The sequence below is a fragment of the Typha latifolia genome, chromosome 13, assembly GCF_019914945.1.
Source record: "Typha latifolia isolate L0001 chromosome 13, TyphaL0001v2, whole genome shotgun sequence".
Lineage (NCBI taxonomy): Eukaryota > Viridiplantae > Streptophyta > Magnoliopsida > Poales > Typhaceae > Typha > Typha latifolia.
The window spans coordinates 9,636,827-9,695,410 of record NC_133098.1 but is presented as its reverse complement, the minus strand read 5'-3'; the positions used below and the strand labels follow the sequence as shown (position 1 = coordinate 9,695,410).

The window sequence follows — 58,584 nt, the reverse complement described above, 5'->3', positions numbered from 1 at the left end:
AACCACATGAGATAGAAATACAATTATCCCTTTTATATTTATAATAAAGACAACCTCTATGAACAAGAAGTTTGCAAATGCAATAAATTTAATAGAATTTTTAAAATAAAGAACAAACATATGTACAATATAAATATATCCATGTTTGTACTTGGACATTGAGATAATATCTATAACCATCCAAAAGTGACCTTCTACCAAAATAAAATATTTCTAAAACATTCCCAACAAATTCAAAAGTTGCTACTGTTTTCTACCTTCGTCGTGATTTGATCTGAAAAGTAAAATAAAATTAATAGATTAAAAAAATATATGTACAACGAATTTATACTTAATGTAGAAAATTTTATTAATTAAGCAGGCCAAGCTATTGTCAAGCAACGACTCCAACCAAGCACTGTTCATATTAATATGATTCTGATATAAATTGAAAGCTATTCTGAAATCAGAACTTGTTGGAAAGACTGAGAAAGAGAATTTGTTGAAACTTAAAGTTGGGACTATGCGGAGGAATAAAGGAAATTGCCATAGGAACTATACAAATTGACGTAGTTTCTCTGATAAAAAATGTGGTTATCAAGCAAGCGGAGGAACGAAATTGTCATGGGAATGCATAGGCTTCTAGATCTTCTAATGTTGGCAATCTGACATTTTGACTGTGATATTTGAAGACATTGGTTGGTTCTCTAGGTAATGTTCCATTATATTGACAAATATAACTAATTGGTTTCTCGTTGATAAAGAAAAAAAGTACATATAGATGGAAGCTTATAAAGAATTACAAAACCTACACTCATTGAACTCAAATCTATATTTAAGTCTATCAAAATATCTCACGCCCAAAAATGAGAGAAATTGTTAAAATATAAAATATGAAAATCACCGCTAGTTAATACTTTGATTCAAGCTATTGCATATCAGGCTGCAGAACTTATGTTAGTCTACAACCACTGTCTATCATAACACTGGCTTCTTGTTCTTACAGGAAGTTTGTCACTGAAAGCTTTCACTTAATAACAAAGACGGATAAACAGCAACAGTTATGTCAAAAAAGAGAAGAGGAGAAATTTGCACAATGGGGATGAATAGATGCTTAACTTGGAAGGAAATGATGAGGAACTATTAGCAGTATACTCTGCAATGACACTGTGATATTAACATGGTTGAGCACCACTATCCGAGCTAAGTTTTGAAGGATCACAATTCACAACCCATTTCAGGATTACATGAACATCTTCCAGAGCAGCTCGTTGATTGAACTTTTCTTGCAACTATATGATTTAAAAAATGCCCATTGATCGTGTAGTTTGGATGAAATGCCATTCCCAGTAGTCCAAACTCGTTACCGAAGTGAACTACATCAGTTAAGAAAAGGGTTTGCTTCATCAAGTTCCAGAACTCCACCAGATCCTTGTTCAGGGACAGTTGCCAACCATATGCGGAGCCATGTTGAGGTAAGAACCATTCCCAATCCTCTCAAGGCACAGTCCTTTCAGGACTCGTGAATTTCCTGTAGTGTTGAATGAAAATGAATTACCATCGAAGCAAACTGACTGATCACTTCATACACCTCCAAATGATGCACAGAAGTCATTTGTTGATTGCCAGATATCGGAATGTTTAGATGAAGAAGTTGGTAGTCCAGCACTTCCTTGTAATGGAGACTCAAAAGGAGAGTTCGCTATTGTTAGATCCTTGCAAGTATCCCAAACTTCTGTGCATAAGTTCTTGGTGGAATCCTTGGTAGAAGAGCTTGCTGATAGTGTAGAGTTGCACAAGACAGGAACCGAAGCTTTTGTTCAGTATTGAACAGGTGAGCTGAAAATGGATCACATTTATGCAATTATGAACCACGGATAAGAAATACAGGGATACGGAGATACAAATACAGAGATACGATAAATTTTTAAAAGTAGGATACAGATATGGCATAGATATGCCAATAAATAAATAAATAAATAATATATTTTTTAATTTGTTATCAATCAATATAATAAATGGTAAAAAATGATTATCCCATAAATGATAACATAAAAGAAAAGAAAGCTACAGATTTAGTATCTATATGCATAAAACTTTAGAATAATATGGTAATAGAAACTGATTTGAAATTCAAAATATTAGTAAAATATTGAAACCTAATTTAACTATTAATCTATAATTAATTTGGATATTTTAATGACTTTCAAGTTATATGTTTAATCCATTATCAAATATACAAAGCCTTAAAGTATCATGAAGGATTGGATAATCATATATATATATATATAAACTATATATTTTATATCATCTTTTAGCACAAAAAAATAGAAAGAAAAAGGATTGAAATGTATCAGCGCCGTATGGAAGTTGTATCGCACTGTATCGGAGTTGTATCCCTCTGTATCAGAGCCGTATCGAAAAATTAAAATTATTTTTTTTAATTCGAATACTCCTCCAACCGTATCCAATACGTATTTGGCCGTATTAGTACCGTATCAATATCCAATACATATTGAATACTGGTACGAAGGGGCAAACGAAGTATCCCTACTTCATAGACTGCAAATAATATAAGTTTGGTTTAACACAAGGACTTTCATCTTTCTTCATAGTTTGAGATTGAATAGTCTTAATACAAACAGATTGCTGGATAACCAAGTTAACCAAAGTGAGAGTAACTGGATGCTTAGGGACTTATTGTCCAAAAAGCATCACAAGATATCATTTACCATTACTTTTGGAACTGATGACCTTAATATATGAACATAAAGCTGGGAACTCCAGCTTTTTAGCTTTTAAGGAAGGTAATTTTAAAAAAGTTAGCATGGAGCCAAACTTTCTGGCAAACCAGAGTAATGGAAAAATACAACACAACAAGCACTAAGACTTACCAGTATATCAAAAAACTTTGCATATTGCTCTGGAATTTTTAATTCATTCTGTAATTCATTTCATTTTTCCTGTCAATAGAGCTGAAATGAGTCAACTGCAGAACTAATAATTTCCTTCTCTGATGCTAACAAAAGATCACCTATTAATTAAGGTAATAGCTTCAATACCTAGACATCCTAATTGTTTATTTGATATCACAATACATCAGCCAGAATTCTGCCCTTAAACAAGTAAATCTACAGCAACTAGCAAACACATAAACAGGTGACTACAACAGTTCTTTGATCCATAAAATTACAACACACTTTCAATAACATACTGAATATCAGACAAGCTAAGTACATACATATAAAATGTTACGCCAATCTTACTTGAGGAGATCCTAGAAAGTTCAAAGTGATTGTTCCATAAGATAGATGGCACAGGCACAACTGATAAAACCTAATGTAACTAGAATACCAATCTGCAATCCATATGTAAGAAGGCCAAGTTATTGTCTTTGTAACAACACCTCCAACCAAGCACTGTTCATGTTTTAAAAAAAATTACATATAGATGAAAGCTTATAAAGTAACTTCAAGACAGATGTATCATATATCACTGATAATAATAAAAAGGTTAGCATTGAGACAAACTTTTCTGCCAAACCAGAGCAATGAAAAAATGCAACACAACGAAGACCAAGAATAGCCCGTATATCAAGTATTTTTGCATATTGCTCTGGAATTCTTAATTCATTCTGTAACTCGTTTCATTTTTCCTGTCAATAGAGTTCAAATAAGTCATCGCAGAACATATAATTTCCTTTTCTGATGCTAGCAAAAGATCACCTATTAATTAAGTTAATAGCTTCAATTCCTAGACATCCTAATTGTTTATTGGATATCACAATATATCAGCCAGAATTCCGCCCTTAAACGAGTAAACCTACAAGCAAACACATAAACAAGTGACTACAACAGTTCTTTGATCCACTATCTACTTCTATAAGCACATAGACCTATTAGAACCAAAGGGAAGAATTATAATGCCATTAGACAAAATATGTATTGGAAATTGCAGCTAGGCACATATAGGCTTAAATAAGCTGAGATATACATCATAAGTAATGTCATAATAACAACCATGCTAAGAAAATGATAGTTAATTATGCATATCCCATAGTATCTGAAATATGAGACATAGTATGCTTAATAGAGATACATAATTATGAAAGAAAGGAAGAATACACATAAATAATTGGGATTTTTTTTTCATGGAAATATGTAACTCCACTAATATGTTCCGAAGAAGGGATCCGACAAGCATAATTATGTCACTTCAGAATCTGCCATGCTCGTATAAAGCTGGCACTGAACAAGAAAATGTTGTATAAGAAAAAGACTGAAGCTTCAGCATCATTTTTCCTGCTTGTGAGGTACCTACCATTAACCACAAGGATAAATCTTAGTTAAAGCAACGATGGCCGTGCCATACGCACGGCCCGTGCCGACCGCCGGCCGGTACGGCACGGCACGGCACGTGCCGTGGCACTTGTCGGCCGTGCCGTAAGAAAATGAGAGAAAAATGTACCACCTTGGCCGTCGCTGGCCTTCACCATCGCCGCTCCCGGTCGCCCAAGCTCGCGTCGGGTGCCCTAGCTGAGGAAGGGGAAGAAAGAGATCGAGAGAGAGAGAGAGAGAGAGAGAGAGCTCGGTCTCGATCTCTTTCTTCCCCTCCCTCAGCTAGGGCACCCGACGCGAGCTCGCGCGAGCGGCGACGGCGACCGGGAGTGGCGACGGCGACAGCGAGCTCGACGACGAGGTCGTGGCGAAGCTATTAGAAGGGGTGTCGTGCGGCACCCCTCGTGCCACGTGCCGGTACGCCGCCGGCACGCCCCGTGACGGTCGGCACGACCATCCTTGAGCTGAAGTAACTTGTCAATTGCTACTTTGTGTTTGGATAATCCATCTGGAAGCACTCATTGTTCCATTGACTTAGCCGCTATGGAAGAGTCAATGAATGACAGCTACAAAGCGTACTTCTTAGCTAGTGGCCCCAAAGACCTAACCAGAACTTAGCCGTTAGAATTAATTTGATGTTATTGTACTGATATTTATATCTAGAATTCATAAGCAAGTATAGCATTAGTGGAACATCATGGAAAGCATAGAGAATTTAGATAAATCCAGCATATCTTAAAATAAGAAGTCAAATCATCCATCCTTTTTCAATTCTCTATTTTATCAAATTTTACTCTAATTAAAAAAAATTCATAAGCACAAAATCCAAACAAAAAATCGCTCTTTTAGGTACTCCCAGAGATATATTTCAGCATTGCAAGTCCTTGGGTTACATCTCACAGTCCTAATTTCCTAAGTACCTAAAAAAAATCTAAACAGTATCAAACCCATCTCTGAATTGTATCAAGCAAAAAGGAGAAGAGATTAATCAACCTGATAACAGTTTCACATATGAAACTACTATCGTAGAGCTTGTCCAGCTTCATGGTCGTCACCGCTGCCACCATGTCCACCTACAGCATCTTGCTCCACTACTAATTTGAGTAATTTCAATCAAAGGAATGAGGAGATTGGAGAGAGATTAAGGCTTTGAGTAAACAAGATTATATGTAAACTAATCGAGAAAATGGATGAGAAATCCATGGAGTTGAGGAGCGCAACCTCATTCGGAGCCTTCACGACGGAGCTCCTTTTCTCGGATTTGGTACTGGAGACGACCTAAGAAAAGCAGGCTAGAACCCCCACCTCAAGCCATGGAAGCTACTTGGGGCTAGGGTTTTGATGAGAGGCGAGGGGGCGTGAGCGAAAGAGACCATGGGAGATGAGGACTTGGAGAGTCTAGGTGAGGTGGAGATCCTGCCGACAAGGATGGAAGCTACTGATTTGGATGTGGGTTTGGAGAGAGATCAAAGGTAAAATGTAAAGATTTGGGAAAGATGAGAGCTGCAGTAGAACAAATTTAGAGATTTTGGAGGGATCTTGGTTTCGTATCTGAATCCAGTTCCATTTTCGTGAAATCTACCTGATATGGACACACATCTATTATTTTAAGTTTCTACCAACATTTATTAAATGTCATCAATTATTTGGGGCATATATGACATATTTTGGCATTTATTGGTATATCCAAAATACAATACGTTTCATTTGATATTAGTGGCATTTACCAGAATATCACTTAAACATAACTTACATTCATCATTTTAAGTTTTTACCGATATTTATTAAATGACGATAACTATTTGGGGCACATATGGCATATTCCGGCATTTATAAATGTCTATCCAAGATATTACGACATTTTATCTAAAATTAGTGGCATTTATTAAAATGTCACTTAAATATAACTTACTCCGATGCTAATCAAGAAATGCAGGTGAAACTTATGTTTAATGGCATTTCTTTGATTGTCGAAATAGTAAATATCACTAATTTCTTGTAGTGTGATAAGGAAAGAAAGAATATGAATAAAAGGCAAAGAGTAATGATTGACTGATTAAACGTTGCTGAAAGTTCTTAAGAAGTTCACCTCATGAAGTTGGAAATCATCATGCCACACCTTCAATCTGAAAATGTCCGAGTGAACAAGTTAGTGGTATTAAATAGTGAAAATTATACATGAGAATGACCCAAATTGGTAGAAAAAAGAAATAATAGAGCAATTATGTAGTCATGTATAACTTAGAAAGTGGTGTATCCAATTGATAAATAAAGACTCTTCGTGATTAACATTAAACTAGAAAGAAAACCTTATCAGAATATACCAGCAAAGATATATTTTAAATATTCTTAAACCAAACTAACTCATAAGTGTTCTAAACAATGACCAACCAAGGCTATCAATCTTTAGATATGCTGAACCTCTACATCAGTGAGGCATTAATAAGCCAAACAAGCAAAGTATAGATAATCCACGTCTAGAGGCTAGTTCTATTTAAGATAATTTACTCGACAGCATAATGCACAAGAATTGGATACAAAACATTGTATTTCTGAGACATTTTAGACTATTCAGCTAATGTTTGCTGATGTAGAATTTGTTTGAGTATCTTAAGTCATATTTGAAAGTAACCATAAAATATATTAGATGACCTTCAATAGAAAGTAATTATCAAAGAACACCTTTACCATATTGGTTAATATGACAATACCAGAGACATTAAACTCAATGTAAGAAGATAATGGAATATCTAAGCACATGCCAAAACCCCAAAACCTTCACCTAGGCAAAAGGAAGCTGGCCTCTCTCTTTATCTCTTAGGTTCAGTATCGAGAGTACTAGGATATCAGGCTCTAATACTTTCATCCCCTGATTCTGATACTAATTTATTGCTGAGAACGTATTGAATAAATATAAACCACTTAAAGTACTCAAAGGAATATCAAGATTAGCTTGGTGGCTAGATCCAATGAGAGATACTAAAAGATGTTAACAATAATAATTAATAAGATTAACTATAGCAAATCAATTATATAAAGATTAGATAGATTGAAGTGTATTACCCAACTTAGTCCAGGTTCTTTCCTCAAATCTCTATTAATTTTCCTCCTCGCATTTTGTGCATCACCCCACTTTTCTGATTCAGAATACATATTAGACAGGAGCACAATTGTTGGGCTTTCTTCACCTTGAAGTCCCATAAGATGCTCCCTTGTAGATTGTGCGAAGTCTAAGTTGCCATGAAGCTTGCACGCAGCTAAAAATACAGTCCACACAGATGCATCAGCCTCAAATGGCATGTTGCTGATAAAGGACTTTGCTCTATCCAACAAACCAGCCCTGCCAAACAAATCAACCATGCATGCATAGTGCTCCATGCGTGGTGCAATTCTATGCTTTGAAACCATCTGATCAAATAGTTGTGCTCCAATTTCAACTAGCCCACAATGGCTACATGCCGACAAAAGTGAGACAAAAGTAACATGGTTTGGGTCTATGTGGCAACTTTCCATCTGAGCATATATCTCTAGTGCTTCATGCCCATAACCATGTCGTGCATAGCCAGTAATCATCGTGTTCCAGGAGACTCTATCTTTGTTAGCAAGTTGATCAAATAATCTTCGGGTATCCTCCAAGGCTCCACATTTTGCATACATGTCCAGAAGAGAGCTGTCAGTGAATTCATCCATGGCCCCATATTTCAGTGTAGCACCATGAATGCATCTTCCTAGCCCAAGATAAAGTAGGTTCCCACAAGACTTCAAGACACTCGAGAAAGTGAAACTATTAGGACAGATTTCTGTGGAGCACATGGCCTTAAAGAGCTCCATGGAATCCAAGTGAAGACCGAGATGAGTAAATCCTGAAATAATTGTAGTCCATGAAATAACAGTTCTCTCTTTCATTTTATCAAAAAATTCTAGAGCATCCTTGGTTGCACCAGCTTTTAAAAGAGAATCCAAAAATGCATTGTTAACCATCATATCCAATTCAAAGCCATGTTTGATAATATGGACAAAGGTACCCCATTCATGTCCGTAACATGAAGATACTAGAGCAACATAGGTGGCAAGATCAACATTTAATTTCTGATACTTCATGTCAGCATACAGCCTTATTGCCTCATTAGAATTGCCATTATGACCAAGTCCAGAAATCATTGCATTGTATGAAATGGTATTTCTCTTGTGCATATGCTTGAACACTTCACAACTCTCCATTACCATACCGAATTTCATGTACATATCGATCAATGCAGTATTAACCACCAAATCTTGTTGAAATCTAGACTTCTCGACGACCCCATGGATCATACTTCCCAGATTAACAGACCCCAACCCTCCGCAAGATTTAAGTACAGCAGATAAGGTGCAGTCATTCGGGCGGAAGCCTGCTGAGATCAATTCAATAAAATGTTCTATTGCAATCATGTTGAACCCATTTTTTGTGTACCCACCAATGACAGCATTGTGTAAAACAATATCTTCATTCAAAATGCTGCTAAAAACCATTTCCATGCTTTCCATATCTCCGAAGCTACCGTACATGTCAAGAAGAGAAGTCCCAACAAAGCAACTGGAATCTAAACCAGTCTTCATAATGAATCCATGAAGCTGCTCCCCTACCTTTATCTCCATCTCTGAGCAGGCCTTGATCAAGCTACTAAAACTAAAATCTGTCGGCTTGAAATCAAAGACCCTAATTGCTTCCACAAAGAGTTCAACAGCTTCCTCACAGGCACCGAAGCTCACATAGCTTGAAACCATAGAATTAATCATGACAGCATCCTTAACTGAGCAACATTGGAAAACTGCAAAAGCTGACTCTAGATAACCATTCTTGGAGTACATGTCAACAAGAGCAGCATTTACAAAAGGGTCTGATCCAAATCCGGAAACTAAAACTTGAGCATGCACTTGCTCACCCAAAGTTAGCGACTGCAACTTTGAACATGCCACAATCGAGCTCGAGAACACAAACTGATTGGGTCTGATTGCCATTCTGTGCAAGTGAGAAAAGTACCGCAATGCAAGCTTGGAATTCCCAGATAGCGAAGTGTTAGAAATCAGGATAGAGTAAGAGATTAAGTTTCTGTAACACATTTCATCGAACAACTTCTGGGTATAGTCAACTCTTCGGCACTGTGCATAAAGGTTGAGAAGATGGTTGCATAGAAGAGTATCATATGACAATCCAGTCTTGACCAGATGGCCATGGAAAGATTCACCAAGGAGAAGTGATTTTTGCACTATGGCAGATTTAATGGCAGAAGAGATAGAGAAAAAGGAGGGAGTCACAACTGCCAATCTCATAGATCAGACTCAAAAAGTTCTGGGCCAGGAGTTTTTGGCCAAACTAGCCTCCTTAGAAGCTTACATACCAGAAAAACCCAAAGAAAGCTCTCACTTGCAATTAGATAAACTAGAAAAAATATCGAATTAGAATTTAAATCAAATAAAAAGAAATGCAAAAGGTAAACTAGCAATAACATAAAATATTGATTAAGACAGCTGACATATCCATAAGAGATTTATTAGAATATTAAATTTTGCGAATGGGTTATTCAAATATTTAAGTTTCTAATAAGGCCATAGTTTGATAAAAAAAATACCTACAATACTTCTCTTTTGACTTTAAAATCTAGTTTGCCAATTATTTTTACCTTAAATTAAAAAAAAGTAATTCAAAGGAAAATGAAAACAAGAAACAAGCGCCAAGTTTCTAGTATGAATCGTCTAGACAATATAATCAACATACAGAACTATGATCCATTTTCTTTTCAGAAGGAAAAATTCTACCTACAGAGATGCAAAACTATAATGCACGTATTATAGGCTCCAACATAGAAAAGGGAAAGAGCTCAAGTCCAGAAAAATAAGATGGATCATAGACAACTAGCTGTAGAGGAAATATATCTTCTACCGGTGAGATATGATAGAAAGGGCAATGAGGGAAAGCTGTATGAATGAACACACTAGAAGAAAAGCATGTATAATAATGGGAGTACAATGTAAACTTTTGCAGGATAGATCTTCCAAAATAGCTAAAGTCTTATATTGAAAGACTTAGTTTATGGGATAAAAGTTAATAAGGTTTACATTAATAGTATCCAACCTTAAAAAGGAGCATTTGCTAATTCAACAATTTGGGAACCTGTGTTAAAGCAGAAATTCTGACTGGTAACACTAACTGGACAAGCTATAGATCAAACTTTCACAATCGAAAAAGAAAAAAAGGAAAAAATTCATATGCTTGGGTCAAGGAGCCGGTGTAAGCTCAACATATTAGCTCGTCAAGTAGCAGAAAGCATAGGCATGGTGCATTACATGTCTGTGTTTTTGCACCTTATGATGATTGTACATATCGAGCAAGATGAAGTAAGAAATTAAACAATATCCTATGTAATAAGCATTCGTACAAATGAACTTCCATAACAGGTTAAAAATTAAAAGCTTAAAACAGTAACTTATTTGAACATATTGTCTTTGCAAGAATAATGTGTCACCAGTTGTAAATCATACTATAATAATTTCAAGAAGAATTGCTAATCTGATTTCATACTTGATTTGGTGGAGCCCAACAAAATCCCAGAAAATTGAGTCACAAAAAAAACATAAAAGGAGAACAAGTAATCACACGAGCGACCAAACGGAATCGAACTGTTACAGCAAATAATCGGTAAAGTCATACATTACAAAAGGTAGATTTTCTTACAATTTCATGGTTTTCAACCTACGAATTGTTCCAACATATATAATTTTATGACCTGACTGCATCAACATATATAAGTGTGGCATGTCAGCTCAATCTTCATTATAGGCATGCAGTACAATTAACCAATTGCACATTCAAACACCAAAAGCAGAACACAATAAAGATGCAATTGAATCCAGGTAGTAACGAGAAGAAGGACAATACCCTAGATAAGAAACCAAAAACAAAAGAACAACATCTCAACTTTCCGAGCAAGGATCTACCTCACCTGCTTCGAGCGTAACGAGAAGAAGGAATCAAGGGACGGATCGAGAGAGAAGAAGCCGAGGGCGGAGCTGAACCCGGGATCGAGCCTCGGATTCAACGGCGATGAGGAAGGCAGAGGGAGAGAGGGCTTTTTAAAGAGTTCGGAGACGAGAGTGATAGAAGAGAGTTAGCGGTGACTAGGTAAAGCTTGAATTCAAAATAATTTAGAGCCAAGATTTGCGATCAAATTAAAATTATTTTTATTTGAGTCAAAAATAGAGCTTGAGCCCTAAATTAAGCACTAATAAAGATCTTCATATATTTGGAAAACATATGATAGTATTAGAATTCAGAACTAGGCTCTATGGTACAGTAAAGGATAAGAGATGATATGATAAAATCAACTTAAACAAATTTTAGAATATAAGAGAAATATAGTATAGTATAAAAAGTATATATATATATATATCATTATTAAGTTTTGCTCGAAAATATTTTCGAGCCTATTTTGAAGAACAAGCTAGTCTCAAGCCGAGCTTGAAAGGGTTTGATTATTTTGACGGCCATAGTTCGCAATGCGACTCAGATGAGTGACTAGGCCAAGGGCTTCATCAAGCCTTAGAATCGGATTGTGGATCGAATCTTAACCATTATATTCAACAAGGATGATTATTATTTTTTCCTTTCTCAAGGTTAATTGCACTTTACTCCATGTGATTTAGCTTAATTCTACAAAATCCCTATATACTTTTAACTTAAATACTTAATCTTTGTGTTCTCAATTAAAATGTAACTATTAATTTTTTTATTATATTTGATTAAACATATGTTGAACTTGAAGATTCGTATTAGAGACAAAGTTATAAGTGATTGGATAAGTTTTTCGTCATTTAAAATAGTACCAATTGAATTTTAGATTACAAATATATATATATATATATATATATATATATATATAGCTTTTAGATTACAAAGGTATACAACTTGTTAATATTGTTCTAACTTTTTATTATTTTTAAAGATGATGCTCGGTCTTTACATAATGTTATACAAAAAATAAAAACGGAATATGCTAAATATTTTGAACATGTTCCTTTTCTTTGTTTATTATTTTGATATTTTTAATAATTTATATGAAGATAAATTAGATGATTATGTTCTTGTGCTATAGTTAGTAAAAGTTACTTTGAAAAGATTATTAATAATTATTTTGTTATATATGGTTATTCTTCCTCTATGCATTTACCTTTTTTCCTCCTAAAAGTGCTAGTGTTATGGAGTTAATGCTTATTTGACTTAAAATGAAAACTTCTTCATCAATATCGGGGAGAATCACTTGCTCTATGCATATTACAATCATTTTATAAGTGAGGATGAAATAGATACTTTAGCGTGGTGGAAGACAAATAAGATGAGATTTTCGACTATTCTGTGATATATTAACCATTTCTATGTCTATGGTACCTTCGAAATCTATTTTCAGTACAAGCAGATGGTTGATTGATGAGCGTAGATCAAGTTTAGGAAAAGGTACAATTGAAGTGCTAGCTAATGTGTTTACAAGATTCGTATGCTGTCGAATCTAGATCGCAAGCGAACGACCACTTTGCGATAGAAAACATAAGATCATAAGTGGACGACCACTAATGTAATTTTATTTTTATTTTTCATAATTAATGGATAGATTATACAAATAATAGATATGTGGGTAGGTGTCAGCCTAGTTGAGATGTGCCCATTTTATAGTTATGTAAAAAAAATCCTACTAATTTTTGAATAACTATTTGTTGAATTTATAAAAATATCTTTCCTTTCACTGATGTACTTAGAAAAAATGTTTTTTAGGGCTTAGTCACTAATCAGATTTTGCTCAGATCGCAGCCTTCAATCTGCATCTATCTATCGATCTAATTTCTAATCTTCTAGTATATATATCACATCATATTAGGGATTTAGGGTTTGTTCTCTCACTCTTTCTATTTCTCACTATGCCTGTCTGCCAGTCTACCTTGTACTCTTATAGTTAGATTACTCAGTTGCAATCTTACAAAGCCGCAAAGAAGAGCTTCTTGGTCGTCGAGCAGTTGACCTAGAGGAGGGGTCAGCCAGATCTTGCTCCTTATAGCGGCTTCCTTTCTATCTTCAGCAAGATACGCGGTGTGGCGGGGCCACCATCGAGTGAATTATGCTGTGTGGCAAATCCACCACCTCCTCTTCTCCCTGAGAAGCCGTCGATCATCCCAGAGATCGTGTTGCAGCCTGCAGCCGATCAAGGAGATCTTTATGACCGTTGTGCTCCCTAGATCCAATTCGCTCTCAAAGGTGAGCTGGTTGATAATCTACTTCTCTTCCGTATGCCCTCCCTGGATTCAAGTCGCTCTCCAATTTTTTTGGATTTTCTTAAGTTGGGTCTCTTGATCTCAAGGTCATGTTGTGCAAAATTTGCTCTAAGATCCTTTCGAGGGGGAGGGTTTGATCGGGTCAATCTGTCGCAGCGGGAGGCGAACATATTGAAGGACCATGATAGCACAGTCATAGCTGTTCGATTCAACAAGGATGACAACAACTGCCTTAGCTGCAGCAAGGATCGCCACTAGTTTTCGGCAAAGATAACTAACGTAAACAATGTATATTATGCATGTTTGCAGTCAGAGGAATTCAAGGTTTGCATATGCATTTTGGATATTAATTATTTGGTATCATCTACTTCTCTTTTTGAAATTGGGTGTTGACCATGGAGATCATCGGAGAGAGCTAGAGAGGTAGGAGCTAACCTTTATAGAAGAGCTTATCGACTAGGTAGAGCTGGGAGGATAGTCATCGTGCCAATCCTCAACCGCCGCCACTGCATTGACCTTACGATATGTTTTGATTATCGAACTTATCTTCCTCCTCCTTTCATTCGTCTTTAACATTTTCCTTCTTTACTCTAGCATCCCTATCCTGATATGGCTCTTGTCTTTACTAATAACATCACCAACAATCCGCTAACAACCACCTCTACCACCATCACCCTTGTTGAGCCCATCTCCACCACTCAACTTGGCCTCCACCCTACCATCATCACCACCGCCTAGTTGACTAGCCATCACCCTAGTTGTGATACCTCACCTTCAACCCAAAATTGCAACATCCATTTTCCTACTCTAGTCATAGCCGTCATCAACCCTTAGCCAAATCACTGGCTGTGTCTAACCCTTACACACCTCCATCACTGATTATTTCCATCCCTATGGACACTAGCTAAGGTTTATCCCTTCTCATCCGGCCAACCCTCGCTACTTTAAAATACGCCCCGCTAGTCTACGATGCGCCCAAGCCCTAGCCGGCCTAGACCTTGCTTATGAATCCAATTTTGGGCTCCGTGAACAATGTTCGGGCCTTTGTCTAGGTTGAAAAAACTCATCAAAATCCTAGCCCACCTCACGTTAAGATCTCCGAACTAAAACTCACATGATTTTTTTAAATCTAATTGCTAAAAAATGAGAATTATCCTAATAAATCCATTTATACGTATCCGAATTTTTCCAATCGAAAATGAGTAACAATCCGAAGGTTAATTTGGTAAAATGAGCCGGTGGGACCCACTTGTCCGGAGACGTGACTTCTCTCTGACAGTATTCATCTCTCTCTCTCCTCTTCGTCCTCTGCGACGCAAAACGTACCTCCCGCGCGATTTCCCACGCCCCTCGTGCTTCGGACCCCCTGCGATTACTCGGGCCTTCGCGAGTGTTTCTGCTTCTAATCGCGTTCTAAACCTTACAAAGTACAAAATCGAGAAATGTCGGGTCCTATTTGGTGCATTCCTCGGGGTTCTCTCGTCGGGGGGGGCCCCCCCAATTCCTCGCTCCCTTCGTCGCCACTCCCACTCCCAAACCTAACCCTGACCCTAGCACTAACTCTAATTATAGCCATTTACTACTCTACTGGATCAGTAGACGTTCTTTGGTGCTTTCCCAAGGCAAGGTCTCCGATGGAGCTTCTTAATCACCGGAGTACGTCTTTGATCGACCCACATTGCCCGTTTCTAGTGTTTCCCTAGCTCTCTCTGGGCCATTTTGAGCTGGTTTGTATCTCGTAGTTCGGATTTGGCCTCCGATCTCGCCCTTGGATCTTGAAAGAGGCGAAAAATGGAATTTTTCACGGTAAGAAGGTTCGGAAGAGCTCGGAAGAAGGAAAGCGAAGAAGACCCAGATGTCGGAAACACTCACGCAGCCTCCCAGGTGACGAAATATGAAATCTTGGACCCGGCGCCGAAAGCAAAAACGGAGGTGGAAGAAGAAGAAGAAAAAGAAGAATTGGAAGACGACGACGACGACGACGACTTCATCACCAACGAGGTGAAGAGGAGGCTAAAAGAGCTCAGGAAGAACAGCTTCATGGTCCTTATTCCCGAGGAAGGCTACCCCGAAGAGGAGGAAGAGGAAGAGGAAGAGGAGAGCAGCTCGAGCGAGTGGAGGGAATCGGAGGTCGTCGATGGCTATCCGTGGTGTGGATTTGATACATTGTACGATAAGTACACCGAACGGATGCTCTTCTTTGATAAGATGATAGCACAAGTGTTGCAAGAAGCTGGTAAGGCTCTTCTTTGATAATATCTATTCTTCAAAAGCTTTCCAAAGTTTGCATTTTTTACCTTGGAGTCTTGCAGCGGTACATATTATTGCATTAGGTTTGTCGGTTTTAACATAAATGTAGTATGTCCTTTTGCATTTTGAAACACGTTGGACAATTAGCATGATTATTCTGTTCTAAAGCAGCGATCTTGTTCTCCAAATACTCCTCTTACTTCTTCCCTGCTTGCTAATGATTAATGGCATCACATTATGTTGCAGAATCTTGAAACAAATCTAGCATGCTCTTTTGCATTTTGTAACACATTGGACAACTTGCATGATTGCTCTGTTCTAAAGCAGCGATGCTGTTATCCAACTGCTTCACTTGCTTCTTCTCTGTTTGATAATGATTAGTGGCATCATATTATGCTGCAGATTCTTGGAACAAATCTAAAGGTTCAGCAAGATCCTTATCTAAGAAGCTGTCATCAACTTTCCGTAGTCTCTCTTTCAAGAGGCGAGATTTATTTCGAGAGGACTGTGAGCATCTGCAGCAGCAGCAGCAACAACAGCACGACCCCTACCAAGCTCTTGAGACTGCGTATGTTGCGCAAGTTTCGTTAAGTTGGGAGGCTCTCCATTGCCAGTACATGCAGCTGAGCCAGAAAATTTCATCTCAGCCTGAAAATTCCACATCCTACAGCCTTGTTGCTCAGTCATTTCAGCAGTTTCAGGTTCTTTTGCAGAGGTTTAGTGAAAATGAGCCATTCGAACGTGGCTCCAGGGTGGAGATTTATGCTCAGGCGCGAAGTTATCTGTCCAAGTTGCTTCAGGTTCCAAACTTTCAAGGTATCTATAATATCTGAACTTGATGTTTCTGCTACTATTTGGTTAGCTTTTGAACGATGCAAATTTTTTGTGGCAAAAAACCAATTTCAACTTGAAATCATAGTGGCATCTCAACCATCTTATCGACATTCTATTAGCACTGAATGGTTCTTTTAGTTACTGGGAACCATTATATCATAGAAATGGCATCAGATATTACGTCCATAGTCTACCTTGTACAAGAGATCCGTGACCATGCAAAATTTGAACCAACCTCACTTATGCCAGTGGATAGCATGAAATTGGTTGCAAAATATTAGCGACAGAAGCCATAAAATTTTTTGGTTATCTCAAAGGATAAGGAGCCCTCATTACATGTGTTATCTGAATGCTGATATTTGCATATCTGTTCTATTCTTTTGATCGTGCAATATTCACTTATGATGATGTTCACCCTCTATAGATTCTAGTGGACATTTTCAAATTACCCGGATTTGTTCGTTGTACTTTGGTTTATGTAAAACTTTAACTAACTGTTCTCATCATTAATTTATATCTTAATCCATATAAGGTATACACCTTATAGTGAGAGATCCCTGATTCAGCACCTGAAATCTATATGCTACTAAGTCAAGATCTTTGTTTATTTAGCTTGTTTTTGCATCTTTGTTTTTATTTCCTGTGCATGCATGCTCGTGGAAAGGGATAAGCATATCTACAAGCTTGATATGCCAAAACAGAACTGTTTGTGCACACTTCAGTACTTTTTGAGTTTTTGTCCTTATTTGTCTAGTGTGTAAAGTTCAGATATGTCTACTATATGTAAACTAAAGCCTCCTTTGTTTTAGGAATAATGTCAATTCTAGAATATGTATTCTTGTTTATTGTTCCCAAAATGAGCTCTTTATTTTAAAATAGCTATTCCTATCTTAACTTGTATTTCAGAATAAGAATGTAATAATTACTTTTGATATGATATAAAGTGAAGGAAAAGATAAAAAAATATTTAATGTTTTTATAAAATTATTATAAATACTCTTTGACTTGATCTAAAATATTTATGGTAATTACCCTCCAGACTTGATAAACTGAAGCTCTTGAGTCTTTAAAACACCTATTGTTCCGATTTTTCCATATTTGCCAAAAGGTGTTAGCAATTACATATAAAATAAACTTTCTTTTCTCCTTTGATAAATCCAAATCCTCTCTTAGACATCCATTCTTAACCCAATATCATCAAAATTCAATTGAGTACCCAGAACAGTCATGTTCAAATCCCACATCTGTTTAGCAAACAAAAAAGACATAAAAATATGATGAATATTTTCCACATCCTTACCACAGATGTCACTTGGCCTTTTGGTAGGAAGTTTATCTAAGAGGAGCTTCCATGAAATTTATTTTTATGAGCAACAGGAAGACCCCAAATCATATTCTCCTTCTTATCAATATTCGGGAGACCCTCAGTGCCGCCTTCCAAAATAAAATTGTAGGCACACTTAACAGTAAATCTTGCGCAGCCCTACTTTGGTTCTCGGTTTGTTTTACATTGTACCCTTTTTTCTTGGCTTTCAGCTACACCCTTTCATACACAACTATAAAAGGTAATAGACATATTAATCAAATCAATATGAACAAAAGATATTTATTTGATTACAGTAAACAACCAACTTCTCCTTTCTAAGACAAAAGCTTATAGCATATAACAACTTCTCTTTTCTAAGACAAAAGATTAGCATATATCATCTTCTTCTTTCTAAGACAAAAACTAAGCATGTGTCAACTTTAAAGTAAGTTCCAGGATGAAGTAAACATCAAAATGTAGGTGGCAACTGCATTCTGTTGCTGCACTTTTCCTTGACATTACTTTTAATCCTGTTATTTGCTTTCAATTCTTTGAGGAGTGAATAACTAAGAAGTGGTTGAGATAATTCTAGTTCTTCTAGTTATTCATTGACAATGGTTGATCATTCAAAACGTTTAGCGGAATGATTTTCTACAAATCTTTGGAAGTTTGCTAGGCCTGACTCTATCATGTCCAATTCATTCTTTTATCTAATATTTAATGATTTTTGGATATCTACTCCTAAAGTGTAAAGGTACATAATCTGACCGACTCCTATTGGATGTTCAAGATAATCATCTTATTATAGTTACATAATCTGGCCAACTCATATTGGATATTCAAGCTAATCATCTGATTATATAATATTGCCCATTGGTTATTTATGTGAAAGTTCATTGTAATTTTGTCTATGTAAAGTTGCTCTCTAATTGCTGAACATTTGGTTGTCCAGTTGGATTGTTCAGTACTGAAAGTATTTTGGAGAGATAATTTACAGGTCGCTGTAGTTATTGGGTGTGAGTGCTCTCCTGTGAATCTTTGTAAATTTCCAAGACCCTTTATGTGCTGATGTTAGTACCATCCTCTAGTTTAACTGAAAAAATTGGTTATAGATTCTTCTATTGATTGCTTTCATGCGTAAATTTTATACATAATTGTGAAAAACTAATCCTGTACATTATTTGTTGGTGCTTAGAGCCTACCCCTTTTGTACCATATAAATGTCTACTCCTCTGTGTGATCATCTTGTTAACCAAATTAAGTGACTTTTTTTTCTCAAGGCCAGAATGTCCAATGTTCTTTCCCTTGAATTACTCAGTTAGTTTCATAGTTGTCTGTTGGATATGCTCAGGTTCAGATCCAAAATATGTGGAAGATGGCATGGAAACGGCAATTCTAGCCTCTGACCTCATAAAAGTAATCGAGGATTCAATTCTAACTTTCCACCTTTTCCTGAAAATGGAGAAGAAAAAAACTGGTGCTTCACCTGGGGGTCATAACTATACTGGAAGCTCCATTCAACAGGTTCAAGCCTCTCTCGACAAGGTATACTCTCACCTTGTAATTGATTGAATTAATTGTACTCCTAATGAATCTTGTGGTGTATTGAAGAGGGAAAAAAAATCCTATTTTAAAAGGAGAGGAGTAATACTGACAGTTCATATTCTGCAGAACTTGAGGCTAGACTGGCCTGGTACATTATTAACACTTTGATCGTAGAAACAGCAAAGTTTTAAGAAACAAAGCATAGGAATGTGACTAAATTTAATATTTTTCAGCAATTAGTAGATGGCACAACTTGTCCGCGGCTTTATATCTTCTTAATTTTCAAAAGAATATCAACTTTGTTGTTAATTCTGATGGTAAATAACTATCTTTTGCAAACATTAGAACTTAACAAATCTTTCTCTCTGCAGAAGGAGATGAAAGTGAAAGAGCTTTCTAAGAAGAAGAAAGCATGGAAAAAGAAAACCTGGCCAACAACAGCAGAGGAAGTGGAGCTGCTATTCGGTCTCATTGACATCAAAGTCATATCAAGAGTTCTGAGGATGTCCAAACTTGGTAAGGAACAACTGTTATGGTGTGAAGAGAAGATGAGTAAGCTAGATCTCTCTGATAACAAGCTGCGCAGGGACGGCTCTCCAATCCTTTTCCCTTGTTGATGTGGTATGCCTTAATTTTTTTCATTTTTGTGCCCTTCCAGGTATGCCATATTGTGAACCTACTAGTTTGTTGTATGTCTTGTGTAAATGGTTAAAAAGTAGAAACATCTTGCCTGCAGTAAACCTTGCAGAGCCACCTTAGCAAACTAAAGTTCCTGTAAGTTTTGTTGGCTGGTACTTGTAAGTTTTATTAATGCCTTGAACATGGTTCTGATCCTCTTGCATTATCTAAATATGGAACGTCTGAAACAATGATATGATATATAATTCAAAGTTCCATGCATGTAGATCCTACTTGCCTTCCTAATAAGGCAAGATGGGGACCATGCTCTTCTTGTCTTCCACAAAGCTGTGTGATCTCTTACTCCCAAATCTCAAGATTACTTTTACCAAAATCAAGGTATTGTCATAGTATTATATATGCTATTCTGATGCACCTATGGATATTCCGACCAGTTTGCAGGCCTTGGGATGCGCAAAAAGTTACAAATCAAGCACCTTTAAGCATTTTGAAGATGATCTGATCCCAGGTATCATGATGTAATTTTCACTCCAGAGCTCTTGTTCACCTGTCACTATTTACCTTTGGCGCCCCCCTCCCCTCCCCTCCTGAGAGATAATGCCAAAGCAACTCATCAGAGCATGCATTACTTCCTCTTCTTTTTGTTTCAAGTCATGCATTACTTAATTGCCTTCTGCATCACAGACAGATTGAACAATTTGCTTTGCAGAATCATTTGCATCTCTCTCTCTCTCTCTCTCACACACACACATGCTCTGGATTGATGATATGCACCACTTGCTAGTTATATAAATGATCCCGATTATTTCGCCGTATAGTTTTTCGCCATATTGTCATGTTTTTATGTGGTAACTTGCATTTCTTGCATTAGCTGTATGCAGATCTATGTGGGCCTTTTACTTCTGAAATAGATTTGGCTGTGCATTGCTGTCATTTGATAAAACAAACAAATTGAGATTCTTCTTGCAACCTTGGAACAAGACATTGTTATCACTATGGATCCTTCTGAGAGCTGCAAGTTACTACTACCAAGACAAAACTATATATTGTCTGTGCACTACCTGAGAGCAGTGCAGATCTGGTTAGTGGGATCCTATGCTTATCTATATTCATGGTTAATTACACATAGACTTTGTTTGAACTATTGCCTATTTAGACATTGGCTCTCTTATTTATCTACCATCTCCCCAACCATTTAATATCATCTAATTAACTATTTTATCCTTGATTTCTCTTTTGTTTTTCCCTTATATAATATTTTCTTTTTACCAAAGTAGACACCTTTTTTATTTTATTGAAATGGACTGTCTTTCAAATATATTACTATTATATACATCAAACTTTGATCACTAGTTATAAAAAAAAAACTCTATAATGAGTACTTTTTGGTGATCACTAGTTATAAACCCTATGTTGATTAATACTTCTTGAGCTCACTAATCAACATTTAACTACATTTTAGGCCCAAAATCTAATTGGGTGTGTGTGTGTGTGGTGGGGTGTTTTAGTAAATATTTGTGGGAAGAGGGTGTGTTTTGGATAGAATCTCCATAAACTAAACTAAAAACTAAAGGGAGGGATGCCTTCATCCTCATGTGGGCCCGAGAGTCTTTATTCCTTTTGCTTTTTAACGGCCGACTAAAATTTTCACTTTCCCTTTTGAAAATTCCCATGCCTCAACTCATAATATCTTTCTATATTAAATGCCACCATTGCCACGTGTACCAAAACTAGAATAGGTTCACAATAATTCTTCTTTTTAATATATTTTTTTTTTCAAAATTTATTTTATGTGCAATCAATCCTTTATTATAGTTTATATAAAATTTAAAATATACTTTAAAAAAATAACTAAATATTATTTATTAAAAAAAATTTAGTTTTAAAAAACAAAGTAATAATTATAATAAAACTTTATTAGAGTAAAATTTGATTTTTAGAAATTAATTTGACTTTTAAAAATGAGAAATAGTTAAAAGTAAAAGTCAACCAAATCTCTCCCGGAACGGCGTCCTATAACAGCATCAATAGTGCTTTAGATTTCATTTAAAATTTTCAGACCGTAATTCCAAATTTACCCCGGTTGGAGTAACCCTGGCGCACGTCCAGTTTGGTAATTAGGAGTCAAAGACGAGGGGTAGATTGGGGATAGGAATAAAGGTTGAGTGGAGGAGGACAAAACTAGGCTCTTTTAATTGTCTGGAAAACCACTGCTAACCGTATTTTAAAAGCATTTATCCCCTCGTCCTTTCTATATATTATAAAAAAAGGACAAAAATAAAAGAAAGAAAGAAAAGGTGTTTTACAAATAACGGCCTGTAAGTTTTTAAATTTACAAATAACCCCAACTCTGGTGTCTCGTAAGTCGTAAAAAGAGAATAACTACTGTGTCTCTCTATAAACCCACAGAACTACAGGAGTCGAATTGCAAATAACCTCCGAGAAAAATGGTAATCTCGTACGGCGTCTTCTCTTGTGCACGAAACCGACGGCCAGGATCACATCATCGGGATGTCAAAGGCCATCTCGTCCATCTGAGGGGATGAGTACGAGCCGCAGGAGGGGTATTCTTGGTATTTTACTCGAGCTCGGAGTCATACATTCTCAGGTGGGGGTACTCTTGCTCTGTATATTTTTTCTTTTCTTTTTATCTCTTCCCCTCCTCTTGACCGTTGGCCATCTCTTTCTCTTTGATCAAGATTTTTTTTTTTCTTTTTCCTACCATAGGTGGTCGAAGGGGAAATAGGTAAGTTTTTTTTTTAATTTTTATCTCACTCTTACTCAAAAAGTTAGAAAATTTGCTAAAAAATTTTGGTTTTTTTTGTTTTTACTCTTGGACTTTTGGAACCCATAAATTTTTTTTTTTTTGTAATATCACTCTATATAGAGAGGTGGAAGAACTTTGGGAGTTATTAAATTCCCATTTCATGTGATGGGCTTTTACTCTTCCAGAATTTGACCATCTCCTTTCTTCCGATTTAAAGAAAGAAAGCAACAGTGCAGTTCAGCATTCCAATGTCTTCCTGCTTGTGGGTTTTTAAAGCTTTGTCCTTTCTACCTCATTTCAGTGATTGAATCCTATACTTCTTTTTTACTTTTTATTTTTCTTCATATTTTCTGTAGAAATAAATTGTTTTTTTTTTTTTGGGTCCAATCCAGTGAGCAGGGCATACATTCCTCTTTCCTTTTTTTTTTTATTATTTCCAATTTTGAAGTAAAGATAGTTCATTGATGGAATAAAGTGGTCTTGTCTTCACAAAGGAGCATCTTTTATCGCCTACTTGCTTTTCATTCCACACTAGACTTCTTGGTTTTTGCTGCCTTTTGGCTTGTGTTAAACCTCTACAATCTCTTTTTATGTAAGAGGTTAGTAGAGATTTCTCCCCATTTTCTCCCCCTTTATTTTAGCATCTTTAGAAGTTTCATGTATGAACAGTTAACCTCATGTGTGATCTTCAGCAGATGTGGTGATGTTTTTTTTTGGGGGGGGGAGGGGGGGGGGGGGGGGCATGGTTCATCCTTTGGTTGTTTCTTTTTTGTCATTGATATGTTCTTCTCTTGGTGCCATTTAGGCATTTCTTTGAGATGATTTTAGTTAGGTGATATTTCTGTCAACATCTTGTTGTACTGATATCTGATGTAGTCCCTTAGAAGTCAATTTTTTTTTTTTTTTTTTGCATCATGATCCTAAATGATCCAGAGTGATGGAGTTCTACTCCCCTTTTCTTTTCCTCTAGTGTTTGTAATGTTCATATACTTTTTTACCCTATTGATTTACTCAACATTTCAGCATAATAGAAGTTATCCACTTTCTGCAGTAGTTGTTGTCAAATTTAATTGAAGTTCCCTCATTCTTCTAAATCAGAATATTAAACTTTTTTTTTCTTTCAGTTCTAACTCAATTTGAGTTTGTCATTTTATTTTTCTGTGCAAAAAAGGTCTCCTTGGCTGCATCACCTGTTTTTGTTTTCCTCTGGGTGTAGGCTTTTTCCAAGCATGAAGCATTCTTAGAGGTCTGGAAAGATGGGATGTTCTGCCTCAAGGCTAGAAGATGAGGAGGTTGTCCAACTCTGCAGGGATAGAAGAAATTTTATCAAAGAGGCTATTGAGCAGAGAATTCGCTTTGCTTCAGGGCATGTAGCTTACATTCAATCTTTAAGGCGAGTCTCCATGGCCCTTCGGAAATTTGTAGGCGGAGATGAACAGCATGACTTCCTCTTGGATTCATATTCCAGCCCTTACACTCCGGCAAAAAGATTGAGCCCCGAAATCCTTGGCATTCCTCTGAAATCCTTTTCGCCGACACCTGACCAGTTTGAGAGAAGAACTATTCATGTTGCAAAGTACTTGAGATCAGGCCCCAGTCCATCAGTTTCTGTAGAGGAATGGCCTCAACCAACAGAAACTGTGCGAATTGATTCTTATTACTCCGCGGACCATTATGAAATTGATGGTATTTTTGCCACGCAAGCTTCACCAGCAAGCATGCCAACCTTCTCCACGCCTTATGATAGACCGAACTATCCACCACCTTCACCTCAAAATTCACAGTGGGACTTCTTCTGGAATCCGTTTTCCTCTCTGGATAATTATGGATACCCCTATAGAAGAAGCTTTGATAGGATAATAAACGACGATGACATAGCGGGGCTAAGGCAAGTAAGAGAAGAAGAAGGGATTCCAGATCTGGAAGAGGAAGGAAGCCAAGAAGAAGAAGATTACATCAACGCAGATATCAGGAATGACGGATCCAAATTCGAAGCAAGGACCACCACTAGAGCAAGTAATGCTGATGAAGGTCCTTCCAAGGTGACCTTGGAAACTAATACGACGCAAGAAGCTAAAGAGTTTCAATCTATAAGTGCAAATAGTGTTGAAGTATTGTCACAGCCACACAATGCTGCTGCAGTACTTGAGGTTAAGAAAGAGAAGAATGTAGTGGGAAACAAAGAAGGTGGAGAAGAAACACCGGGTTTTACGGCGTATCTAAATCGAAAGCTTACTAGTATGACAGAAGTTATGAAAGACATCGACGACCAATTTACGAGGATTTGTGAGTGTGCTCATGAGGTTTCTGTGATGTTGGAGGCAAGTAGAGCTCAATATTCTTCGACTTCTAACGAGCTTGCTGGTATTGTCACGAATCCATTGTTGCATGTGTCCTCATATATTTTGCTTTATAGAACTAATCAACATATTCTGAATTCATATACTGCAGTCAAGATGTTGAACCCGGTTGCGATGCTCCGCTCTGCATCGTCACGCTCATTGTCTTCTAGGTTCTTCCACAGTTCTTCTAGCTCAAGAGACGAAGGCTACGAGAGCAGCAGTGATTACTCTGAGGACTCTTGCATGTTATCTGGAAGCCACCAGTCAACATTGGATCGACTATATGCATGGGAGAAGAAGTTATACGAGGAAGTTAAGGTAAAAAGTTAGGTAAATAATTAAAAAGTGTAGTAAAGATGATATTTCCATGGAATTTAACTTGATGTCCTTTCTAGGCTGGAGAGCGAATTAGAATAGCGTATGAGAAGAAATTGATGCAACTGAGGAGCCAAGATGTGAATGGTGAGGAACCCTATGCTCTTGATAAAACGAGAACAGCGATAAGAGACCTGCATACTCGGTTAAAAGTCTCCATACACTCGGTGCAATCTGTCTCGAAACGAATCGAGATTCTAAGGGATGAGGAGTTGCATCCGCAACTCATGGAATTGATACAAGGGTATGCACCAAAATTCATTTGCTTTCTATTTGGCACTTAATTTAGACTAATTTAATTGCAATCAGTGTTTAACTAATCATAGCTCACATTATAGAGAAGGACAAGATTAACCATCTTAAATCCGTAGAAGATTTCATATATTTAATTTTCGAGAACCTACTTGTTTCTGAGTAGGTAAAAAGTAAAATCCAGATACTTTTTTTTTTCTTGTAATCTACAAGACATGCAAGAGTAACTTGGTAGGCTGCATAAGTCTTACAATCAGAAGAACATATTTAGCAATCTCATGATCATTTGTTTAATAAGGAACAAAACAACTTGGTAGCTTCAACAAATCAGCTGTTTATCATAATTGTTAGAATGATTAGACAATCCAAGATACTTATAGGGCAATGTTTAGAATGTTGTAGTTCAATTTGTTTCCTTATAAAATACTGATATTTCACTATTTGAAAAAATAATAGAAAGTGGAATGATTACAATATGGTATTGTTATTTTCTTAATTTTACAAACTAAATCAAGGATAGTTTTGAGATTCACAAAGGTTAACATAGAGATTAGAGGTCTGCTAACTTGTTCTTCCCTAAGAGCGCAGGTTAGCAAGGATGTGGCGAACGATGGCGGAATGTCATCGGATCCAGAAGCGCACGATAGATGACGCCAAAACCCTAGTCTTCTCTTTGTTGTCCTCTGATGCGGCGACGCAACCTGTTTCCCCGCATTCTGCCGCCGCTCTCGAGTCGGCCCTACGCGGCTGGCGTGCGGCCCTCGCCGTGTCCCTCTCCGCGCAACGCTCCTATGCTCGCGCCCTCGCCGGTTGGGCTCGTCGATGCTCCGGCGGCGGTGGCTCTGCCTCACCAGTAGGCGGTGCGCCACCGGCATTTGCAACATGTGCAGAGTGGTCGCGCCTCCTTGACTCGGTGAGTGAGGCGCGCGTGATGGATGGCCTTGACCTCTTTGCCGCTGGGATCGGCTCGGCCTGTGGCGGCGAGGATCCGGCAGAGACTATTGCAGAGGTGGACGCTACGATGGCAGCTAGGGTTATGGTCGCAGGTATGTCGGTGGCGGTGAGCTCGCTCGCCGAGTTTGCGGCCAACTCGGCCGAGGGGTATGACGAATTGGTAAAGAGCGGCCGCGGTGATGGAGGGGCAGAATCGTAATCTTGCAATTGGGTGGGGGTGGGTGTTTGCGGTGGGAATTTTGTACTTAAAATAGGATTAGGAGTGATGGTGGTGGTGTTTTGGTAATTGGTAAATTAATGATCTTGTTTTTGGGTTGTTTATAATTGGTACACTTTATAATTAGGATATTGTTGCAATGTAACAGAATCAGCAGCAAAGTAAGTTAGTTGGTTGCTTTGGTGGTGGTTGTTGATAGTGATTAGTAAGTCTTATTTTGTATGTGCTACACTGATGGCCTCGGTCACACTTAAGGAACTAGAGCAAATTTAGAATAGGTATTTATATTTGTTATCCAAATAAAATTTTTATTCTAGAAATAATTATTTCTTCACTCACTTGTCAGTTGTCCCTGGAAAAGGAATATACTACTAGTTACTTTCGTAGTAATATAAAAAAGAAAAAGATATAACAAAATTTATTTAAAAATAGAGATTGTATACCAGTCATTATTCAACAAAAGTTGTTCATGGATAAGGCAGATTTGAGGGAGAACAGATAAATTACATACCCTTATACTCTCCATGCTAAATGTCAATGTAAAAGAGCACTAACTGCGACGATTATAAGCTCTCCTAATTGACATCATTCCAGGCGTCGCCCAATTCTAATTGGATCTAAAAAAAAAAAATTTCCCCTTTTTCTCTCCATTTAATAAGGCAAGATAAGAAGAGATCATAGCTCCTTCGGAGGCTTCCTGCTATATGGAAAGAATTAACCACTAAAGATCCTTCAATCTGCTGCATATCTGAGAGCCAATTATTGATATCTTAGAGATAGCCCACATAAAAAGGAAAGAAAGAAAAGAAAAAAAATATACAAGCATGACATTAGTTGATTCATCTTTAGATGTTCCAGAGTTTAAGTTGTTGTACTGTTTCCACTCCTTGCTACAGATTGCAGCCAAACAGGGTGGTGTGTTGTTATACAGGTAATGATAGAAAAGCTAAGCAGCAAAAAACAACTAGAAGGTGATAGTTTTAACCACATAAAGGTTTGTCTTCTCCAGTAAAAGAGCGAGTACAGATCATTGAAACCCAAAAACTTGATAAAATGATGGCGGCCTCCAGATCCCTTGTCTTGTTCCACAGTTTTGAGTCAGGACAGAGGAAACCTGAGAGGCAACTTTCAAAAGGTCAATAATGCCGACATTTCTGATTCCAGAATCTAGAATGACTAAACTACTAATAGAACATCAAGCATTAGCTAAAAAGAAAGATGCTAAAGAACTCCCTTGAGCTGAAAACAAGAACGACTGTGATTCCACAGCAAAAGAGGGAAGTCTTCCTGCAAAATTTAAAAAATGTGATTTTTTACTGACAACTACTATCCATCAAGCCAAAAGGAAAAGAAACTAAAAAGAAGCAGAGATACATTTCGACCTGAATTCTAGCCCTGTAGTCTCCTTTTTAACATATTTGCAAAGAACCCTATTTCAAAGTATATTAACATAATTATATGTCATTAGTTCATAGGCACTATTATTTTATCACTAGGATACTTTTCTTCCTTTTCTATCCTTCTCCCAAAGGCCTGCGTAATGAGAATGCTTTCTCAAACCATATGTATCTGAAAATAAGTCAGGCTATATAGACCAACAAGAGGTCCACTTGCAAATAAAAGCATGGACAATAAATAATCTACCGATGCCACATATGTGGACACAACATTATGTCATGCACTCCCAATACCCTCTGTTTTCTCTACCTTCTTCCAAGGGGATGGTGGGAAGATATAAAAACCTTCTAAGTGAAAAGTAGAAGAAACCTTCAAATCTACTCGTTCAAAAAGAACAAAACTGAAAGGAAGCGAAGATACAACAAAAAAAGAATGTTACAATTAAACGCCCCTTGATGAGGATTAAAACAGTTAGGAATTGACTTATCTTATGAAAATATAGGACAAACTAAGACAGTGAAGAGAGCACAAAAGCCCCAGCAGAGTAATAAATGGAAGACGTCAATGTTCAGAACCAGTAGCTAGTGCTACTTTATCATCAACCAGAGCTGATATGGTTGACAAATCTCAGACTTAAGAAAATGGCATGGTTGACGCTCCACCTTAGCATGTGGTTTCCCCTCAGGCCCTCACCCAGTCTTCCAGGTTCTTCTACATTATCAAACAAGAGTAATTGCTGTCTCAGGACAAAAACTTGCTACATTTCTGCATCTTATGCTAGTTACTTAACATGAATAAAGCAAGTTACAAATAAAAAATTAATAGATGTCCTAATTAACTGCCAATTTAACTGAAATAGTCTGAGAAAGTTTTTATGGTTGCTTTTCTTTCGAACATTATATTTCAATCAGGATATCATTAGTGTAATAGAGTAGAATTAAGCATGAATAATCCATTTAATGCGTGAAATCATGCGATGTGTCTTTCATAACAGAGAACAAAATCCAACAATCAGGCTAATCCCAAGATGGAGGACCTTCACTCTCACAATTAAACACAACATTGACACTCCCAAGCTACATGCATGTTATCATTTCTCACTTAAACAAGATATGACTTCATTCCTACCGACAATACATACCAATTCCTCCCCTTGTTTTGTCAGCCGATCCTTCCCAGAAGAGTACAAACTACATTTTCTTCAATGCCATCAATTGATCTTCATTAGTATGACCAATCCTTCGGCGCCAGCTTCTCGCAAGACACACCTAGCAATGCCTAGGCCCACCTAGACTTCTGCCTTAACTATTCTTATATAAAGTACAACATTAAATTTTCAGTGTACTATCCTGTTGCGAAAGTGATGGTTAGATAAATCATAACAACCTAATATTTCTTCATGATAATCTTGTTTTTGGGTATTCAGTACTTCGACTTTTCCCTTTTTGGACCACATTGGTCATAATGCTTCCTAAAGCACCTATCTGGTTTCAAGACATTACTAATGTCCTATCCAGTCATCTGCGATTATATACTAAAAAGACTTTGTGAATAGTTAACAAATAACCAAGATAATGTATCATGATAAATACTCCGCAGTGTCTTTAATCATCAACCATTCAAAATTTCATCTAGTACAGTATATACATGCCTTTTCAGTGTTTTAAGGAGTCTCCCAGGAAGGAGTACCTCAGGTAAGCAAACTAAAACAGTAAAAGCACTGTGCTATTACTGGTACAACAGGAAACACAAAGAACAGTACTACAAAAAGAATCAGGATGAGTCCTAAAAGGTACTTTAAAGGATGTTTGTGCTGATGAAACAGGAGTTGTCGATTACCTATTGGAAGGGCATGTGCTAACCCGGAGATAATACATGTTCATGTCAAATAAGTCACTTTGACACAATCAATAAGGGTGGGCAACAGGTGAACCTGATCCACACAAGGTTCTGCAGGACTTCATCAATATATTTCCACACTAACACTACACATGCCTATCCTTGCAAAAAGAAAATTCACAAAAATCTCTTTGATCTACAACCTCAATAAAATAAATCATCAAAATGGGTTATATGAACATTGGAAGGTAAACCTCAATTTTTCCTACATGCTATATGAACAACTATCAGAATTCCAAATTTGAAAAATACAGACAATAAAAAATAAACAACAATCACTATTACACCCCATGCCATTTGTCTTACATGTCCATAACCTGTATGTACACCAACAATATATCTTGGCACATTAAATATGCCTTCTAGAATTGGCAGTATGCTAAACACATTTTGTTAGGGTAGTAATATGGTTTGAAATTGCTACATGATACAGGTACAGCATGCTACAATACCATAGGTACCATAAAGCCATTTCTCTGCCTTAAATGTCCATAACCTCTATGTAAGTTTCTCTATTCTCTACAATGAGAATATTTCTTGGCACATTAAATACCCCTTCCAGCATGGTGGTATGTTAAACACATTTGCTAGGGTGGTAATATGATTAAAAATCACTGCAAGGTACAGGTACTATACAGCTGCATTTCCAACCTAACCCTTCAGAATTTATTAGTCTAAATTACACAAGCTAATGGAACTAACAGTAGTTCATGATGCTCCAGCAAGTAACATATGCAGATATATTCTACAAACAACAATCAAACCCAAGGCATCAAACTAATAAAAATGAAACAACAAGAACAAGCAGTAGTCTAGAAATTATAAAAGCTAATTAGAGCAGTAGTATCAGCAAGGCCTTACATCTCTCAGACAAACATCACTAGCTCCGGTCTGCTGAAGACATTGCTCCCATCATCTTCTAAGACAGGGTATGAAGGAACAAGTGCATCCTGAGATCCGATGTATAACGAATTATAGATCTTCCAATACACTTCGCGTACTTTTCTTGCCGGATGGAAAAGGCCTTGAAGACAATAATTCAAAATGACAGATGCACCTAAAGCAACCCTCATCCCCTCAATAGCCTCCATTACAGCATTTATGACATGAGGAGATGTCTCAAAGATGTTTGGCCACACATAGTTAAGCAAATGTACAAGCGCATCCTCACATCCCAAGCCCGCAACCCCCAAAGCCATGTGCTTAACAGCAGAAGCAGCAGTTTGCCTATGGACTAAATCTCTGTCCATCAAAGCATCTTCAAGCAATGGAGTAACAGCATATATGTAATCCTTACCCATCTCTCCTATGTACTCGAAGAGAAAAGATAGAGACTTTAGAACCCCATTCTGGACATTGAGTTCAGGGACACGATACTCGTTCATAAGGGCTGGCAAAACTGTAAATGGAGAACAAGTTTCTGCAACAATGGCAATAGCTACTGTAGTGCAAACGCGATTCTGACGCTCTTGGACCTTCAAGTTGTTCAAAAGAGTTGCCAGGACATCCTGTGGCCCGATAGCTTTTGCAATATAACCGAAGGTGTTCACCGTTGCTCTCCTGATTCCTTTCTTGTGTGCCTTCAACATCTCGAGAAGCTCAAAGCAAATCCTCATCCACTCCCTAGCAGGAACAAATTCAGCTCCACGATCAGCAATCCTACCGACAAGGTCGATGCAGTTCTCTTGAACCTTCTCATGTCTATTCTTTAAGATAGGAGTTAACCGAGGAAGTAAATCCTTAATCGGCGGTGTCATTTTAGTCATACCGATGACATTAACGATAGCTTTCAGAGCTCCCAAGATGGAACCCAAGACCTCAGGGTATTCCTCTCCCAAGTACTCATACAAGACGACACCCAAGTGACCCATCAGCTGCTCTTCCTGACACTGTTTCATGACAATGGCTATCCTTGAAATAAGATCAGCTGCTTGCTGCCTAACTTTTGCACTTTTGTTGTTCAGCCTCCATTTGATGGTACCACATATCTGAGGAAGATAAGGCTTAACCCGCTGCCCAAGCGCATTCACCACAGCACCAAACCCATTAAGCATGACATTAGCATCATCACTTGTTTGTTCTTGGAACGCATACAAAATACCATCGATAAGAAGCTCTTCTAAACGAGCATCAATATCTGAGGCTCCTAAATTAGCGACCACCTTCTCAATTGTTTCCATCACCATTCGCCTGTATGGCTCACTCTCATCTTTAAGATCCTCCACTATTCTCCCTACGATATCAGCAACTCCAACCTTGTTTGCTATCTCCACTGTTGTGTCCACGAGTTGCCTGTAGTTCCTCCGATCCAGTGCCATCCTCCTAACCCAGAAGTTCCGGAAAAACTCCGGAAGAATATCATTCCGAATATAGTCGGCCTCCACACCCTCTGTACTAACACACTGCTTAACAACTTTAAGTACGATCTTCTTCATTTCCTCATCTGGTGACTGGAACTCTCTGATTAGAATAATCATCACTTCTTTTGTGTAATAACTTGCATATACTGCGTCCATAAGAGGGATGATAAAGCCAATAGCCTTCAAGAATGCCGCAAGAACCTTCCCACGATGAGATCTGATACCCTTCCAGAGAGGCTTCAAGACAGAATCAAAGCTTTCTATACCATATGGTGCGGCAGCTTCTGCAAGTGCAGCAAGAGACAGGGCAGTGATAGTTCGCACCTTCTGATTCTCATCACTCAAACCATGCTCTATAATTTCCACAAGAGACCTAAGGTGAGGAAGGACTGCACATCCCATGAGAATAGCAATCTGCTGCACAATTTTAATACCAGTGTGCCGAGCTTGCCAAGACTTCTTACTCTGACAGACAGCTTTCAAGAAGGGCAAGAGAGCAGGAATACCAAGGGCAGAAGCCACGACACTGAAAGCTCTAGCAGTAGTGTTCCTCACGTACTCATCAATGTTATCAATATCTGGCCTCATAGCTGCAATCATGGTGGCAAGACCAGCTGCTTTACTAAGATTAGAGATAATCTCCCGCCCCTCCACACGAGCATAGTAATCTTCATCAATCAGAAGAGGCTCAATAACCACAAGGATCTTGTGGACAAAAGGCCGCACCAATTCATCAAGCTTATACAGCACCCTGTCTATGACTTTAACCAGAAGATGTCGCTCTTGATCCTCAAGAGTCGGCTGCATGAGCAATGGCAGGATCTTGTTAAACAATGGTCCAGCTCCAAACTCACGGGCCTTATCAGTGAGCTGCCTCAGTGCCGTCTTCCTCTGTGGAGGTGTACCATTCTTCACCTTAAGCAGAAGCTTCATGATCTTTCTCTCCTTCTGCTCCTCCGGGGACAGCTGTTCCTCCTCATCCTCGTTCAGCAGAGATCCAAAGTACTGGTAATCCTCTGGCTTCATGAATGGCAGCCCACCGGGTGCCTCCTTTGGAACATCAAACTGCTGCCCACGATTCTCCTCAGGGATTGCATACAGGGGAGTACCCAAAGGAGTGGGCGTCGCCAAAAGCTTCCTTGCAGGAGTCCTTATCGGCACGTACGATGCAGGTGGGTCCAAAATCTTATAACCTTCCTGTGGGAACATAGAATCAAGCTCTTCGTCAGTCAGCGGACGGTTCCGCTCCTCGATATCCCTCTCCCACCTCATCAGATTGTACTGCTCTGGCGTCACGGAACCACGAAGGTTAATTGCATTAGGGGTTGGGGTTGCAAGATCAACCCCACCTACAGGAGTGATGCCAGGAGTAAATGCAGCTGCCGGGGTTGCGCCGCCCGGCGTAGGAGTGGCACTGCCCATGGTAGCAGGCGTCTCATCCCACCGCGACCTCTGCCGCTTTGGAGTCGGCGTTGCAAGCCCAGGGAGCTTCGGCGTTGCGTCCCAGGTCATGCCAGCTGGCGTAGCCCCAGGGGTGGCACCTGCAGTGGGTGTGGCATCAGCATCGGCCAGCCGACCTGGCGTCGGGGTCTCATCCCATCTGTTCCTCCTAGACAAGGAAGGCGTGGCATCAGCGACCCTGCCTGGGGTCGGGGTCGCATCCCACCTTCCTATCCCAGGGGTGGAATCAGGTGCGTCCCAATCCGAACTCGCCTTCGCCTTCTTTGCGGCAGCCCCACCATCTGCCTCCTGTGACTGGTCCCACCTGTTCCTCCTCTTCTGTGCCGCCGGAGCCGGCTCCGCCTCCGCCTTGGTCTTCTCCTCCTCCTTCTTCTTCGCAATCTCCCGCAGCAGCTCCTCCTTCTGCCGTTGCAGCGCCTGCTCCCTCATCACATCCGCGTAAGTCCTAACAGACGGGTCCGGAGTCGCCTCGCCGGACGCGAAAGGATCGTTTCGCTCCGGCGAGATGATCCGCTGCAACCTCCGCCGCCTGTAGTCGTCCTCGCGGTCGATGATCCGCTGCGGCTTCTTGAATCCGGATTCCTCGTCGGCCTCAGCGCCGCGTGGAATCTCTTTCAGAGATTTGGGGCCAGTGAAGGAGGCCATGCGGCGAGCCAAATCGCGGCCGCCGGCGTCACCCTCCTCTTCATCTTCCTCCGCGACGGGGATGGAGCGCTCGTATCCCTCGAACCGGTCGGGCCCGGCTCCGCCGTACAGGTCGGCGTCAAAGGTGACGGATGTCAGGTTCATAGGGACGACCTCCTCCAGCTTGCGACGCTCCTCCTGGGCACGAGCGATCTCCGCGTCCAGGGAGTCCATTTTCGAAACCCTAACCCTAGATCGAGAGATCGAGTAGAAACCCTAAGAATTACGATGAAGAATTAGGGTTTCTTTCAGAGATAGGAAGAGGAGAGAAGTATGTCTACCTTTCTTTCCCCCCTTTCCGCTAGGGTTTTTGAGGCCTATCGGAATCGCCCCAGCACCAGCAGCGAATGGAGAATAAATAGAAGAAATAGGAGATAGGAATGGAGGAGATTAGCTTTTTATTAAACACGGCGGTCTTCTTTACTCAGACCGACTTACTAACGCCGACTTTATGAAGATGGAAATATATAATAAAATAAAATAAAATGATTATTACATAATTGCCACTAAGAAGAGTTCTTTAAAATATCATATTTGCCATCCATGTTGTTGTATACTCCATCTAATTATTAATTAACCATAATAGAAATTAAATGACCATTTTATCCTAAGGATGAAAAGATTTTTTTTGTATAAGAGATACTTACTTTGCAATCACTCACTTATATATATTTTAGTCAATTTTTCTATAAAATAGATTTATATATTACAATTATTACAATTATATTTTAGGATCAAACAATAAAATGTGAATAAAGTTATACATATACTTAATATTTAATAAGTGTATAGAAAGTTATCCTTAAATCTTATGAATGATATTTTCGTATTTAATTTGGATCCAAATTTAAATTTGGATCCAAATATAATAATACACCAAGAAGAAAAACCCCATAACCCTAATTTCCCGCAAATTGTCATGTATGCATCTCCTTCCTCCTCCTTTTGGGTTTATCATATCTTTCCTTCTTTTCTCATTACATTTATTATTTATTGGCAACTTCTTTCTCGTAGTTTTTGTTCCGCTTAGGATTTGTAGTTTGCATTCATTAGGTCTACTACGCGCTTGACCGAGCCATAAGACATTTAATCTACATTTTCTTCCGTTCCTCAAAATTCCTGATGCTTCTATTTGTGGTGCGATCATGGTTGACCAACTGGGAGGCTTGTTTCTAGGGTTTTAGTTCTTCTCCCTCCGTTTATTTGCTCGAGTGCTTGAGATTTCTATTGCTTTGATATTTTTTACTTATCCGTAGTGTAAGGTTTCCTCAAAGGGAAATAAAAAAACTAAGTGGGTTGAAGATACATGGATCTCTTATTTCTTCACAATTAGTGCACTTTACTATCATATAATTTTAGTCTTAAGATAAATTTGTTCTGCATGATTCTTGTAATTTCTTGCATAAGATCTTTTAAGTTATGTTTACTTAATTCCAATTTCTATTATTCTCGTTGTTAACTAACTTCTAATAATATGTAATTAAGCAAGCCAAACTAAGGTTTACTAACATAAGCTATATATGTTAATGTTGGTTTGAAGGTAATGTCCAATGGATGAATATAGTACACGTTTGATGGGTTTGTTCCTAAAATCTATGAAATTAGGTAATCTCTAATTTGTCTATTTTCCTAATAATTTTTTGTTGATAAATATATATATTTATCAACAAAAAATGAATAGGAGAATATGGCGTTAACAGCAATTCCTTTCTACTTCCTTTCTATCTTCTTCTTCTTCTGGCTTCCTTAAAAAATGGACAAGATAAGATCTTTTCTTTGGAAATAGGAGAATTCTTGTTTTAATTGGAAGAAAGTTTATCCTCTTAAATCTCTATCTTAGATCCATGAAGTTTGTCTAATTAATTAGACAAAGTTTGTAGATCAATTAGTTATGGCCCCTGTTGTTCTCAATATGTAGATCAATAGAATGAAATATATATATATCTGAATGTTTAACAATGATGAAATAGAGTCATTCATAATATAAATATGCCATTCTTGCTACACCATAGGAAGGCCTTTTGGCAAATAATATATCATCTCAAGTACAACAATCTTGAAATAAAGGTCAGCAACTAATGAGCATTCAACTAAGAAGCAATAATTTTTTTTTTCCAACAATCATCTGTTAATCCTCTTGATACTGTCAGCACTTGCAAAGGAAGTTTCGAGGAATTTCCCAGGTAATTCCACTCAGTAACCATTCCTTTTCGTCGATGTGCTCTCCAACAATTATCTTTAGTATGGGTGGGAATTTAGGAAAAAAAAAACTGGAATCCCCCCATAATTAAAAGGCAGCAGTGGAATCACCAAATAGAGATGTTGAAAGTTCATCTTTCTCTTTATGTGCTAAAGATAAGGTTTGTTAACCAATAGAATATCCTTCCAGAATTCATAGAACATCCATGTGATGCCCGACGAAGGCATGACCTTCAGACAGCTAGCACCCCACCCTCTGTAGAGGCCCAACAGTCCCTCCTCACGCACAACCTCTGATAAGGCCGCAGCCATGTGAGCTGGCTGCCTTCCTTGTAGGGCTCCGACCATCAACCGCTTCCTCGCCACTTCCAACGGGAAGCTGATGGTGCTTGCAGTAAAACCTGAAGATGATGGGATAAATGAGAAGAAACACTAGACGGCAAAAAAATTGGAACCCTATTCTTCTCCAAACTTCACCTGAGAGAGCTCCGACGACCAGCAGCTCTGCACGGTTCAACGACTTCTTCTTCTTTGCCTGGCAGTAAGTACTCTTAATTGTTTCATACATGAAATAGTAGCATGTACTGTAAGGAAGCATGCCAATTAGCGTTGGACAAAGGCCAGCATATAAACCACCAATGCCATCTTCCCTGTATATCTTGCTGAAAGCAAGGCTGATACTGGGATAGGCCTCTCGATTTACAGTCAAGCGATCCTGTAATAAATGCAGCAGATATGGGTCAGGGCAATTGTTTGCATGAAGAAAATTATAAGACAAAGAAAGGGTCGCCAGTTCAACTACGGTTGTAATAGTCATTGTTGAGTGAGCCGTCAAAAGTCAAAAGTCGATTATTTCGCAAGATAGCAATTCTTTTTCCCATTTAGGTACTCAGAACTCAGAAGGAATGGAACAAAATAAAATTAGAATCAAGAGATGAGCGCTGAACTAGTGACTGCAGATAACTTTCCCTCCCAACCTCAATTTGTTCAGTTGGCCATGAAGCGACATGAATCTCATCATATTGTATTCTCATTGCAATGTATGCCAGTACTTTCAAAAGAAGTCAACGGTACTTATTTTGGCTGTATAAGTTAGATTTCAAGCAACAGATGTGATGTTTGTTGTATCATCAAAGTAGAGTTAGTGTTAGCTGCGTTCAGATCTAACTGAACTAACTAAACTATCATATTAAGGTTAAGGACTTGCATCCAATTCATGATCTATAGATGTGTGGGTTCTGCTCAATTTAGCTCTCTAGAATCAGGTTTGTCCATGTCATGAATAAGTGATTGGCCAGTTAGGAACAAGAATAAGCCATTAATTAGGACTCAATAAAACCAGAACGCTTGTGGCAATTCTCTGCACAATTAGAGGCTAATTTATCAACCAATCAGTAGGCCAACATAAAATTGAGCTTTAGGAATCACCAGACGGGTCTTTTTGAAGTTCTTTAAAACTGTAGAGTGGACGAATCACAAATAGTTGAAGCATATAATATTTCTCTTCCATTTCCAGATAGACTATCAAAAACAGGTGAGACTTATTTCAGAGTTAGAGAGACCAGGAAGTAAAGAAACGACACTAAAGATATTCAGTTACCCATTCTGGTCAGGTAAGCTTTTTTATATAGTGTATATGGCCACTTAATCTGTAGGAGCGATAGGAGGGACAAACATATAACCAGTATCAAGGGTAAGTAGATCAAGACCATTGCTTACCTTGAGAACCTCAAGAGGGTGGCACATGAGTGTGCTCACAATTCCAGCAGCTGCTCCACCAACAGCAACTGGAGAAACCCATGAAAAGTGTAGGTCTATATTGACATGACCAATCTGAAGCCTTGGGCACCCATTATCTTTCCATTCCTCCTGTGCTGATGCTACAGCTCGTTTGACACACTCAAATGTGCCTAGCTCAATTGCCTGAGTTGGAATTATCCGGAGCATGTTGATGGTGTTTCCAGCCCAAAGCCCTTGCCAACCGTGCTCTTCAATGATTTGAACAAAACTACCACTGATGTGTTTAGATCCAACTCCGACTACCATTCTTGTCCTGCAGTCAAGATGGCAAACATAATTAGATGCTATTCTGTTCAAGTACTAAAATATGCGCTATAATGATCTAAAGATCTGAAAGATGCTCAAAACGTCAAGTTCATAATCCTTAAAACACAAACCAGAATACACAAAATTAGAAAAGAAATCAGAACTTTCTTTCCATCCCCTTTCAGGTATTTAAAACAGTCTTGAAGTTGAAGATCAAAGGAAAAACGCTGTTAAGGTTAAATCAAGTATACCTGCAGATTTAAGGATTTCTAGACCATGAACAACTGCTTAGATTTTTCAGATTATTCTATATACTTTACGTGTTGGCGGTCCATAAAAACTTCACTTTGAACTTTCTTGCTCCAGAGATGAGGAGGGCCTTTTGGAAATATCTTGTTCTTGGTTTCTTTAATTTTCTTGATAATCCAGATGTTGCGGAAAGATACTCTTCTCCACAATTTCTCTCAACAGCTTAACTGCTGCAGGTAATTTTTAACAATACAAAAGTGGTATTTTGAAGCCCCATGCTCACTTTGACATGATCGTTTAGGTTTTAATACTCCAATGCATATACCTAGTTGAATTAACAAGTGGAAAATCTAAACATGAGCCTAGACCAATTAATTAGTGTGTTTGAAACCCAGTCAACTAAAACTTGAATGTATCCTAAACATAGAAAGAACTGAATTGTTAGATTTTGCACAATGACAAGCTGAAACTAAAGAAAACAGGTTTTACTAGAACTTGCAGACCAGAGTTAAAATAACGGGTAAAAACTAAAAAATTCATATAAGACCACATAGAGAGCAGGTCGCATATATGAATTGATAGCATATAGAGGCAAAACTGAAGATCCGGTAAAAAAAATCCAACTCCTTGATGCAGGAGCATAAAGGCCAATGGCATATTTTAGACTAGAGAGTTGATAATTGATCTCTAGGTGTCTTTATTGAGTTAAGTCCAGTTAGGGTTAAGTTTATTGGGGTTAAATTCCTATTTTAGTCACACATTTGGTATATTTATATGCATTTTTGTATCTTTTGTATTTGGGTTTGTTATAGGCTCAATTGAAGGCCTTTTGGATCAATAAGTTAGCATTTGGTCAGATTTTATTGGTACTTAAAAGATCGGTCTATTTTGCCTAGTTCAACAAGGAACTTTAATCTCTTTAGGATTTTCTTCTCCACCCCTTATTGAAAAACGGGATGGAGGTATTTTTTACCGATAGCTGTAATTTTTTGTTTTTTTTTTGAAGAAATAAAGAAAGAGATATTCTCTTTTTTCATCACTATGCGTGAAGCGTAGATTTGTGTGATGTCATACCCTTCAGTGTGATTCCACTGAGAAAAAGTGAGTCTAGTAATTATCCTTTCCATTTAATCCATCTTTTCTTCTTCTTTCTTCTCTTTCTTCCTTATTATTTATCTTTCTGCTCTACATATCCTTTCTCTAAGTTTTTCTTTCTCTACTGTTCTTTTATTGTTTTGATTTATTTGCTGCTTTTCCATCTGCAATCTATATATTTTTCCATCTTGGATATTTTTCCTTGAATCCGTCTCTTTCCCTGTATTTATCCTACATTTGTTTGGTATCAGAGCTATACCATCCTATATTCCTATATCAGTTTGATATTGTAGCTATAGTGTCCTGATAAAACTTGCTAATATAACTTTTGACATTATACATGCTAATTGTAGCTATACCATCCTGCATCCTCCATCTCTTGGACATTATACAAGCTAATAGAACTTCTGACAGCGGTTAAAGGTAATGATTTACCAAGAAATCAGGGAATGTCCTACATCAGTTTGATATGCTAGCTATATCGTCCCTTAGAAGGCTAAGATCCCGTGGACTGCCCTTCTTGGTGGGTTATGCAGTCAGATTAAAGATAATGATTTACCAAGAAAAGAAATCATGATAATCTTAACTCTAAATGGAAGAACAAGATAGAGAAAGAGAGGGCAACGAAAGAAAAAGAAATTCATGGATATGAGCAATTTCTTGTAAACATACATTTCCTAAATTCACTACTTCATTGAACTTCCTCTAGACTGGTATATGGGTAGAATTATTCATGAGGCAGCATCAAGTGCTTTATTGTAGTGCAAGAATTTTCTTCGAGTACCATTTTCCAACCTATCATATGAATATTATGGATGTTCCCTACCACAACCACAGAATCCTAGCAAGAAGTCATTTCATCTATTTTCCCAAGTGAACAAAGTATACCAGATTACCAGCACACTGCATATTTATTGGCTTACATTTTTTCAACGGAGAAGAGACAGAAATCAAATAGTAATAAGATATAAAACAGTCAGCAAAGGACTGGAATTTTCATGTCCCCAAGTGACCATTCAAAATTGTCGTTCTAACAAGGACCAAATACATAAGCAAAAAAGCAACAAAAAAAAAAAAAAAACCAAAAGAATCATCTCATATCTGATCCAGGATAACATAGAAATCAAGTTTGTCACAGAATGCTCATCTAGTTACTTATAAAATATACTCTCATCTAAGGTGCTCTCGTAGAAGGTGACTAACAATAACGAAGCAATATTTAGCACATATATACCGAAGATAAAAATATCGAACCTGATAGTCTCTAGAGGAGCAAGAACAGCTTTAGTCATGGCACCAGCTAATGCCCCACTGACGAACTCTCCTACTTCTCTGGTGCTAAAGAAGTTCTGCAGCATATCAAACATCTTACACCATAAGTAGTATGCAAATAGAATAACATGTAAAACTGTCTAACTTATATAAACACTTCCTCACAGTTTTGTATGAAGATCACCGCCATATCTAATGCAAAAGCTACCATGATATAGATACAACTAAACAAAGTATTCAATAGGGAAACAATTTGGACTTCTCGAAATACTTAATAATATACCCATCAACCAAAAAATACCATATAGATCTCATTGAGCCATAGTTACATTTAATGCATAATAATAATAATTCAAAAGATACCATAAGGCTTTTGTATGTTTTAATGCTAGCTATACTAGAAGTTGACAACAAACAGCAAAGATAAGGAAAACAAGGTACCAGTGATACTCCAGAATATCAAACATTGAAAATTTGGGATTAAAAAAAAGAATGAGAGGACTAAATTGAATTTTTATAAACTTAAATCAGTGACCTATATAGAATACCATGCACAAGCCCTGCAATTTGACAGGAATGGACATATCTAGCAAGAAAAAGAATGAGAAAGACAATTCTATGATGTCACAGTAGTCGGATCAATAAGATTGGTTATCACAAATGCAACTTACTAAGCCATTTTTTAAGCACGGAGATAAAAAGAGTATAGAAAAAGAATTTGAAAGAAGAATGCACTAAGAAAGCACAAACTTGGTTCAGAAAGGAATCAATGGAAAACCAATTAATAAGAGTAAGTAAATTAGGAAAAAGTTATTTTGTCATGAGTCCAGCTCTTATTTAAGATAGCTGCAAAACAGAATCTGGGTATACCAACATAGCATTAACATGAGACAGAAATGGTTCATTCATATGTTTTTCCAAAATATAGCGGGAAAGCTTGGGCATTTATACAAGTCATGAGGCTGCACGGATATTTGAGAAATTTCTACAACCAGCAATCAACCTGGTGTCATCACTCAAAAGTTTGTTCAAAGTTCCAGCATTGATTGAAATCAAACAAGAGAGCAGTCTGTACCACATAAGGTCAGTTAGCCAGAAGAGTAATTATTTTATTAGTCATAAATCTAAATTTAGGCCCTTGAAAGGAGAAAAGTTCTCCAAAAGTAACTCTAGACATTTGAAAGAATCTAAACGAAAAGGAGAAAGAGCTTCTCATGTATATAACTTTCTTCTTTGGTTTCCAACGGACATTTACCGATATACGCCAAAGAGCCAAATAAGACACAACCCTGTTTGACAGACAAGCTAGTGGTTGAAAACTGAAAGTCTTTGACGACTATCATATATGCTGAATCAAAATACTCATCAGATGAGACATCCAAAGCCAGACAAGTCTGTCTGAGAAATAAAAGGCCACGGAAATATAAATTTCAGATAATGTCTACGTAAGGTATTGTCATCAATGCAATTGCAAGTTTGCAACTATCAAAAAGTATATTCAACTGGACTTCTTGTAGTGGAATACGAGAAAAGACCATGAAACAAATAATTTATCATCTGCAGTGAATATAAAAAGGAGTGTCATTTCAACTGTTCCAAGGTGTCATCAGACCCATGTGATTCTATCATAGTTGGCAAAAGATCACAAAACAAGAACTATAATTGGCAATGATATGATGCACATTAGGTGGGAAAACCGTTTCCCGGATAGAACTATGCAAGTCATCATGATCCAAGTAGTTGCAACTTGTAACTGCTAGAATCTAGAATCTTGTTGCAGAGAGCACAAAAGGTTAAATAAATAACTTCTTGTAGCTTTCACAGCAAGTGACATGTATCCGAAGAAGAAAAATGCTCGTTGGAAGAGTGCTATACTAGGTACATAAGATGTGACCATGCCATCTGCTTCATATCAAATTCAATACTAAAACCCAAAATGCACAAACTCTCTCAGCGGACAAAGTTGAAGAATATGAAAGGATGATTAAATGGAAATACCCATCTAGTATCATATCGAATAGAACAGTTAAAAAATCAACAGTAACACAGAACAATGCTATAAAATCAGGTACTATACAAGTGTCATCAGATCCCCATCATCTTTCAAAATATTATGAGACAAATATAATGCGCAGAAGGAGAATCGAACGGATGGGCTATACACAGAAGCTTCCAGATCAAAAACTATTTAAAAAAATATATATATCATTTTTAACACAGTGAACAAGTAAAAGAGACATAAAAGGGATCAAAAGCAGAAGAGATCACAACCGCAAATGCTCTCAACTTTACCACAGAGAAAGTAAGAGATGCCAAGTTAAAGACACCCATATGGGAAGAGCACACAAACTCTGATAAACACGCAGAGGAACAAAGGAATCCACTTTGATACATAGAAAAAATATATAATGGCAGGAAAAAATATATAAGACCCAAAAGACAAGAACCAACAAAGAACAGAACAAAGTTAAAAAAAAAAAAAAGAAGAGAGAAAGGTATCAGCTTTAACACAGAGAACAACTATAGTGGTAAAAAAACGGAAGAGTAGAACTAAACAAGAGCTACCAAGATGAGGAAGACGCACCCTAATGGCTCCGCCGACATCTGGGACCCGGACCCGGAGCTCGACGGCCTGGGCGGCGTCCTTGTCGATGTCGAGCTCCTCCTTGGGCACCGCCATCTCGAGCCCGTACGCATCCCCCAACACCCACTTCTTCTTCTGCCGCGCTTCCGACTCCAAATCCATCGTATCTCTCGTAGTGCGACGCAAATCTCTATTTTGGGGACAAAATATAATGAGGAAATCCAAAGAAAACGGAAAAAGATAGAACTTTTTTAGTAAACTTCGGAGGTTGAAACTACTCGAAAACGTGAGTAAAAACTACGCTCTTGTTTTCTTTGGATGGATTCTTGAGATATTTCTCTCCTCTTTTTGGTAAAGATTTCTTATTTTAATGACTTGTTTGTTTCTCCTGTTATCTTGATTAAAAATTGGAAAGAATTAGATTGGGGTACTTTTCCCAAGATAATGGACTGTGGGGCCCGCTTGAGATAAAACAAACCAAGATAATTTTAAGAAATAAACACCCTACATTTTATTTATTTTATAATTTACACTCCTCTTTCAGACTTTTTATAATTTACACCCTTCGTTAATTTAAACTCGTACCAACAAAAAAAATATTTTATTATAATATATGAATACAAATATAAGGAAAAATAGTAGTGATGGTATTTTAATAATTTAATCAATATCAATTAGTCAAAATAACGTCAGAATGTTAAATAAAAATTATAGAAAAAAAATAAGAGATTAAATTATAAAATCATCAAAGACGGAGTGTAAATCACAAAATATGTAAAACATAGGATGTGATTTGTAAAACAACTTCGGAGGCGCAAGCCTCTTAGGATTATAGTTAGAATTAGGGTTTTTGTTTTGATAGTTTAAGAGATTATAGACTAATGATAGGCTAGATAAAAAGGTCAACAATATTATACCATATTCTCTCTTTTTTTTATTAATAATAAAAACCTAACATAACCCATAGATAAATTGATCAAAATTTATGGAACTCTAAATACCATAATTACATGGATAAATTAACAAATCTATTGATAAATACACATAAATTAAATGCTAATACAAGAATCAACAAATACTGGCACATTAGTCCATAAATATTAGGTCATTGGGGCATGTAGAAAAGAAAATTGTTACCTACTAGTTGTAACGATGAGGATGAGTATGACTCCCTCGTCTACTAGCACTAACTAGATTATTTAATAAATAATACAAACGGAATTAAAAATTTTAAATTAAACTTTTATATGATAAAATTAAAATATTAAAAAGTTAAATAGTTTATTTAGAGCTAGGCTCCAAATTCTTGGATGATGATCTAAATATGAAGCTCCATTTTAGTTGGCTTCATATTTGGAGCCACAATTGGATCTCTTTTGAAGCTCGTTTGGAGTTAATCTAATAATAAGAAGAGTATCAAAACTATTTAGTGAATTAGTAAATTCTATTAAATAAAATTATTATTTATATTTAGTTGCTAAAAATTGAGTTAAATAAAATGACTTATTTTAATAAAATAACTCTTTTGTTTCCAAAAAGGAAGTTAACAAGAGAAAGCAAAGTTATTTTTGATAGATAAAAAAATTACTTCTTTAATTTAGAAAATTCTTAAAAGTAAGTATTTTCTTCTTTCACTTTCTAACAACTAGGCCTAATCATCGGGCGAGCCGGACTTACCGGGCCAATCAGGCTAGCTACTGTGTTCATCAGCCGGCCTGCGAGTGGCTTGAGCCGAATCGAGTTCGAGTTAAGTTCAGGTCGGGCTAGAATAGTTTAGCCCGTTACCGCCTGTTGACCCGTGAGAGAGCGGGTAATTTTTAGCTATTTTTAGAATTCTTTTACCGCTAGTATTTTTTTAAAATATTTCTATTCCTTTATTTTGTTAGAAAAAAAATGTTAAAAATATTTTAAACAATGTAGAGTATTGTACAGGGTAGGTTGGGCCGATCACCGATAGGAGAGTTAGGTTTAAAAAAAATATAAAACAATATAGAGTACTAAAATCCCGTTAGTTTTCATTGTAGCAATATGGGCGGGTTAGTTGCGTGCTGACGGACATTCGTACAGGCTGAATAGTTAGGTCGAAACGGGCGGGCTTCCAGATCGAGCTTTTGGGTTGGGCCAACGGATAGTCTTTTGAGCTGGTCATGGGCGGGGAAAAGGCTATCCCAAGCCGCCCATCGGTAGTTCGGGCTTTGGCCGGGCACCAACTAAACTCTCAAAAGCAATTCTACACATTCTTTGGCCGGAAGTCACCTTTTTTTTTTTTTTTGATTGCCAATGAGCTGTGACCAGCTATTTATTAATAGATTGTCGAAACGTAGCTGCGTCGACAGTGATGAGGTTACAGAGTTCTGGTGGAGCGTTGCTTGGCCGCTCAAAATAGCAATAGCCAGAGGCCACGCTTGCCCTAGCTGCTGCCCAGTCAACCACGGTATTAGCTTCTCTCCCTACGTGGGAGAGCCTCACTTCTACAAAATCTTTTGCAAGCTCAGCACACTCCTGCGCTAGATTGCGAACGCGCCAGGGACTGTGCTCAAACTGCTGCATGCACCTGATGGCCTCTGTGCAGTCCGTTTCAATCTCCAACCTGCTGCCTCTTCTCGCCACCTTCAGAGCCATTCTGATAACCTAGAGCTCGGTTTGTAGCGCCGAGTTGCCCGGGCACGGCTCCCATACCGCCTGGACTAGCTCTCCATCAGCAGTGCAAAAAATGGCCGCGGCACCTCCTTGATACGCGCCGGCTCTTAGTGCGCCGTCGGTGTTAGCTTTGATCCAACCCGGCTCCGGTGGTTCCCAGATCTTCCTCCTCTTCCTTGTCTTCGGAGTCTTCCCTTTGTTTATGAGCCTGTATTCCTCCGCCATCGCGACTGCTGATCGGACCACTACTAGCTCCGGCGTCCTCTTCTCTCCGAAAACCACTCCATTTCTGCTTTTCCAAAGGGACCACATCGTGCATGCAATCGTCCCTTTGATCCGGCAGTCATCCTCTTTGATTGTACTCCACTCTCTCGTGATCCATTCTTGATCTATCATCGCGGTCTCCACCCCTTCTCTGGTGCGCAGGATCTCCCACACCCCTCGGCTGTATCTACACGTAAACATGAGATGTTCGATCGTCTCGCGAAATAAACCGCACATAGCACATAATTTCTCTGAACCAACATGAATATAATGGAGATAAGCTCGCGTTGGGAGCCTACCCCACAGTAGTTTCCAACAGAAAACTCTGATCCTCGGAGCTACCGGTAGTCGCCATAGATTTCTCCACCCTTCCCAGAGGTGGTCGCTCTGAGGAAGTAGGGAGTGATATATGGCTTTAACAGATGGAGTTTCCCTTGGGTGCGGCCACCAGATCCATCTGTCCTCACTGGTGGCGGCACCCATGGGGAAGGTTGAGATCTTATAAGCCAAATCAGACCCTGCCTCCCTTACCAGTCTCGCCGTAGTCCATTGCTGGTCTTTGGTGATATCTACCCATTAGCACGTTCGCCAATTCCCTCGGCTGTCTGCACCACGGGATCTCGTGCAGCCATGGGTCATAGGTGGCTCTCGTGTCTTTACCATTCCCTATCATCACTCTGCAGCCCATTCTTAGCTGCTTGGCGGTTTTTGTTAGAGCCCGCCACATCCATGATGGGTTTTGGTTCTTCTTTAACTCCCACGAGTGCAGACACCCGTACTTGGCCTGCATGATTATGATCCATGGCGCCTACTCCCTGTTTAGCATTTTGAAAACCAGCTTTCCCAGATGGGCTGTTCTTGCATCTCTGAGTCGACGGACTCCGAGACCACCCTGCCGCTTGGCCAAGGTAACCTGATCCGAGTTCATCAGGTGGAGGCCGTGGCCGTCGTTGTTCTTCCACAGGAAATTCTGTGCTTTTTTGGTTATCTCCTCCAGTACCTCGTCCGGCACCCACGTGCTGCCCAGCTAGTATGCCGGGATCGCGAGCAGTGCAGCATTGATCAGGATTAGCTTGCCGGCTTGGGATAGGAGCGTCCCTTTCCAGCCAGCTAGCCTCTTGCCGATCCGCTCCACCAGCTCCTGCTGCTCTTTCACCTTCACTCTCCTCCCCGAGATAAGCACCCCGATGTATTTGAATGGCATGCCTGCCACCTTCAAGCCGAGTTGTACGCTGAGTTGTCTTCCTTCTTCTGCCCCGATCCTATTTGGCAGGTACAGCTCCGACTTGTTGTAGTTCACCCTCTGGTTTGTGATGTGCTCATACCGGCTCAGGCTCTCTAGGATGCTTTTAGCATTATCCTTTGAAGCCTCCGTCATGAGCAGAAGGTCATCTACATATAGCAGATGAGACAGATGCACATCCCTGACCCTATACCCTCTCAGTAGGCCTTGTTCTACCTTCTCATTGATGATCATCAATAGAACTTGCGTGACGATGATGAAAAGGTAGGGTGATAGCGGGTCTCCTTGTCTCAGACCACTCCTCGGCGTGATCCAATTGGTCGGGCACCCGTTGATCAGCAAGGCGAACCAGGGGGAAGCGATACACGCCTGCACCCAGTTGCACCACCGTGTAAGGAAGCCCATCCGCTGTAGCGCTCCTACCACCGCCTACCAGCTAACCCGATCATACGCCTTTTCCATATCCATTTTGATCATCATAATAGGGTTTCCTCCCTTATCTGCAGCCATTGAGTGAGCCACCTCCTAGGCTGCCAGCATGTTATCTTCTATACTTCGGCCAGCCACAAAGGCCGCTTGCTCCAGACCGATGATGTTGGACAGAACCATCTTTAGTCTGTTTACCATGACCTTAGCAATAACCTTGTATATGACATTGCACAGTGCAATGGGTCGGTAATCCGCCACCTTAATTGGATGCTCCTTCTTCGGAATCAGGGTTATGAAGGTGTCACCCCAAGCTTTTGGCATTTTTGGTGAAGAAGTGGCCAACTGCCTGGCAAAGGCTTCCGCCCATGGTGTCCCAGTATTTGGTATAGACTTCCGCTTGCATCCCGTCCGGGCCAGGGGCCTTGCCTCGCGATAGGCTCCACACCGCATCCTTGATCTCCTCCGCCGTCACAGGCCTCTCTAGGGCCAACGCTTCCTCGGTCGAAATGGTTGGTAGTGAGGGCCACTCATTTCTCCTAACGTCTTGCTCTTCCACTTCCCCCCATAGGCTTTGGTAGAAGGATGTGAAGATTTGGCTCACTTCATCAGGCTCCTGCACCCAGCTTTCCTCTTCACCCATGATACCTGAGATCCTGTTACGTTTTCTTCTCATGGTAGCCGAGATATGGAAGAATTTGGTGTTTCGGTCTCCTTCCTCCGTCCACCTAAGTCGGGATCTTTGCAGCCATTTGATATTGAGTTGTCTGTTAAGGGCGATTTTGCAGTTGTATAGGCTTCTCAAACTCTGCATGCCCTTCTCCGTCAGCAGGCCATTGGCATCTAGCTCTTCTAGATCTGCCAATTTGGTGTTTGTGTCTTTCAGCCACCTCTCCACACTCCCCACCGCCTCGCGGTTCCATCTGCTCAGGCTTCTTCTCAGCTCACTAAGTCGGTGGGAGAACGCATGCATTGGATTGCCCCCGGCGTGCCGCGTCCAGGTGTCTTTCACAATGTTCTGGCACTCCTCATATTCCATCCAGAGGAGCTCGAACCGGAATGGTCTCTTACTCCTAGTCGTGTCTGCCGGGACCTTGAGAAGCAGCGGCGCATGATCTGAAGCACCCCGGTCCAGATGCTGAACTTTGCAATCCGGGTGTTCGCTTACCCATTCCGTGTTGCCCAGGGCTCTATCAAGCCGGATCCAAATGCGGCGCATGCCTTTTTGGTTGTTACACCAAGTGAATGGGATGCCTTCATACCCTAGGTCGCACAACCCCGTCTCGTCCACGAACTTCGCAAAGGCCTTTCCCTTTGGCCCCAGGGATACCTCTCTGCTGCACCGCTTCTCCTGCAGGGAAAGGAAAGCATTAAAGTCTCCAATGATCGCCCACGGTATGTTGATGGCGGCCATGTTCTTCAGCTCCTCCCAGAGTTCTTGCTGACCTTCAAGGAGGGTGCTAGCATAAACTGTAGTCCAAATCCAAGTTTGTCCCGACGTGAGGGTAATAGTAAGGTGAGCAGCATATCTTGATACAGCTGCCACGTCTACCCACCCAAGCTCCTTGTTCCAGAGAACCAGGATGCCTCCCGAACGGCCTTGCGCAGGGATGGCAAACCACGCCCATCCTCTTCCAAGCTTCTTAGCCACCTGCTCCGCTTCCAACCAGCTGGTATGCGTTTCTAGCAAGGCTAGCATGTCCAGTTTATGATCCCGGATCATTACTCTACAACGGTCTAGTGCCTCTTTTTGCGGGCACCTCTGCAATTCCACGCTAAGGTTTTTAACATTGCTAAACCTTAAGGTATGGCGAGCCGGCAGTCTGTCAGTGAATCCGGCCTCTCTTAGAGGTGGGTATGTCATTTCCACCTCCGTTGGTATTCTCATTTGCGAGCACCAGCTCCATGTCCATCTCCCCGGGAGCTTCAGTTCCTTTGTTTGCCACCAGCGCCACATGTAGGTGTCTCTCATCTCCTTCCTTAACTTCCCCCTCCCGGTCTGCTAATAATAGGCACCGTTTAACTCTAGCCACCGTTTCCCCGTGTTTTCCCGGTGGGTTTGTTTGTTGCACTGAGGTAGGGGTGAAGCCGGCCGAGACTAGTCCATCTTGGACAAAATGAGCCGCATAGTCACTGGTGTTCCATCGCGCTCCTCCAAGTCTTCTGGCTGTTTTGACGTAGGCCGACCGTTGAGCCCGCTGGTCTCCCGAGCCCAGCAACACTGTTATCCCTTGGACAACAACAGTTCTTCCTTTCACCGCTCCTACACCTGTCGAGTTGCGATCTCCGCCGTCCAGATCCATCTCGTCTAGCATTAAATGATCGCCCTCGGTGTCGTCTTCGAGTTCCTCCATCCGTACTTCCTTCTGTTTCTCACCATTGGCTTGCTTACTTAACACGGGCCCCGCCGCTCGTTCTTTAATTACTACACCTCCTAACGTGATTGGCCTCGGATACGAGGCATCCTTCTTTGCTCTTTCTTCTCCTTGGTTAGACTCCGCCACCTTCTTCATCTTCTCTACGTACTCTTGGTCTGCATGGGAATCGTGCGGGCGACGTAGACGTCTTCCTGTGCCAAAACCATCATCCGTCTTCCTACTGGTGCTGGCCTGCTGATGGTCTTTGCCGTGCTTGCCTGCACTCCTTTCCTTGCCGTGGGCCATGTAGCTCTGTGGGAATTGATACTTTTCTCTAGGCTTTTTCTCCCCTTCTTTCTTTTTTCCTATGGTAGCCTAGTCTTTCCCATCCCCTACCGGGGTACGGTTTGCGTAACTGGTTCGTTTTCCTCTCTGGGTAGCCTGCCATCTCGGCTTCCTTTGGACGGTGCACCAAGGCCCATAATAAATGTTGTCTTCCTCCTTGACGTCCTTTTTCAGGTTAGGGTTTGTACTTTGCTGTTCGCCACCTCCCTCGCCGTCTTTCGTCGCCGGCGGCTCCACTCCTTGCTCTTTGGCTGTGAACCCGCACTCTTCCACCTTATGCCCTATCCTCCCACACTTAAAGCAGAATTTTGGGATGCTTTCATACAACACTCTTTGGTCAACTCTTTCTTCCTTTTGCCCAAGCCAAAGCGTCGTTTTCGGAGGTTTCTTTGAGGTCTACCTCGATGCACCCCAGGGCAAACCGCTTTCGGAGTGATCTAGGGTTGTTTCATCTACCCGTAAAGGTCTGCCAAAGAAGGCTGCAACTGGAATAAGTGCCTCCAGTTCCCAGTATTCCTGCGGCAGATTATGGAGCTGTATCCAAACCGGCGCTGTCGTGAACGCCTCCGGGGACGGCCGGAAGTTGTTACGCCATGGTATAAGGTTGAGAACTTGCCCTTGGATTGTCCACGGTCCGTTAATCAGCACATGGTCCAGATCCTCCGCCTTCTCGAATCTAAATACATAGTATCCCTCCGCCATGTCTGAGACTGAGAATCCTTCTATCCCCGCCCATAGCTTGGCTAACATAGTTTTCATCCAAGCCAGCGGTATACCCTTACCCAGGAATCTACCGAATAGTGATAGTTTCCACTATTTAGGCATTTCTCAAAGACCTCCGGGTCGATCACCACACTTGTCTTCCGGTGGTTGCGGAGTTTTGCCAAGATCTCATGGGGTATAGCTCCCGGTTTTTACCGGAGCTTTTCTGCTCTCTGCTGCTACGGAAGCCCAGGATCTGTTGGCCTCCCTAGGATTTCTTTTGCCCGCTGCAGACTACTTTGCTTCCTCCGGCTTCGACACCTTCGACGATGCTGCCCTCCTCTGGTGCACATCTTCTCCTCCCGTCGTCGTTGGTGGAGCCTCCATCTTCTCCTAGGCGGTACGATGAATATGGCCGGAAGTCACCTGGTCTCATAAGTAAATTGCCGGTCACCTACGTCGATATAATATTTATGCAGACCTAGAAGGATGAAAATCGAAAAAATGTACATACATAGATATGTACTTATACACACATAACACAAAGTAGCAATCGTGATATTTTTACGCCACTTAGCTTTCTCTCGTCCTCCTCCGCCTCCGCAGTCGAAACCGCGATAACCTGCCCGGTTCGCCACCGGACCGGATTCACCGCCGACCCGTATGCTCCTCCTCCGCCGCTTCTTTCCTCCTTCTCCATCTCCTCCTCATCCGCCGCCGCCTTTCCTAGCCACTCTCCGCTTTCTCTCGAGGCTCTCCCCGCCGCCGCCGGCACTGGTCGAGCCGGTCATACGCGTCTCCAACAACGTCGCCTACCTCGGGGTGCCCAAGGAGGGCCCCAAGCCACGTCAGCTCCTCTCTTTGCCCCCCTTCCCCTCCTCCTTGGCTACGAAGCCACTGCCGGGTCGGAAGAGGAACCCCACCAATTCCCCAAGGAGAGTGACGGCCATCTCGTGGGTCAAGCACTACTTTTCTGATATTCCTCAGGAAGTCGTGCAAAGCCACTTCAATAAGGGACTGGTGAGGCTTGAATACCTTGTTGATTTGCTTTTTTCTTCTATTTTATCGGAAAAGATTGGATTTTTATTTGATCTCAGGGTCGATTCTGTAATGGCTTTTTCTTATTTTCGTAGTAGAAGCGATTGGTGGCAAGAAGGTTTGATTTTGATGGATCTTGTCGCTTAACGACATAAGATCAAGCACCTTTCGAAGTTTATAATGCTGGAAGTTGTTCATTTCCAGTACAACTATGGTCTGATGAGTCTTGCCCACCTTGTTGATGTGTTTTTCCATGAAAAATATTGGAACTTTATTTGATTGGAAGCCAGTTTATCTCAATTCTTGGTGGATGCTGTTGTGGGTACTGGTGATTTTTTCTACTAGAAGGGAAAGATAGGAAAAAGAGAATCATACTTATATGGCTTTTGAGTACATAAGAGTAAGCACTAATTGCAATGTAAATCAGGAAGTCATCCAGAGCTTGCAACTTTAGTTTCCAGGAGCTTGCAACTCCATTCTGGACGATTATGCTTGTTTTACAGTTTCTTTTAGCTTTGATCTCTAATGTCCTAGGTTTGTCCCATACTTTACCTTTTATATATTTTCACTAGGATTGATAGAAGTTGTATGCATTAGGAGTACACGTAGAACTTACTGTTTTCTACCTCTGATGTGCAGGCATCTCAGGGCCTTATTTTGGTTATATAATAAAATTCTCTTATTCGTAGACATTTCAAAGTTTCTTTCATAATCTATTCTAATATATTATTCAGGTCTATGTGGAAGGCTCTACCCGTGATGATCCACCTGAGAAAAGTCATTACCAGGTGGATAAGTTAATTCAGGTATGGAGTTCTTTGCTTCCATTTAAACAGTTCGGCAGTAACAACCAATTTGCTGCATTGAGTATTAGACTGCCCTTACTCTTGTCGAATAGACAATCTTTCATGATGTTTTGAGGCAAATAAAATAGCAGCTTCTGATTCATTCTGCAGATTAAGCATAATCATGCAATGGAGCCTGGCATGAAAATTCACCTTCCTATATCCGTTGCTGAGACCAAGATAGCCAAGAGATATGATACTATACCAACTGCAACTTTGCATCCCAATGCAGATGAGATAGAATACATGCGAAGGCTTGTCATCCACAAGGCATAATTTCGCTTTCATCGATATAATGCCTCTACTTCACTTGATGATATTTCTTTTGTTGTGTTTCTTTTTTCTTTTTTCACTTCTACAGAGCTTTTGTTTCTCTCTTGCATACTGGGTGTATAAGAGCATATTTGTAATTGTATGACTTGAAATTTCAGGACTCTGCGATAATTGTGCTAAACAAGCCTCCAAAAGTTCCTGTTAAGGTTATAGTCTTCTTATTCTTCTCAAGCCTGCCAACATGGTTTTCTTGTTGTTGACCTTACGGGCATAATTCAATATCTTGCAGGGACACTTACCAGTTCATAACAGCATGGATGTGTTGGCAGCAGCAGCATTATCCTACGGCAATGAACAAGGGCCCAAGTTGGTGAGCTGTACAAATGCCATTCCTAAATATTTATAGTAAATTGTATATTGTTCCTCAATAGCATCTTTACAGCTTGGAATCTTAAGGGATAGTGTTCTAGGAATATTTGTTTATGTCATGTTAATATCAGGTCCATCGACTTGACAGAGAGAGCAGCGGTTTGCTGTTAATGGGAAGAACACGAGAGAGCTTTGGTAGACTTCACTGGCTGTTTACTAGCATAAATCTTGCAAAATCATCTTCTCAGGTACGCTTCATCATGTCTTCATGATCACTACAGAAAACCAATTTTCTTAATATCTCAAATTGAGGATATTGATGAAGTGCAATGAGGAAAGTCCTAATTTATTTTGCTTTTTTGGTTTCTTATACCAAAGAATATCAATCATCTTATTTCAACTCTGGAGGGATTGACTAGTAGATAAGAATTTAGTTGGCTATAACAGAGTTTAATCTCAGCTAGTTCATTCCTCTCAAAGAAAGAGCTAGACTACTAAGATAAATCTAGTACTTTGGTTGGTGCACTTTCTGAGATGAGATCTCTTTTTGTTTCCATGTCCATCTTTTATGTCCTGTTCATTTGCTATTCTAGGAAGCATTGATCCTTTCATCAACCCTAATTCATTTCTGTATAAGACCAATGCAATTTGTTGGTCTGCATTTCTCTTGTTACTCTTTGTATTGGAAGTGGAAGTTCAAAGGATGGGGTACCATAGATTGTTTTCACAATTCAATTACTTTGTCTTAGTCATGTATTTGTGTTAACGCTTCAACATAATTCTTGTTCTGGGTACTGACTGGTCATGCAGACATGGAATGATGCGTGTGAAGCAACTGTGCAGAGGTACTGGGCATTGGTAATAGGGACACCTCAAGAAAGAGAGGGTGTTATTTCTGCTCCACTATCAAAGGTATCTGACTTCCTTCTAATTTTCTTCCTACTTGACCATTCTGCACACAGAACACTTAATTTCTCCATTTAAAGATGCAATCCAGTTTTGGCTGCCTGTTTATATTCACTGTTACATCAAAGAGTTAGAGCATGTCGTACATGTATTAGAATATTACTTATCCATCATCATATCACATTCACATTCTGATCAACATCACCCTTTCCTTTTGTTCTCTAATGTAACTTAGAGTTTGTTACACAGCCCTTGAGTTCCGTAAAATCTTAAATACATGCTTGTTCTGTCATACCATGAGTAAATAAAGAATTCATGTATGCTCATCCTAAAGGACCATTATCAATAGAATAATGAAATAGCTCATGTCATTCAGGCTACATTTGGATATCATGGGTGTTGACATATAACATCCAATTGTAGGTTATTATTGATGATGGTAAAGGAGAAATGGTCATTTTGGCTCACCCTTCAGGCATTGATGGTTCTCAAGAAGCTGTAACAGAATATCGGGTGTTGGGACCCACCATTAATGGATGCTCATGGTTAGAACTGCGTCCACTTACTGGCCGGAAGCATCAGGTACCATTAATAACAGGAAGCATGCACAAGGATATGACATCATATTGATTCTCTGATACAGTGAAGTCATGACAAGGATAAAATACACCAGGAAACTATATAAGCATATGACATACATGTAGCAAATAATATGTACTTAAAATAATGTACTATATTTATCTTTTGTTTAATTTGTTTTTTTGTAGTAACCTGTAGTAGTTTATTGATTGTTTTGTAATAACTGTAGTAATGTAATAAGAAGGAAGATCTTCAATTACCACATCAAAAGCTAAACACTTATAATGAATTATCTAATATACACCAAATTTTGGTAGTTAAGATGTAGGAAAAAGGGTGTCACCAGCTCCCACCTACATGGGATATGGGGAGGGGAGATTATGTAGCCTTACCCATTTTTGAAGTGGCTAGCATCAGTTGCCCTTAATTAGGATGCAGAAGTAAGTAGGGAAATTTGATCTAAACTAATAACTGTTGCATTTCTCGTTTTCCTCTTAATTTGTAGATAAATCTTAGCCATTCATATACAGGAGCAAGGAACTGAAGAAGAAAACTTGATCCAAGTTATAAAGTTGCAATTCTGGTTCTCATTCAGACCTGTAAATCATGTCCCAGATATAGAATCTAAGGGCAGCGTTTATTATGAAGAAACTTCCCAAGCTAAGTTAAAAAAAAGGGTAGTAGTTTCCCTTACTTTGACATATCTTTTCAGGACATAATTTCCTCACTTGAAAATAACCAAGTAATACCCTGAAGTATCCTAGAAATATCAATTATATCTTTGAAGATTAGATATGTGAAGGATGTATCCATAAAGTATCGAACAATATGGTGCCTTTTATGGACTATGGACACACCTTAGTGTGGAAGTACCCATGCTTTATAGTTGCATACCTCTGTAATGCTCAGTATTGGATTAGCCTTTCTATCTTATTTGCCACATTTGATACCATAATGCACTACTAAACAGTTTTATATGTAGTTTGAGTATCTGAATCTGAGTGAACTTATTCTTGAGGGATTAATCTATTTCTGTTTTTCTTGCAGCTCCGAGTACATTGTGCTGAAGCTCTCGGCACCCCTATTGTTGGAGATTACAAGTATGGTTGGTTTGTCCACCAGAGATGGAAGCATATGCCAAGAGCAGATTATGAACCATGGAGTGGAGCCCCATACAAGCTGAGGAGGCCTGAGGGCTTGGAGGTTCAGAAGGGCAGTGTCTTGTCCAAGGTCCCTTTGCTGCACCTTCACTGCAGAGAAATGGTGATCCCTAACATTGCTAAGTTTCTTAGCAGCTCAGGTGAGTGGCATGATGAAGGCAATCCATGGTCCAAGGATAAGCCCGATCTATTGCGATTTGTAGCACCTATGCCCTCTCACATGAAAATAAGTTGGAATGTTATGTCATCATACTTAGTCTGATCATGGACAAAATCTTTATATTCATCATATCTCAAATTTATTGGGTAAATTATGGTAACACCCGACATTGTACAGATATTGTAGTTTGCATCTTCAGTCAATTTTTATAAACCAAGCTTTCTATTTTCCTGTTTATTCTCAGGATGCCCTTAGTTAATAATTTGCATTGCCTCCCCTGCCATTGACTTTCTTACATCCATTCTGAAGATGAACTAATGATAACAAATAACTAGTTTTATTCCAAGAAATGCTTTTGGTATGTGCCTGTCTTCTCCATTGCAGTGCTATGTTGTCTATAGTTGCTTTCATTTATGAAACTCTGGTTGAAGGTCAAGAAACTGCCATCATTCATTCACCTCAATCAACCACTCCTTTCATCAAGCCTGTCATCTTTGGTAGAAGATGTGAGAGGAGAAGTAACACAGTAGATACCAAATCATAAATTGCAAACTATGTACAAGAAAAAGAGACAAGCAAAATAATTCCTCAATTGGCATGAAATTTTCAAAGATTCCACAGCTTACTTCAAAAACCATTGCCCAACACACACAGAGAGCAATGTGAAGCTATCCATATTAGCCACCACTATCCCAGCCAAAGCCGAATAGAAGGGAAAGCAAGGGCAAATAATAGTACATTTTACATGAGTTTATTATTCCAAGCTTTTTATATGCCTTCTTAATGTTGATTTCAAACAACTAGTATCTTTTGCTATACCATAATCAAGGTACACAAGCCAAGATCCAGGAATAGACATTCTCTTACTGCAGATACCTCGACCATGATCACTGTATCATATTAGGGCTTAAGCTTCCATTCTCTTGTTGCTGA

At 39.3% G+C, this 58,584-nt stretch overlaps 6 protein-coding genes across 16 annotated transcripts; 3 read left to right on the top strand and 3 right to left on the bottom strand.

Moving 5' to 3' along the window:
* Nucleotides 1-871: 871 nt before the first annotated feature.
* Nucleotides 872-11,441, bottom strand: LOC140799557 (pentatricopeptide repeat-containing protein At4g13650-like). 4 transcript variants are annotated; one of them, XR_012111024.1, is made up of 5 exons: nt 11,300-11,441; nt 7,380-9,738; nt 6,406-6,442; nt 2,874-2,942; nt 872-1,818 (listed from the first exon to the last, which is right to left on the bottom strand). XR_012111024.1 is itself a non-coding variant. In XM_073153922.1 (4 exons), exons 2-3 carry the CDS (start codon nt 9,627-9,629, stop codon nt 6,425-6,427), a joined length of 2,268 nt encoding a protein of 755 aa, XP_073010023.1. In that variant the 5' UTR covers nt 9,630-9,738; nt 11,300-11,441; the 3' UTR covers nt 872-1,818; nt 6,406-6,424. The 4 variants fall into 4 exon arrangements, 2 of the variants coding, with proteins under 2 accessions (XP_073010023.1, XP_073010024.1); XR_012111025.1 differs by having other exon boundaries at nt 11,295-11,430; XM_073153922.1 differs by lacking the exon at nt 2,874-2,942.
* A 3,641-nt stretch (nt 11,442-15,082) lies between these two features.
* On the top strand, nt 15,083-20,516 carry LOC140800407 (uncharacterized). The gene is made up of 4 exons (XM_073155180.1): nt 15,083-15,852; nt 16,269-16,682; nt 19,358-19,551; nt 19,923-20,516. Exons 1-4 carry the CDS (start codon nt 15,408-15,410, stop codon nt 20,166-20,168), a joined length of 1,299 nt encoding a protein of 432 aa, XP_073011281.1. The 5' UTR covers nt 15,083-15,407; the 3' UTR covers nt 20,169-20,516.
* Nucleotides 20,517-20,620: 104 nt separating this feature from the next.
* LOC140800406 (protein ROLLING AND ERECT LEAF 2-like) lies at nt 20,621-27,326 on the top strand. 4 transcript variants are annotated; one of them, XM_073155177.1, is made up of 7 exons: nt 20,621-20,698; nt 21,062-21,271; nt 22,600-22,798; nt 24,174-25,321; nt 25,409-25,617; nt 25,695-25,918; nt 26,515-27,326. In XM_073155177.1, the coding sequence occupies exons 4-7, from the start codon at nt 24,214-24,216 to the stop codon at nt 27,077-27,079; spliced, it is 2,106 nt and encodes a 701-aa protein (XP_073011278.1). In that variant the 5' UTR covers nt 20,621-20,698; nt 21,062-21,271; nt 22,600-22,798; nt 24,174-24,213; the 3' UTR covers nt 27,080-27,326. The 4 variants fall into 4 exon arrangements, with proteins under 4 accessions (XP_073011278.1, XP_073011277.1, XP_073011280.1 ...); XM_073155176.1 differs by lacking the exons at nt 20,621-20,698; nt 21,062-21,271; nt 22,600-22,798 and adding an exon at nt 22,803-22,936; XM_073155179.1 differs by lacking the exons at nt 20,621-20,698; nt 21,062-21,271; nt 22,600-22,798 and adding an exon at nt 23,052-23,219.
* Nucleotides 27,327-27,912: 586 nt separating this feature from the next.
* Nucleotides 27,913-35,311, bottom strand: LOC140800405 (uncharacterized). Of its 5 annotated transcripts, XR_012111192.1 has the most exons (4): nt 35,181-35,308; nt 31,256-35,115; nt 29,158-29,206; nt 27,913-28,384 (listed from the first exon to the last, which is right to left on the bottom strand). XR_012111192.1 is itself a non-coding variant. In XM_073155172.1 (3 exons), the coding sequence occupies exon 2, from the start codon at nt 35,071-35,073 to the stop codon at nt 31,261-31,263; it is 3,813 nt and encodes a 1,270-aa protein (XP_073011273.1). In that variant the 5' UTR covers nt 35,074-35,089; nt 35,181-35,311; the 3' UTR covers nt 27,913-28,211; nt 31,256-31,260. The 5 variants fall into 5 exon arrangements, 4 of the variants coding, with proteins under 4 accessions (XP_073011273.1, XP_073011274.1, XP_073011272.1 ...); XM_073155172.1 differs by lacking the exon at nt 29,158-29,206 and having other exon boundaries at nt 27,913-28,211; nt 31,256-35,089; nt 35,181-35,311; XM_073155173.1 differs by lacking the exon at nt 29,158-29,206.
* A 1,547-nt stretch (nt 35,312-36,858) lies between these two features.
* Nucleotides 36,859-44,734, bottom strand: LOC140799599 (probable mitochondrial adenine nucleotide transporter BTL1). The gene is made up of 5 exons (XM_073153978.1): nt 44,345-44,734; nt 41,743-41,837; nt 38,818-39,151; nt 37,576-37,813; nt 36,859-37,499 (listed from the first exon to the last, which is right to left on the bottom strand). Exons 1-5 carry the CDS (start codon nt 44,504-44,506, stop codon nt 37,249-37,251), a joined length of 1,080 nt encoding a protein of 359 aa, XP_073010079.1. The 5' UTR covers nt 44,507-44,734; the 3' UTR covers nt 36,859-37,248.
* An 8,115-nt stretch (nt 44,735-52,849) lies between these two features.
* Nucleotides 52,850-57,888, top strand: LOC140800435 (RNA pseudouridine synthase 3, mitochondrial). Its single transcript, XM_073155234.1, has 9 exons — nt 52,850-53,341; nt 54,094-54,165; nt 54,316-54,474; nt 54,636-54,683; nt 54,767-54,847; nt 54,978-55,094; nt 55,657-55,758; nt 56,176-56,334; nt 57,379-57,888. The coding sequence occupies exons 1-9, from the start codon at nt 52,985-52,987 to the stop codon at nt 57,751-57,753; spliced, it is 1,470 nt and encodes a 489-aa protein (XP_073011335.1). The 5' UTR covers nt 52,850-52,984; the 3' UTR covers nt 57,754-57,888.
* Nucleotides 57,889-58,584: the final 696 nt, after the last annotated feature.

Excerpts from the sequence above, each read along its gene's own strand:
- LOC140799557 (XM_073153922.1), bottom strand. The coding sequence starts at position 9,629 with ATGAGATTGGCAGTTGTGACTCCCTCCTTTTTCTCTATCTCTTCTGCC.
- LOC140800407 (XM_073155180.1), top strand. The coding sequence starts at position 15,408 with ATGGAATTTTTCACGGTAAGAAGGTTCGGAAGAGCTCGGAAGAAGGAA. Across the intron at positions 15,853-16,268 it reads ACAAGTGTTGCAAGAAGCTG|ATTCTTGGAACAAATCTAAA; the intron begins GTAAGGCTCTTC and ends ATTATGCTGCAG. Across the intron at positions 16,683-19,357 it reads TCAGGTTCCAAACTTTCAAG|GTTCAGATCCAAAATATGTG; the intron begins GTATCTATAATA and ends GGATATGCTCAG.
- LOC140800406 (XM_073155177.1), top strand. The coding sequence starts at position 24,214 with ATGGGATGTTCTGCCTCAAGGCTAGAAGATGAGGAGGTTGTCCAACTC. Across the intron at positions 25,618-25,694 it reads AGTTATACGAGGAAGTTAAG|GCTGGAGAGCGAATTAGAAT; the intron begins GTAAAAAGTTAG and ends TGTCCTTTCTAG. Across the intron at positions 25,919-26,514 it reads CTCATGGAATTGATACAAGG|GTTAGCAAGGATGTGGCGAA; the intron begins GTATGCACCAAA and ends CTAAGAGCGCAG.
- LOC140800405 (XM_073155172.1), bottom strand. The coding sequence starts at position 35,073 with ATGGACTCCCTGGACGCGGAGATCGCTCGTGCCCAGGAGGAGCGTCGC.
- LOC140799599 (XM_073153978.1), bottom strand. The coding sequence starts at position 44,506 with ATGGATTTGGAGTCGGAAGCGCGGCAGAAGAAGAAGTGGGTGTTGGGG. Across the intron at positions 41,838-44,344 it reads ATGTCGGCGGAGCCATTAGG|AACTTCTTTAGCACCAGAGA; the intron begins GTGCGTCTTCCT and ends GATATGCTGCAG. Across the intron at positions 39,152-41,742 it reads GCTCCTCTAGAGACTATCAG|GACAAGAATGGTAGTCGGAG; the intron begins GTTCGATATTTT and ends TCTTGACTGCAG.
- LOC140800435 (XM_073155234.1), top strand. The coding sequence starts at position 52,985 with ATGCTCCTCCTCCGCCGCTTCTTTCCTCCTTCTCCATCTCCTCCTCAT. Across the intron at positions 53,342-54,093 it reads GCCACTTCAATAAGGGACTG|GTCTATGTGGAAGGCTCTAC; the intron begins GTGAGGCTTGAA and ends TATATTATTCAG. Across the intron at positions 54,848-54,977 it reads ATGAACAAGGGCCCAAGTTG|GTCCATCGACTTGACAGAGA; the intron begins GTGAGCTGTACA and ends TGTTAATATCAG.